This window comes from Crinia signifera, chromosome 7 (assembly GCF_055691185.1).
Source record: "Crinia signifera chromosome 7, ASM5569118v1, whole genome shotgun sequence".
Classification (NCBI taxonomy): domain Eukaryota; kingdom Metazoa; phylum Chordata; class Amphibia; order Anura; family Myobatrachidae; genus Crinia; species Crinia signifera.
Genome location: NC_139223.1, coordinates 186,397,725 through 186,469,813, shown reverse-complemented (window position 1 = coordinate 186,469,813; position 72,089 = coordinate 186,397,725). Strand labels below are relative to the sequence as shown.

Here is a 72,089-nt window from a genome sequence, read left to right as displayed (position 1 = left end):
CTTCCATACGGATCGCCAACTCCGTCCGTACGCGGTAATAAGCTGGCCGAACGGACCGCACGTGTATTTTTCACAGAATACGCCTCCTCCATCTCAGGGAACCTCCCCCATCATTCGATGGTCGCAGACCATCGAATGCAGGACCGAGTGCTCCACCAGCTCCCGCAACCTCAGACCACACGGACATTTTTCCGTGCAAAAGCAGGGATCTGGGCGGGCAGCTGACATCCGGCGATGTCATATGTCCGCCCCCTACACGTGCATCACAGCCGCATTACCATATGTACGCCCAGAGTTTGCATGGGAACGCCCATGAAACGCGGGGCGTACGCATATGGTAATGAGCCCAAATAGCCCTTCACGCCCCTCTCCACCCCCTGTTCGGAGTGTTCACATTTCATGCGGGATTTGGCCGTACGCCCCGCTCGCACATGCGCAGAGCCGCCTCTGCACATGCGCAGACACAAAACATCGGCGGCACGAACGCACGCGGATATTACCGCACCAACCAGAATAAGGGCCTAAGTGACCTCAAAGAATGTCTCGACAGATTCTGATAACTCCAGTCCCTGGCAGACATAGAAAATAGAAAATATATATCTCACTGCAATGTTTGGTTTTAATAAGCCCAAATGCTTAAGGCCCAACCTGGGGAAGGCGTACCTTACTCACCCCTTTTAATGGGGGGCAAAAAGCCCGTAGCGTTTTCTTTTTAATTCTGCTGGGTAATTTCCACCAAAGAAAGCCAGAGGACCAATTTTTGATAAAATGGTATTCTACCAGAGTTTTTAATCCATACAAAAAATCTTTTACATAGATCCCATAGATAAAATAGGGACAAAAATTCCAAAAAAAGTCAAAAAATTTTCCAAAAACAAAAGAAGACAAAGTATAAAACTTGAATAAAAACAATACATACATCCGAAGGTGTGGCTGTTCACTCTCCTCTGACAGGATCTACGCGTTTCGGTCAGGATGACCTTTATCAAGATGTGTCAGAGCAGAGTGAGAGGCCTGCATTTATGTGATGAACAGCCAATGAGACAGAAGCAGGAAATGACATATCCAATTTTTCAATGCACTCTATTATTCCTAAATTCCGCTCAAAATATATATATCAATGCTGATGTATGCTGATATAAAAACAACAATTAGTAAAGCATTTAAAATTACACGTATTTAAGGTGCCAAAATAATGTCCACAAGATGTATTGTGTCCGTCGCCATGGGAACCCGTTTCTAACATCCGGTCACGGACCTTAGAGATAGGCGCTGAGTGATGGTTTATGTGGATGAAAATAAAACCTCCTGTGCATATATTAGGTGTAGGCTCACATCCAGTCGGGAAAAGGCCGGTAAATACCGGCGATCGTTGGTCCGTGGTATCGGTGTAGAAACCAGGAAGTCCCGCTGGCACGCAAGAAGCCGGAAGTGCGGCTCTCTCACTGGTGGGCGTTGGAACGCAAAGCGAGCGCCAATGATGAAGTAAGGTGAGTTGGCGGGAAAGTGGAGGGAACGTGCCCCAGAAGGAATGGAACGCACGCCGCAGGATGTACTGAGTTGTAGTCAGATCCTGATTGGGTACTGTGTGGTAGAGTTTCCAGATGCATGGGTTACCTTCTTTATCTAAGAGAGAAGATACAAAAAATATACACAAAAAAACAGAGTTACAAAATGTTTATGGAACATATGTGTACACAGGCACACACGTACCGCACTGTAATAATGTGCTGCTGCCCGGCAACAGCCTGTGTCAGCGCTAGTAACACAGTCACAGATCCGATCTGTGGTGGGGAGTGAGCCCTTTCATGGCGCCATGCAAGGTGATGTAAAATTCACATCTCCCGCTGGACCGCCAGCCAATAGGTGCTCGCGGTCCAGCAGCCACCAGTTGATTGGCTGCTGGATCGCGAGCGCCCATTGGCTAGCGGTCCAGGGTGAGACGTGAATGTTACATACAGTATCAGCACGTCTCTCCTGGACCTGGCGTCCGTAAGCAGGGGAGCAGGGAGCGGGCAGGCGATGCTGGTGTCGGGCGGCCGGGAGCAGGTTCCGGAATGCCGTTCCTGATGACGTCATTTTTTATTTGAACTTCAGGACCGGCGTTCCGGCCGAAAAATAGCCCTGAGTATACCAGAACTCATTCGTATAAAAGCATTAACTAGGAAAAGAATAGAATGAGGAAAACCCCTTGCAGAGACAGGTTCGTCGTCCTAATCTGTTACCATGTGGGTAAGGCAGATTAGATTGGCAAATTGTGTTATCGTTGTTTTTCCTCCTTTGTAAAATGACTGAATTTTCTGCTGCCAATGGGCCTGATTCACAGTGCCCAAATAACCGTTAGGCTGCAACCTAGGGCACGAGGCCTGAGGGATAATGTCTAATATATTCCAGGCTTGTTAGCTATCACCCATCCCAATGTACTGGGGCTGCAGTTATAATCCCGGCGGTCGGAATCCCGGCATTCAAAATCCCGACGCCGGAATCCCGACCGCCAAAATCCCGACACTTTCTCCCTCTATGGGTGTCCACGACACCCATAGAGGAAGAATAAATTAGTGTGCCGAGCGTAGCGAGGCACTGGGCCCGCTGCGTGGCGAGCGCAGCAAGCCCGCAAGGGGGGGTGATCCACGTCCCCCCCTTGTCGGGATTTCGGCGGTCGGGATTCCAACCGCCGGGATTTCTTATAAAATCCATGTACTGCGGGGGTGAAGTTCTTAAGGTGACTGCCCAATGGCTGTGCTACCTCTAATATGCCTTTCACACAGGCCACCCGGCAATTATCCAGCATTTTTGAGATGGGAAACTCTGTAAGGGATTCTTTGGCAGAGTAGAAGAACTTGGAAGGAGTGCAGGATAAGTGGGAAAAATTAAAAAGTGCAATTCTAAAAGCAACAGAACTTTGTGTCAAAAGAGTTAGGAAAAACACAAGAAAAAGAAAGCCATTGTGGTTTGCAAAAGAAGTAGCAAGTATTGTGAAAGCAAAAAAGTTGGCCTTTAAGAAATTTAAGCAGACGCAGAAGAATGAGGACAAAGAGGTGTATCTTGTTAGACAGAAGGAGGCTAAGAAGGTAATCAGATGTGCAAAAGCACAGGCTGAAGAGAAAATGGCCCAGTCAGTGGGTAAAGGGGGGAAAACTTTTTTTAGGTATATAAGTGAAAGGAGAAAAACAAAAAGTGGAATAATTAGACTGAAGACAGAGAGTGGAAGTTTTCTTGAGGGGGACAATGTAATAGCAGATAATATTAATAATGATTTTTGCTCAGTATTCACTGCTGAAAGAGAGGGGAAGGGGCCACAGTTAAGTTGCAAGTATAGTCAGAAAACTGAGGGAGAGACAAGTACATTTACAGAGGAGAAAGTCCTCACAGAACTCTCAAAACTGAAAGTGGATAAATCAATGGGGCCAGATGGGATACATCCAAGGATACTAAAAGAGCTTAAAGGGGAGCTGGTAAAACCAATAACAGAATTATTCAACCAGTCACTAGCTACTGGAGTAATCCCAGAGGACTGGAAAACAGCGAATGTAGTCCCACTGCACAAAAGTGGAAGCAAGGAAGAGGTAAGCAACTATCGACCAGTGAGCCTTACATCAGTAGTAGGGAAATTGATGGAAACACTCTTAAAACAAAGAGTTGTAGAATATCTCAAAACCAGCAATTTACAGGATCCAAAACAGCATGGGTTTACTGGGGGAAGATCATGTCAAACAAATCTTATTGACTTTTTTGACTGGGTGACTAAAGTAATAGATCAAGGTGGGGCTGTAGATGTAGCTTATCTAGACTTTAGTAAAGCTTTTGACACTGTCCCACATCGCAGACTGTTAAATAAACTTGAAAGCTTGGGATTGGATTCTAAGATAGTTGAATGGATAAGAGCGTGGTTGCAGGACAGAAAACAGAGAGTTGTAGTAAACGGAGTACAGTCAAAGGAGGGAAAGGTTACAAGTGGAGTACCACAGGGATCTGTACTTGGACCGGTGCTTTTTAATATCTTTATTGGTGATATTGCAAATGGAATTGAGGGTAAAATGTGCCTTTTTGCAGATGACACAAAGTTATGCAACAGGGTAGACACACCAGGAGGGGTAAAACAAATGATTGAGGATCTAGGCAGATTAGAGAAATGGTCAAGAGAATGGCAACTACAGTTTAATGCCAAAAAATGCAAAATCATGCACTTGGGTCTCAGAAATCCAAAGACTCAATATAGTATAAATGGCACTATAATGGAAACTACTGAGGAAGAGAGGGATCTAGGTGTCACTATTTCAAGGGACTTAAAAGCAGGTAGGCAATGTAACAAAGCAATGAAGAAGGCAAGTCAGATGCTTGGTTGCATAGGGAGAGGTATCAGCAGTAGAAAGAAAGAAGTAATAATGCCACTGTATAGGTCATTGGTACGACCTCACCTAGAGTATTGTGTTCAGTTCTGGAGGCCATATCTCCAGAAGGATATAAATACATTAGAGACTGTACAAAGAAGAGCAACTAAAATGGTGCATGGCCTACATCACAAAACGTACCAGGAAAGACTAAAAGATCTTAATATGTATACTTTAGAGCAGAGAAGGGAAAGGGGGGACATGATAGAAACTTTCAAATATATCAAGGGCTTTAACAAGGTACAGGTGGGAGACTTTCTTCACAGGAAGAGGAGCAACAGAACACGAGGACATGCACTGAAACTAGAGGGAGGAAGATTCAGGGCAAATGCGAGGAAGAATTTTTTCACAGAAAGAGTAGTAGATAAGTGGAATAGCCTCCCATCAGAGGTGGTAGACGCAAATACAGTAGTACAATTTAAACATGCTTGGGATAAGCATATTGATATCCTTACAAAACAATAAGGATCAAATATGGTTTGAGGTAACATGTTTAAAAAAAGGGGCAGACTAGATGGGCCAAGTGGTTCTTATCTGCCGTCAAATTCTATGTTTCTATGTTTCTATTTTGCCGGGTGAAGCCTGACCCCAATTCACATCAGAAGCAAATTCCCGGTTTAAAGCTTTTCAACCTGGGAATTTGCTGAAAAACCCAGGTTTTTCTTTGGTGTGAAAGGGTCAACACGGGTCTTAAATCCTGGCATTCCAACCCTGGTCAAGAGTGTGTATATCATGCACCTAAATAGAGTGTCTACCTTTTCCCACGTCGACCTTTTGAACATTTCGACCTTTTACATGTGTCGAAAGTGTGAATGACAGCGCATATTGACCAATACCAATTGACCTTTAGACTGTCGACCTAGACCCCCATTGACCTAATGATTGCATACTAATCCTCCGCTCCCTCCCGTGGAACCAGCTGAGACGCTCTCCTGACCACTATCTGTGGGATGTCTGCTTTCTGAAAATCACCGGTTTTAATATAAACATGCGGAATATGTCGCCACGTAACACTTTGCCCTGTAATTGTGACAGCTGTACATTATTTTTATTACCTGTAAATTACGACAATCTGTCAGTGTCAATTCCAGTAATTGCCCTGTGTCTTTGCAACAGCTGGCTGAGAAGGTAGTGCTTGCCAGATTCCTGTGTGTGCAGCCTTAGGGCCTTATTTTGGTTCACTCTTTCAGACAAAATCCTTCTTAGATGGACAAAACCATGTGCACTGCAGGGGAGCATATGCAAAATGTGCAGAGAGAATTAGATTTGGGTGGGGTTTTATTTCAAAGTGAGATCTATATTGAAGTGTAAAAATAAAGCAGCCAGTATTTTCCCTGCACAGAAACAAAATTACTCACCCAAATCTAATTCTCTCTGCACATGTTACATCTGCCCCCCTGCAGTGCACATGGTTTTGTCCATCTAAGAAGTATTTTGTCAGAAAGAGTGAACCAAAATAAGGCCCTTTGTGTAGCCCAGAACTTAAGGCTTTGACAGACCAGTCGATTTTGAACGGAAAGCAGCTCACTTATTGCCGTTTGAGCTGCATTCAGCTCAAAAAATGCCTAGTGTGTATGGCTGGGCGATGAGTGGTGAGCAATAATACGCGCTCAGGGCCGGGGCCACCACTAGGCAGTGTTAGGCATTTGCCTAGGGCGCCGGCCACTGGGGGGCGGTAGTTGGGAGCAGGGCAGGAGGGAGAGCTGGAGGTCTGGCTTAGCGGGCAGGAGGGAGGGCTCGCTGCGCTGTGTGCAGTTCAGTCCCGGACCCCGGTGCATGTTAACTGACATTTTCCTCCACCCGCACCGCGTACAGCCGCTCAGCCGGGCAGCGTCTGAGGGTGAGCCAAGTGCTCAGCGCTGCCCAGCTGAGCGGCTGTACACGGTGCGGGTGGAGGAAGATGTCAGTCACACTGCGGCGGGACTGAACTGCGAGGCCTCCCTCCTGCCCGCTAAGCCAGACCTCCAGCTCTCCCGCCCGCTGAGCTAGACCCGAGCTCCTCCTGAAGGGGGGTGAGTAATTATACCCGTGGAGCGGGTGAGCGCCGGGGCGCCCCCCCGCCTGGGGCGCTCCGGCGCCTTGCACCGGCACTGTACGCGCTCCCGCATCATCGCCGTCATATGTCGTCCTGTTTGATAGGACAAGTGAATGGCTTTCTATAGTCTCCTACTATGGAAAGTTGTGCACCCTCATTAAAATCACCCAGTGTGTATGGACCTTTACTTGACGGTTACAATAGATCTGGGCCTGGAGCTGGCGTCACACGACTTCCCTTTAAACGTCTGAGTTTTTGTGAACACTCCCAGAAAATGACTGGATTACCACCCCCAAATGCCGGCTTCCTCCATTCAACTTGCGTACAGCCAGAAATAAAAAAATAAAAAGAATTCCAATGCAGTCGTAAGAATATAGCTTGGCATTCAAATTTGTAGCTGTGCGAACAGGTATGAATAACCCTCTATGTTGGCCTCCTTAGTTAATTTCAAGATATTCTATATTAAGTTAATCATTTCCCATCTCTATTTTTATCTAAAGCCCGTGCTGAATATATATGTAACCAAAATATCAGTGACTCCGCCAGCCCAAAATACCTTGATTTGCATGTACCTGCAATAACTTTAAGTCTGCAGTACTGTCATAGGGCAAGACCCAGTACTAACCCAGTACTAACGCCTTCATTCGCTTAGGGCCTAATTCAGACCAACTCATTGGAATTCGCAGCTGAAGCAATTAGTGAATGACAGCGCATGCGCACAATCTGCAGTGCGCTTGAGCGAGCCATCCTTGCGATTGCAGCCAGTGATGGCTAGCCATCGCTGGGCCCTCTGAAGTTGATTGACAGGCACCAGGCATTTGGGGGTGGAACGCTGCATTTTGTGGGAGGCTCTGGAAAACGCCAGCGTTATCCGGGCATTGAGAGGGAGGGCCGCTCGTCAGAAGCAGCGTCCTTCTCCCCATGGCTATTGCAGCACGGGGAAAGTCTTGGCTTACTTGGCGCTACGAACGGGAGAGGGGGGGCATTTAATGGTGAGAGATTGAGAATGGATTTTCCCTGCTGGGTTCTGAACCCTCGCAGCCAAGCGATCAGGTCTGAATCGGCCCATACTGTGTACAGAGGCCATAATTATTTTGGATCCTGCAATCACACATGAGAAATGAGAATGCCTCTGTCTGACTGACAGGCAAAGAAATTCTCAGGCAGAGAGAACCTGAGAAATATGACTGGGAATTGCAATTAACAGGTTGGATGTGGACTGCTGCTTTGAAGTTGGATATCTCCAGTTCCCCAGGGCCGATTTTCACATTTCTGGTATCCCTGGAGGTCCCTGGGCAAGTGCCCATTAAGCTCATACGAAAAGTTGGCCCTGTGTATGTGTGGCCTGTGTGGGGATGTGGTTGGATAGGAACGGTATATTGAAGGTTATGTGGGCGGTTCTGGAATTTGATAAGCTTGCCTGAAAAATTTTCAGGGAACGCTTGTAGGTTTGGAGACTGGAGGAGAGTCTAATTGTGTATGGGAGAGCATTCCACAGAGTGGGTGCAGCCCGAAAAAAGTTCTGCAATCGGGGGGTGCCAGGCAGTTTCCCGACAGTCGGGATCCCGACAGTCATAACCTTGACGTCGAGATCCTGACAATCAAAACCCCGACACTCTGGGTCCCGAAGGCCACCGGCTTTTCTCCCTCGTGGGGGTCCATGACCCCCATAGAGGGAGAATAGGATAGGTGGCGAGCGTAGCGAGCCACTGTGCCCACAAGGGTTTTTGTTGTGCTCGCCCCGATGTCTGAGTCCGGCCATTCGGGATCCCGAATGACTGTCGGGATCCGGACTGTCGGAACCATATACCACACCCCAATCAGGAATGGGAGCGAGTAATGAGTGTGGATGATAAACGTAGATCTTGTGAGGAGCGTAGAGGTCATGTTGGAAGATACTTTGAGATAAGAGAAGAGATGTATGTTGGTGTAATTTGGTTTATGGCTTTGTGTGTAAGTAAAAGACATTTGTATTGATTACAGTAGAATACAGGTAACCAATGAAGTGACTGACAGAGTAGCTTTGCAGACGATGAACGTCTGGCTAGGAAGATTAGCCTCGCAGCTGCATTCATGATGGACTGTAGTGGTGAGCGTCTATATTGCGTGCTGCAAAGTACCGATGTTCGCAGGGGGACCCCGCCCATGCGCATTGCGGACCATGCTCATGCATTGTTTCTGAATGATCAAATGGGCTGTGAATTCGCAGTCATCCAAATGGGCCTGATTCGGGCCCTGAGACACAACACAGAGGTTTATATTCTTTTTCAAATACAATTCAACACTCATGCTGGTGCACAGAAATAACTGACCTCGGCTGGTTTTGCTGCTGTGTTTCTTTTTATCTTTGTTTTTATTGAAACAAAATAATATTTTTACACAGGCATTGACAATGCTTTCACAGATACATCCTCACTATGAGGCATGGAGGAGGATCTGCCCGTCAATCTGATTAAAGGTGATAGAGATTAACATTGCATTAAACTGGGAAGCTTCTCCGACTGGCAAAAGGTGCGTATGGGTAATGGAAAAATTAGCAGATGAGAGAGGGGGAAAAAAACTTGGTGGGAGCAAAGGTGATAAGTATTCTGTGAGAAATGATTAATTGGGATGTGAATTAAGGAATGTGAATTTTCTTTAGTTGTGTTAACCCTTGTTATAATGCCTAGGATAGTTATTCCTTAACATGCTGTAAACAGTGCCCAGGCTTTAACCCAGTTTATGGCAGTTTAAATATACAACTAAAAATAATTATGCATTGCCCCATTGCAGGGGCGGATTAAGGGAGAGGTGGCAGGGGCAATTGTTCAAGGACCCCGAGTCCACACACAGTTTGATTTGGATGATGATTAACAGCTGCCTGCGAGGAGGGGGGTGTTTGGCAGCAAGCTTGTACTGGTTGCCAACACTTTTGTTGCCCCTGGGACCCCACCAACCTTAATAAATCCCTGTGAAATGGGACTAGTTTAATTCGGACAATATGTTTGGAATATTCATAATATGACCAATATTCCTTTCACACAGAAAATAAAATTACTTGGTGAAACAGTTCTACCCGGTAATTTGCCATACAACGTGTGTGAAAGGGTCAACCCGGGTTGTAAATCCCAGGTCTCCGACCCTGAATTTTACCAGGGTCGAAGACCCGGGATTTACGACCTGGGTTGACCCTTTCACACAAAATAAATATCCGTGTTATTCAGTAGATTACTAGGTTGAAATTTTTTAAACGATAATTTTCTGTTCAGTGTGATAGGGGGTCAGGCTGCTCCCGGGAAAATAACCCGACACTCTAAATGGCGGGTAAATGCTGGGTCGTATGTCTGAAAAGGGTATTAGAGGTGTAAGCATGTCTTAATTTTTAATAACAAGATAAATAATAATGTGTTTAATTAACTAACAGGTCAGTCTGCTTGATTTAAAATTCTAACTGTTGTGGTCTATGGGGTATATTCAATTAGATTCGGAAACTGCCATTTGTCTTAAAACAGCCGTTTCTGACTTTTTTATTCGAATGCATAATCCGACCTATTCAATTTTTGTGATTTTTTTCCTGACAAGTCAGAATGCTCAGACCTGTTGAAAACCACCTGGATTGTCGGAACAGCTGCCAATCCATGTGCTTTTGTCGGAAATGGGGCCAAATCAACAAGTTTTTCCCCATTTCTGATCATTTCAATCCGACTTTTAAAAAAGTTGGATTGAGGAGATGAGGCACCAGGTGAGCGGCAGCAGCAGCAGCTCACCTGCTCTATCCTCCCATCCGCCATCCTCCCGCCTCCCAGCTCCGTCCTCCCGTCACTAACCTGGTCCCGGCGTCAGGCCAAGTGAGCAGCAGCAGCTCCTGCCTCCTGGTGCTATCCTCCCGTCACTCACCTGGTCCAGGCACAGAGCCAGGTGAGCTGCAGCAGCCAAATCTGACAGTCGGATCTGTCTGCATTAAATAGGTATTGTCGGATCCATTCTGACAAATGTCTTTCGGAATAGATGCGACTCTAATTGAATATACCCCTATGTTGGCATACAGCAATGGGCCCTCTCTGCCAGTAGTAGCGGTGCGCAGTATTTTCTGAGCACTAGAGCACAGATCTCCGTATAAATAGTGCGGCGGACATTTTTCCAGCGATTTGTGCATCACTGTTGCTGCCGTCGCTGGAAGAGTATTAAAAAAATGTAACTCAGGGGCCGTGTGTGTACTGCACACCCATTATAAAGACACCCCTAATACAATGTTCTGGACTAGGGATGGTCATCGGGATCTTGCCATTGGATGGCTGTTGGGCTTCTGACCTTGAATTTTGTAATGTCATGTTAACTAATCATTGCATTAAAACCATCTGATGGAAGAACCATTGCAATGACTCCTTAAACAAGAATCCCATTTTATACATGTGCAAGGTAGCCCCCTGGTGATGTCACGGCTGAGTATTACTGTGCATTGGATGGCTGTTACTTCCACACCAGTCATTGGGGCAGATGTATTAAGCCTTAACAAGAGATAAAAGCAAGGGTGATAGAGAGAGATAAACATCCAGCCAATCACATCCTAACTGACTTTTTTCAAACACAGCCTGTAACATGGCAGTGAGCAGGTGATTGGCTGGATGTTTATCTCGCTATATCACCCTTGCATTCAAGGGCGTAACTACCATAGGTGCAAGGGGTGCAGCTGCTATGGGGCCCAAAGCTGAAGGGGGGCCATCTTTACTGTATAAGTAATATGTGCGTTGGCTAATAGCTTGTGTAAGTAATATGTTTTACATACATTTATCATCGTCAGTTGCTAAATAGGGGGCCCTTACAAACTTTTGCTATGGGGCCTATGAATATCTAGTTACGCCCCTGCTTGCATTTATCTCTTGTTGAGGCTTAATACATCTGCCCCTTTGGTGGTAAACATTGGAAAGCTGACATCAGTGGCGTAGCTATAGCACCGCAGCCCCCGCGGTCACGGGGGGGCGCTGTGCATATGGGGGCGCCGGGGGGGCTGCGGTGCTATAGTAATCCCCCCGCCCCCCATCCCCCGCAGGCTTACCTGTCCGTGCGTCACGGCTCCCCTCCTGGCTTCAAACAATGCTATGGAGACGGACCACGATAAAATGGCCGCCCCATAAAGCAGACTGTTCTCTGAAACTGTCTGCGGTATGGGGGCGGCCATTTTATTGTGGTCGGTCTGCATAGAATTATTTGAAGCCAGGAGGGGAGCCGGGACGCGCGGACAGGTAAGCATGCGACAATGGGGGGAGGGGGCACAGGCAGCCGGGGGGGGGGGAGGGGGCGCCCCCCCATTAACGGCGGGGGGGGCGCCCAAAAAAAAGCTACGCCACTGGCTGCCATTCATTTGAGAAAAGCAGTAGCAACGACAAACAAACATTGAAACATGAGAACCATCGAGTTTTGATGTAAATCCCGATTCTGGACTCCCATGGGTTATGTACAAGTTATGTCGGCCTATGCAGAAATGGCTGCAATATTAAAGTTGTTCTTCATGAATGAGTCCTGAGTGTTCAATGACTGAATAAAGAAGAATATTCGGTACTTGTTTCCTAGCACGGCCACAATCGTATGGATCGTGTACCTTTAAGTTAAGGTACACGATCCATACGATGGACCCGATTTCCTTTGAAATCAGGTCCATTTGGCCGGCTAGGACAAAATATCGGGGGCATCGCGTCGGTCGGGACCATTAACAATGGTCCCGACGCGACCGACGCGATGCCCCCGATTTCCCCATAGGCTTCAATGTTAAAAAATATTTTAACATTGAAATCGTGTCGGGAAAGGTAAAATATCGGGGGCATCGCGTCGGTCGGGACCATTAACCCCTTCCTGACAGAGCCAGTTTTTGCGTTCCTGACAGAGCCCTTTTTTTCAAATCTGACATGTCTCACTTAAGTGGGGATAACTTTTTTTTGCTTTTACTTATCCCAGTGATTTTGAGATTGTTTTTTCGTGACACATTGTACTTCAAATTAGTGGTAAATTTTCGTCGATACAGTCTGTGTTTTTTTGTGAAAAATACCAAAATATCGTGAAAAAATGGAAAATTTAGCGATTTGCAAAATGTTAAATTTTCTGCTTGTGAGACAAATAATCTTACCACTCAAAATAGTGAATAACTAACATAGACCATATGTCTACTTTATGTTGACATCATTATTTCAACTTCCTTTTAATTTTTTGGGACACTAGGAGGCTTACAATATGAATAGCAAATTCTCAAATTTTCAAGAAAATTTCAAACACTGATTTTTTTAGGGACCAGTTCAGTTCTGATGTGACTTTGAGGGACTTGTATGTGAGACACCCCCATAAATGATGCCATTTCAAAAACTGCACCCCTCACAGTATTCAAAACAGCATTTTGGAAGTTTGTTAACCCTTTAGGTGTTTCACAGGAATTAAAACAAAGTGTAGGTGAAATTTCAAAATTTCTTTTTTTTTGCAGATTTGCAATTTTAATACATTTTTCTAAGGAACACAGTACATTTTACTAGAGAAATGTGACTGAAAATTGATTCCCCCAATTCTTTTGTTTTCATAAATATCCTATATGTGGCCCTAGTGTGCACGGTGACCAAACCACAGGCTTCATAATAGAAGGAGCACTTACTTGATTTTGGAGCCTCCTTTTTATGAGATTATTTTTTAGGCACCATGTAGGTTTCTAGGCACCATAAGATGCTAAAAGTTAGGAACCCCCCCACAAGTGACCCCATTTTGCAAACTACACCCCTCAGGGAATTCATCTAGGGGTATAGTGTACATTTCAAACCCCCAGGGGTTTCACCAATTGTGGTACAACTGGGCAGTGAAAATGAAAAAATATTTTTTTTACACAAAAATACAGTTCTGGCTCCAAATTTGTCATTTTCAGAAGGTATGAAGGAGACAAAGCACCCCAAAATCTGTGCCCCAATTTCTCCCGAGTACGGCAATGCCTCACATGTGACCAAAAAATACCAGTTGGGTGCATGGCAGGACTCAGAAGGGAAGGAGTGATTTTTGGATTTTGCAGCTCAGATTCTGGTGGAATTTTGGTGGGTGCTATGTCGCATTAGCAAGACCCCCAAAGCACCAATACAGTGGAACCCCCCCACAAGTCACCCCATTTTGAAAACTACACCCCTCAGGGAATTCATCTAGGGGTATAGTGTACATTTCAAACCCCCAGGGGTTTCACCAATTTTGATACAAGTGGGCAGTGAAAATGAAAAATTACATTTTTTTACACAAAAATGCAGTTCTGGCTCAAAATTTTTCATTTTCAGAAGGTATGAAGGAGAAAAAGCACCCCAAAATCTGTGCCCCAATTTCTCCCGAGTACGGCAATGCCTCACATGTGACCAAAAAATACCAGTTGGGTTCATGGCAGGACTCAGAAGGGAAGGAGTGATTTTTGGATTTTGCAGCACAGATTCTGGTGGAATGAATGGTGGGTGCTATGTTGCACCAATACAGTGGAACCCCCCCACAAGTCACCCCATTTTGCAAAGTACACCCCTCAGGGAATTCATCTAGGGGTATAGTGTACATTTCAAACCCCCAGGGGTTTCACCAATTTTGATACAAGTGGGCAGTGAAAATGAAAAATTACATTTTTTACACAAAAATGCAGTTCTGGCTCGAAATTTTTCATTTTCAGAAGGTATGAAGGAGAAAAAGCACCCCAAAATCTGTGCCCCAATTTCTCCCGAGTACGGCAATGCCTCACATGTGACCAAAAAATACCAGTTGGGTGTATGGCAGGACTCAGAACGGAAGGAGTGATTTTTGGATTTTGCAGCTCAGATTCTGGTGGAATTTTGGTGGGTGCTATGTCGCATTAGCAAGACCCCCCAAGCACCAATACAGTGGAACCCCCCCACAAGTCACCCCATTTTGAAAACTACACCCCTCAGGGAATTCATCTAGGGGTATAGTGTACATTTCAAACCCCCAGGGGTTTCACCAATTTTGATACAAGTGGGCAGTGAAAATGAAAAATTACATTTTTTTACACAAAAATGCAGTTCTGGCTCAAAATTTTTCATTTTCAGAAGGTATGAAGGAGACAAAGCACCCCAAAATCTATGCCCCAATTTCTCCCGAGTACGGCAATGCCTCACATGTGACCAAAAAATACCATTTGGGTGCATGGCAGGACTCAGAAGGGAAGGAGTGATTTTTGGATTTTGCAGCTCAGATTCTGGTGGAATTTTGGTGGGTGCTATGTCGCATTAGCAAGACCCCCCAAGCACCAATACAGTGGAACCCCCCCACAAGTGACCCCATTTTGCAAACTACACCCCTCAGGGAATTCATCTAGGGGTATAGTGTACATTTCAAACCCCCAGGGGTTTCACCAATTTTGATACAAGTGGGCAGTGAACATGAAAAATTACATTTTTTACACAAAAATGCAGTTCTGGCTCAAAATTTTTCATTTTCAGAAGGTATGAAGGAGAAAAAGCACCCCAAAATCTGTGCCCCAATTTCTCCCGAGTACGGCAATGCCTCACATGTGACCAAAAAATACCAGTTGGGTGCATGGCAGGACTCAGAAGGGAAGGAGTGATTTTTGGATTTTGCAGCTCAGATTCTGGTGGAATTTTGGTGGGTGCTATGTCGCATTAGCAAGACCCCCCAAGCACCAATACAGTGGAACCCCCCCACAAGTGACCCCATTTTGCAAACTACACCCCTCAGGGAATTCATCTAGGGGTATAGTGTACATTTAAAACCCCCAGGGGTTTCACCAATTTTGATACAAGTGGGCAGTGAAAATGAAAAATTACATTTTTTACACAAAAATGCAGTTCTGGCTCAAAATTTTTCATTTTCAGAAGGTATGAAGGAGAAAAAGCACCCCAAAATCTGTGCCCCAATTTCTCCCGAGTACGGCAATGCCTCACATGTGACCAAAAAATACCAGTTGGGTGCATGGCAGGACTCAGAAGGGAAGGAGTGATTTTTGGATTTTGCAGCACAGATTCTGGTGGAATGAATGGTGGGTGCTATGTTGCACCAATACAGTGGAACCCCCCCACAAGTCACCCCATTTTGCAAACTACACCCCTCAGGAAATTCATCTAGGGGTATAGTGTACATTTCAAACCCCCAGGGGTTTCACCAATTTTGATACAAGTGGGCAGTGAAAATGAAAAATTACATTTTTTTACACAAAAATGCAGTTCTGGCTCAAAATTTTTCATTTTCAGAAGGAATGAAGGAGACAAAGCACCCCAAAATCTGTGCCCCAATTTCTCCCGAGTACGGCAATGCCTCATGTGTGACCAAAAAGTGGCAGGACTCAGAAGGGAAGGAGTGATATTTGGATTTTGCAGCACAAATTCTGGTGGAATGATGGTGGGTGCTATGTCGCATTAGCAAGACCCCCAAAGCACCAATACAGTGGAACCCCCCCACAAGTGACCCCATTTTGCAAACTACACCCCTCAGGGAATTCATCTAGGGGTATAGTGTACATTTCAAACCCCCAGGGGTTTCACCAATTTTGATAAAACTGGGCAGTGAACATGAAAAATTACATTTTTTTACACAAAAATGCAGTTCTGGCTCAAAATTTTTCATTTTCACAAGGAATGAAGGAGACAAAGCACCCCAAAATCTGTGCCCCAATTTCTCCCGAGTACGGCAATGCCTCACATGTGACCAAAAAATACCAGTTGGGTGCATGGCAGGACTCAGAAGGGAAGGAGTGATTTTTGGATTTTGCGGCTCAGATTCTGGTGGAATGAATGGTGGGTGCTATGTGGCATTAGCAAGACCCCCGAAGCACGGTGAAATTATGAACCTAATATTCCATAGATGTGTGGTATATTTTAAAACACTCCTTTATACATAGGCCGGGTTTGTCGGGGCAAGTGTCACACTGGAAAATAGTTTGCTTTCTTATTCCCTTTTTATAGCAAACTTTGCACCTTTTTTGTGTCCTGCCCTTTTTTCCAGTGGAGGGGATTTCATCAGGAAAATGCTGCCCTGGTACAATACGGGGGCCAGTACTAGAAGTACTGGGGCCCTCTGCCTGCTGGTTCCCAAATATTAGGCCCTTTATGACTTCCTCTTGAAAGTGCATAAATGTCCCCCTCTGGCCGGTAGAACGGAATAGCACGTAAGCGTTATACAGTGCCATCTGGATGATATACACGGCCACCTTCTTGTACCAGATTTTTGTTTTCCGCAGGGCACTGTACGGCTTCAGTACCTGATCTGAAAGATCCACTCCGCCCATGTACCTATTGTAATCCAGGATACAATTAGGTTTTGAGGTGTGGGTACTGGTACCTCGTACAGGGACGGAGGTGGTACTGTCTCCGTGAATTGTTGTCAGTATAAGGACATCCCTCTTGTCCTTATATTTGACCAACAACATATTTTCGTTGCATATTCCCCTGCTTTCACCCCTTCTCATTACTTGGGCAATGTGCGTTTTTGGGAGGCCTCTTTGGTTCTTGCGCACAGTACCGCAAGCTGCTGTACCTCTTGAACCAAGGGCCTTAAACAGGGGGATGCTAGTGTAAAAGTTATCCACATAGAGGTGATAACCTTTATCCAGGAAGGGGTGCACTAAATCCCAGACAATTTTCCCACTAACACCTACGAGGGAGGGGGGGCATTCTGGCGGTTGAATTCTTGAATCCTTCCCTTCATAAACCCTAAACCTGTGGGTGTACCCTGAGGTGCTTTCACACAGTTTATACATTTTTATGCCATACCTTGCCCTCTTACTGGGAAGGTACTGGCGGAATTTAACCCTTCCTTTAAAATGTATAAGGGACTCGTCGATACAAATAAATTTTTCAGGGATGTACACCTCTTCAAATTTGGCACTGAAATGATCAATGACCGGCCTGACTTTGAATAGCCGGTCAAAGGTGGGATCATCTCTGGGTGGGCACTGTGCATTATCGGTGTAATGTATAAATTTAAGAATTGTCTCAAATCGAGTCCGGGGCATGGCCATACGGTAAAATGGAGTACTGTACAGAACATCTGTACTCCAATATTGCCTAATTTCTGGCTTTTTTACTATGCCCATATGAAACACCAGACCCCAAAACGTCATCATCTCTACTGCATCTACAGGGGTCCACCTAGCAAATGATGACGTGGGGTTTTGAGCAATAAACTGCTGGGCATATAAATTAGTTTGGTCCACCATTAAATTTATAAAATCATCAGAGAAAAATAATTTGAAAAAGTCAATTTCTCTGAGACCTGTGGAATCAAATTGGATTCCTGGCATGGCCAAAAACTCAGGAACCTGGGGCTCAAAATTGTCTGGTGGTGGGGTCCATACTAGATCAATTATTGGGGGGGGAATCTCAGCTGATCTACGGGGGCGTCTTTGAGGGGGTCCCTCATCACCAGAGGAGGAAGAGGAGCTTAAGACGAATCCTTCAAATTCCCCGCTTGCATCACTGCCTGTGTCAGAGTCAGAGGCAAGCATGGCATATGCCTCCTCCACTGAATACATTCTCCTGGATGACTGGGAGGACATTTGGGAGGACATTTGGGAGGACATTTGGGATGCCATTTTTATTTTTGTGTTACTGGTAGTGAAATGTTTCAACACGTGTATAGTGTAGGGGGGGGTACAAACTTTATTTCAATCCGGGGGGTATGTAGTGTGTAGTGTGTATGTGGTGCAGAAAAAAAAAAATACTTTATACCAATAAAAAAAAAAAAAATGAAGGGGTTAAAAATAAAAAATTGAAGGGGTTAAAAAAAAAAAAAAAAGGTCCTGCGCCAAAAATTGAGCACAGATGTTGGTCAGTAACGTCTGTCACTGAACAGCGCTCAAAGGCAACAGGAATCTGATCAAAAAAAAAAAAAAAATTGATCAACCCTGTGCCGAAAAAGCTGATCAGTGATGTACGTCACTGATCGGCGCACAGTGGCCACAGGACACCCACAAAATCAGTGTGTGTAAAAAAAAAATTAAAAAAAGACCCCACAGCACTCACAAAAAAAAAAAAAGGTGATCAGTGATGCGACACTGATTACCAGTGAGGGACAGCAGGTGCACAACCTTTGGTGCAACTGACAGTGCAACTGGCAGCAACTGACAGGTATATATATAAAAAAAAAAACCTCTGCGCCCCCAAAAAGTTGCTGATCAGCACAGATATACTGATCAGCACAAAAGGGGGGGTAGCAGACACAAAATATACACTCTCTATCACTCTCTGTCACTATCTCTCTCCATCTCTCTATCTCTCACTATCTCTCACTATCTATCACTCTAGGACACTGCAGCAGCAGCACTGACAGTTATATGTATAAAAAAAAACTGCACCCCCAAAAAGGGGGGGTAGCAGACACAAAATATACACTCTCTATCACTCTCTGTCACTATCTCTCTCTATCTCTCTATCTCTCACTATCTATCACTATCTATCACTCTATGACACTGCAGCAGCAGCACTGACAGTTATATATATAAAATAAAACCCCTGCACCCCCAAAAAGGGGGGGTAGCAGACACAAATCTCTCTATCTCTCTACCTCTCACTATCTATCACTATCTATCACTATCTATCACTGTATGACACTGCAGCAGCAGCACTGACAGTTATTTATATATAGAAAACCCCTGCACCCCCAAAAAGGGGGGGTAGCAGACACAAAATATAGCTCTCTCTGTCACTATCTCTCTATCTCTCTCTATCTCTCTCTATCTCTCTCTCTATCTCTCTATCTCTCTATCACACTGCAGCAGCAGCAGGAAGTCTCAGGAAGTCAGATCCAGGAAGCGTCCAGCACGCTACAAGCAGTGATAAGGTGATCAGGTAAGGTATTTGCAAGGATCAGGTAAGTATTAGCAAGGATCAGGTCGGTATTCACGGCAGGCAGGCACGGTGACCGTTCTGCACGCTATTCCAGACCGGAATGGCGTCTGCAGCGCAGTCACCGTCAGTTTAAATGTCGCGCCTTGGCTGTGATTGGTCCGTGGGTCCCACGGACCAATCACAGCCTTGGGGGCAGGTGGGGTGAGGGTGGGGTGAGGTGTCATCGTCACCGATGACCCCCTCATGCCCCCTGACGCCCGGCGGTGATTGACACCTGTGTTACCGAGCGTCTGATTCGCTGGTAACACAGGAAAACGCTGTGAATGGCTGTTCACACTGAACAGCCAATCACAGCGATCGCCGACGGGGGGGCGGCATCGCAGCCCCCCCTGGGCATGCAGGGACATGTCTGCTGTCAGGGACAGCAGACATCGTCCCTCTGTCACTGCGTCTCGAGACGCAGTGACAGTTTAAACTCATGACGTACATTTATGCCATGTGTCGGGAAGTACCTCCCGGCCATGACGTAAATGTACGTCAAATGTCGGGAAGGGGTTAACAATGGTCCCGACGCGATGCCCCCGATTTTTCCATAGGCTTCAATGTTAAAATATTTTTTAACATTGAAATAGTGAAAAAATGTGAAAAATGTGAAATGGGCCAATATGACCCATTTCACATTATAGATGTCCCCGGCGTCCCCCCCATGATAGACGCCAACCGGAAGCGTGGCGAGCGCAGCGAGCCCGCGAGGGGCGGCGGTGCGCGTCCTCCGACCTTTTCATTCCCCTACTATCCACGTCGGCGTGGAGTTGAGAATAGAATAGAATAACTTCACAGGTATACGCGTCCCCTCGCGGGGCTCGCTGCGCTCGCCACGCTTCGGGCTCGGTGGCTCGCTGCGCTCGCCACACTATTCTATTCTCAACTCCACGCCGACGTGGATAGTAGGGGAATGAAAAGGTCGGAGGACGCGCACCGCCGCCCCTCGCGGGCTCACTGCGCTTGCCACGCTTCGGGTTGGCGTCTATCGTGGGGTGGGGTGTACGCCGTTAAATTTGGGGGGGTTGGGAATATTTTACATTGAATACAATGTAAAATCGGGTCCCAGGGACCCGATTTGCAATTCATTCAAAAAAAAAATCGGGTCGAAAATCGGTCGGTCGCGTCGATCGCATCGCATGCGACCAAATCGCATGCGATGCGATCGACCCGATTTTTCCGACACGACCACCCCGATGTAAATCGGGGTGGCCGTGCTAGGAAACAAGTACCGAATATTCTGCAGCAGGCGAAGCAACAACATCACTTCCCAAAGTGTAACGTGACGCAGAATAAATAAATAAGCAATGTGTTACTTATGCAAAAACAATTGGGGTACGTCCAAAAACAATTGCGGTAGCATCTAACATTCTGTATTGTCCCATAATTTAACATGAGCTTCATTCTCAGTGCTTTGATGTATGATAAATCTTTGCACCTCACAGCATGAAAAGAAGCCATTGTACAGTTATACACCAAATCATTGGCTGTAGTGGGAATTTAGAAGTAGTGGTGTATGTGTGTGTGTGTGTGTGTGCGTGTGTGTGTGGGGGGGGGTTGGTATTTTACAGAGTAGCCAGAGATTTTGATAATGTAAAATCAGCTTCAGATACCTTTTAATAGGATATAGCAGCGTATCTCAAGCTGCGGGTTGTGGATCGCGCACATCTTAATATTGGGTAGTGACTACACCACAGCCGCAATGCCCGGTCTGGCGTCTGATACCTGCTGCAATGCTGATTGGCAACGGTACGCCTGCATTAGCTGTGACCCCCTCTTTTGCCCTTTATCTCCCCTATATTTATTTTAGGGAGGGAGGAAATTACATAAGAAGACCAAGGGGGTTATTCTGGTTGATTCGCTCGGATGCGAATTCACATCCTTGCGAGTCAACCCAACCCCGCCTTGCGAATGGTGGTACGCCGGCCCGACCATTCACAAGGCGCCTACGTTGGCACTGGCTGCGAATGGATGTTTTACATAAACATCCAGTCGCAGCCTGTGGGGTAACACCCACATCATATGGGCAACCTTACATATGGGTGCACGTTCCCACGCCCGCGTCATCTGCCTCTTACCATGAGAACCAGTGTTCTTATGGGAACATCCATGAAACGTTGGGCGTTCCCATATGCTAATGGCCCAGCCCGGCGCCCCCGCCCTCCGGCCACAAAGATGGGTGTACCCAGCGAACAGTTTGAATGCGCATGCGCAAACATTAAACATCCCCTGCGTGCGAACGCTTGTGGCCGGCTGAACGGACCTGAATAAGGTCCTAAGAGTAAAGCCAGATGCAATATTCAATGTGACAGCGATGAACAAATTTATTTTCTAAAAAAAAAAAGATCTTAAATTTGCCCCAATACAATTAGGGAGGCCAATCCTGGGACTATTCTTCAATCCTGGGATTCGGGATTGAAAAATGCAAATCCCGGGATTGGCCTCCCTAATTAAAACACCCCTGTCCCCCCCCACTCCCCCAAAACAGCTACCCCGCTCATTTACTCACATGGGCGGGTGATGTGGCCGGGAGCGGTAGAGCTGTGGTGCAGGTGTGCACCGGACTGCTCAGCGTGAACTCTGACCCAGTGGCGTAGCTAAGTTTTGGGCGCCCCCCCCCCCTCAATCCCCCACAGCCTTACCTATCGCGCTGGTCCCGGCGGCTCCGTTCTTCTGCTGAGGATCACCAGAAAATGGCCGCCCCCATACAGCAGACAGTTTCAGAGAACTGTGTGCTATATGGGGGCGGCCATTTTGTGGTGGTCCTCAGCAGAAGAACGGAGCCGTCGGGACCAGCGCGATAGGTAAGTCTGCGGGGGATTGAGGGGGGTTTAACTATAGCACCGCAGCCCCCGGCGCCCCCACATGCACAGCGCCCCCCCCGCGGTGCTATAGTTACACCCCTGCTCTGACCATTGCTCGCTGCATAGAGACACATAGACAGAGACAGGAGCAGCCGGGCAGCGTCTGATTGGGTACTCAGACGCTGCCCGGCATTAGACTGCGCATCTGCTCACATTCTATTGAGCATTAGGCACGGAGGCGTTTAACTACTCGCTAGACAGTGTATATATGCTGTCTGGCGAACAAGTCTGAATCAGGCACTTAGCTTACAACTTTTCCGCATTTGAATTTCTTTTGATACATTTATTTATTAACAGTTTCTTATACAGCGCAGCAGGTTCCATTGCGCTTTACAATTGGAGACAGTGATACAAAAAACAGGGTATTTACAGACAGATAAAAAGGTAGGAGGGCCCTGCTCGCAAGCTTACAATCTATAGGATCTGATATTACAAGGAAATTGGAACTTTACAGTATTTGCCTGATATAAATGATGTTTGATTTAGCGGAACATAAATATTTGATTGAATGCTAGCACTGAGTGTTCTGAATAGGTTGTTACACGTTTAGTTCTTTACTGGAGCCACAAGTCACACCTTCTTCTCTTAGTACAGCACAGAGGGGCAGATATATTATAGTGGTGCTTATCGCGCTGCTATAATACTTCCTGCTTCGCCTCATTAGCGAGGCGAAGCAGGAGGGGAGACCGACAAGATGTATTAACACAGGGTTGCCGACTCTCCTGGAATTCCCGGGAGTCTCCCGAAAATCGGGTCCTCCTCCCGGCCCCCCGGAAGGGTGGGCAATCCTCCCGGAATCTGGGGGACCCCCCTGAGCCCCCCGAATCGCGGCATTTAAATGCCGCAATCCGCGGGTCTCAGAGGAGGGGGCGGGGCTAAAATGGCACAATCGCGTCATTTTAGCCCCGCCCCCTCCATAGAGATCAGTCATTTTTCCTGTTTCCCGTAATGGGGGCGGGGCTTAATGACGTCACAGTCAAGCCCCGCCCCCCGATCGGGTAAGGAAAGTCTCCTCTCCGGGCTTCTCCCGGAGAGGAGCATTTATAAGTCGGCAACCCTGTATTAACATCTTGTCTGCCGAAGCGGGGGAGCGCTACCCCCCCCCCTCCGGAGATGTCCCCTCCTGGATATAGTGCATCTCCTGTCCCCCGGACGGCTGGACTGGGCATGCGCGGGATCTCGCTGCTCACGCGAGATCCCAAGCACAGCCCAGAGATAACAGCAGGGACAGCGCTGTCCCTGCTGTTTAGACAGGGCTTCGCCAGCCTATTGCTGGCGAAGCCAAAACAAGCATCAGGCAGAACGGTCAGCGATGCTGAACGTTTACACATTCGGCCTGCTATCATATAGATAGCAGCCCCGATATGGACAGGGGCGCCCCTGTCATTTACCGCACGCTGGCTCCGTCATACATTGGGGAGAAGCGGTATCAGTGCACATAACGTGCGCTGATCCCCCTTCTCCCCCATAGCTCCCGGTCATACATCTGCCCCACAGACTGTTACAGCAGATATCACAGAGGAATCAAACATCCGCAGAGCAACACAGAACCGGATAACAATGGAGAGATCTCACTTATTGCCCTTCTCAGCATCAGTACGGATGGCTGCTGTAATGATGCCTGTGGGACGCCATTGGTAAAGTTGATGGTTTTAGTATTACATAATTATCCCCTCATTGTTATAAACCACTGGTTAACATTAGATGTCTTATTGACAAACATGTCCTATAATACACATATACAGCAGATACTCAGAACTTTGGGAAAAGAAAGGGAAGACTCAAGTCAAAGTAATACATTAGGATCCTGTTAAAGAAAGAATGCTATATAGATACAATGACGTCATTAGGTCCACATGGTCATTAGGTTGACACAAGCATTAGGTCGACAGTCAAAAGGTCGACATGGGGTTGTTCACTTTTTTTGTCCCGAATGTCGACACAGTGACATGGACACTGTCACTTGCTGCGCTCGCTATGCTTTAGGCATGGTGCCTCACTACGCTTGGCACACTATTTTATTCTCCCGCCCTAGTGGATGGTAGGGCATGAAAAATCGCCACATGTCGGCTCAAAAAAAAAGTGAAAAACCAAATGTTGACCTTTTGACTGTCGACCTAATGCTTGTGTCGACCAAATGACCATGTTGACCTAACCCATGTTGACCTTCCTGCATGTTAACTTTCATGCATGTCGACCTAGTAATGCTTCTAGGCCTAGTGACCGTATCCCACCAGGAGGCAGAGGGACACACAAAGCTGCAAGAACGTGGGTGCGGTTTTACAATTAGAGTCATTCCGTGAAGCCACGCCCCTTTTCAGACCAGCAAACGGTGTGCCGCGTGGGAGTAATGACTGGGGAACTGAGAAAGTAGGGAGGCAGGGGCGTAACTATAGCACCGCAGCCCCCGCCACCGCGGGGGGGCGCTGTGCATGTGGGGGCGCCGGGGGCTGCGGTGCTATAGTTAAACCCCCCTCAATCCCCCGCAGACTTACCTATCGCGCTGGTCCCGGCGGCTCCGTTCTTCTGCTGAGGACCACCACAAAATGGCCGCCCCCATATAGCACACAGTTCTCTGAAACTGTCTGCTGTATGGGGGCGGCCATTTTCTGGTGGTCCTCAGCAGAAGAACGGAGCCGCCGGGACCAGCGCGATAGGTAAGGCTGTGGGGGATTGAGGGGGGGTTTGCATGGGCGGCGGGGTGGCGGGGTAGGGGTGCTCGGCGGGGCGGCGTGGTAGGGGTGCTCGGCGGGGCGGCGACGGGGGGGGGGCGCCCCCCCCCCCTAACGGCGGGGGGGTGCCCAAAACGTAGCTACGCCACTGTAGGGAGGTATGCTGCTCATACCATCAAAGCTTATGGCAAGTTTCTCTGTCTAATACTAATTACCTGGGCTCGACTTGCTGGAGAGGCTCAGTAGGGGCCAGGGTTCGATACTGCCCGGTATTAGGCCATGCGCCCAGAAAGTACCCGGGCCCAGCAATGTTCTCTACAACCCTGGAAGCATGTACAGTGCAACAACTGCAGACACATCCAGTATTGAATTGCATTTTTTTTAAGAGCTATGAATATCAACAGCAATCTTATTATGATAACATTAAGTGGAACTTATAAAAAGAGAAGCTCAAACGGCAAAGCTCAGCATGTCAGTTAGCTTACTCTCGTATCCATGGCAGCATATTGACACTGTAATAGTACAATATAACAATGGTTAGTGCTTCCTTACAGAGCTGAGTTGTATGTTTCTTCTGGGTGCTTTCATACCACAAAAACATACTTCTTATGGTAAGTTAATTGCTAACTAAAATAATCTGTCTTTATCAGTGGGAAACGCAGGATTTTTAGAGAGGTGTTTCCAAATGCAATCTCCCACTCTAAAGCACATTGGAGTAATTACAGGAGTCTGGGGGACCAGTAACAACCCTGAAAATTGGTATTTTTATATACTGGATACTGTATGGAATACAGAATTAATATGTAACAGTACAGATGGTCTATAGTATAGGCTGTTTCAAACAATTAAAGTGGTCAGGAAATGTTTAAACATATAATAATTAAATACACAAACATAATAGAACCAGTACTGCACTTTCTAAGCTCACAATCTCACACTTTATGATAAGGCTCCTGTCTCTTCCACCTGCCAGCTGCTCTCTGGTCCATTGCAATTGTAGGGGCTCAGATCCACACATACAGTAAATGTGGCAGAAGAAGCTGGTACACTGGGCATGTGCAGCAGCCCTGCTCTGTCCCTTACACTGCATGGTGTGGTGGCAGCTCTATTGATAATATCATATACCAGTGCTATTGTCATCATTTAAGTCACTTGCCAAGAGGAGGGGGGGGGGGCAACTAGAACGGCAATATAATCCTTGAGAGACTTTAGGTGATTTATAGTGAGGAAATGGATAACACTTGCCAGAATATCTATGCTTCCACCTAGCAGATGAGATGATTCACCATCACAGTATCAGGAACTAGTGCTTCTGATGAAATCGCCAGGTAATGTGAAGAAACGCGTAGAGTTTGTCCAGGTTCTCACACACAGATCAAATATTTTTCTACAATAAAGATCCTTGTATATGGGTGATGTCTCTTGTGCAGTACATTCATTTTACTTCATAATATAACTGTTTCTATACCGGTGGAAACATTGCCTATTTTTGTTTACACTAGTTTTAGCGCAACCTGACTGTCCCCAATCTTATTGGGTTCAGCACAAAGGGCATGAATCAGACGTGTTAGCAAGGCTGCAATTTTTGCAGATGGACAAAACCATGCTGCACTGCAGGTGGGGTAGATGTAACAGGCGCAGAGAGAGAGAGTTACAGCGAGACACCGTGCCCGAAGCATGAAGAGTGCAGCAAGCCATGCGAGTGTGCGCAGTACACTAATATGGTGTTCTTGTTGACAGATGTCAACATATACACACCAAATGTTTTTATTTTGTGTCAACCTTTTCCTGTGTCGACCATTCACATGTTGACATTTTGCTTGTGTCCACATTTTTCAATGTCGACTAGACTAGGTCGACCTTTTTCCTGTGTAGACCTATTGCCTGTTGACCAATAGTGGTTGACCGTATTGTCTGTCGAAGCAGTCACTGTCAACGACCTCATAGTCTACACCCTACAGCCACTTAACGTGCAACCACTGGGGCCAAGAAGGGGCAGCAGGTACTAACCGCAGAGGCCCAGGGTTGCTGAAGGGGCCTGTATCCACTGCCTCCCCCCCCCCCCCCCCCCGACAGTATTCGGTCACTGGGTAGACAATGTCTAAGTTGACAGTGACTAGGTCGACACCTTGAAATGGTCAACATATACAAGGTCGACTTTGACAAAATGTTGACACACACTTATGGTCGACATAGACATGGTCTACATTAAAAAGGTTGACATAAATTTTTCATGTTTTTCCCCCAAAAAAGGTGTTTTTTTCTTACTTTACTATCCAAGTGGGCATAGAGTGGGAATATAATAGTCCCAAAGCGTGGCGAATGCAGCGAGCCATGCCAGGGGACACAGTACACATATTTGGTGTCCATGTCGACATAGACACCAAAAACTTGACATTTTGGCTGTCGGGATTCCGGCGTCGGGATTCTGAACGCCGGGATCCCGACCGCCGGGATTCAATACTGAATCCTCCTAGTGATATCTTTGGGAAGATGGCACTGCAAAGTGACGGTAAAGACGTTGGCGCTGTGCCAGCCTTGTTCCCTAGTGACCCACTTCCTGGATTAAAGTAATGCTGCCCATACACTTGTGAGATATTGCATGCAATCATTCCAATTCGACCACATCTGTTTGATAAATGGAATGATTGTATGCACATTTTGTGTACCATGCGACGCGATGCACGGGCACGCTGGTCACATCTCGCGTCTCATGATCTTATGTTCTGCACATAATATTTAGCAAATTGTACGTGCGGTCGAACGCTGTTTTGTGCGCATTCGATTTTTCTAAACGCGATGTTCGATTCCTGAAGATTTCTGCTCACTTTCTGGCCACTCCTCTTCCACCCACTGTGCACAGATCTGTTCAATAATCTTTTTTTTTTTACAGCCTTCGATGTGATCGCATTTGATCATGAGATCTCGGCAGTGGCGTAACTACTTATTATGTGCCCCCCCCCGCCGCTAAAATATCGCCCCCCCCCTGCCCTCCCCTCGGCGCACCCCCCCCCCCCCCCCCCCCCCCCGATGCTCTTACCTGCCCGGACGAATCTGCAGTCACGGTCCCATCGCCGGCTCCTGCTGCTATAATGAAAACGGACTCTTAGAAAATGGCTGCCCCCATACTGCAGACAGAAAACTGTCTGCAGTATGGGGGCAGCCATTTTTTAAGAGTCCGTTTTCATTATAGCAGCAGGAGCCGGTGCCGGGAGACGGAGAGACGGCGATGGGACCATGAAGGTACGCAAGACAGCAGCGGGTAACTATAGCCCTGCAGAACCCGGCGCCCACATGTTCTCTGCGCCTCCCCGCCACCGTGGGGGCTGCGGAGCTATAGCTACGCCACTGGATCTCGGCTGATTTTTTATCGCAAGGGGCATTCCATAAATTGTATGATTGTATGCACAATTGTACTCCAAAAAAAAAACATTTTCAATGCGATTTATGGAAAGGTGAGCTTCAAGGGAAATCCAACCCGATATCACGTCGAATGCAAACGCACAAGTGTACATGCAGCATGCGGTGCTGCTGTGCGATCCCTCCCCCGCGGCTCACTGATCTGAACCGAGTTTGTGTGCCTGATCAACATTTCTGTCATATATCTATTGAATTCATTATAGTGCATTCAGAAATAGCTTTATGTACTAGGCATAGGTACTAAAAGCATTAAAATCATCCTGAGCACAGGAAAAAGATTTCTTAAAAACGAAATTATGGATTTAGGTTGGCCGGTGCCAGATTACCAAATAGGCAGGGCCGGATTAAGGGTCTCATGGGCCTGGAGCTGAAAATGTTCAAGGACCCATACTGGGAAGTGGAGGAGGTGAGGCCAATGCCAAGTGTAGGTAGGTAGACCCATACATTATAAGCCCCAATGGGGCAGATGTATTAAGCCTTAACAAGAGATAAATGCAAGTGCGATAAGGAGAGATAAACGCCCAGCCAATCAGCTCCTTACTGACTTTTTTCAAACACAGCCTGTAACATGGCAGTTAGCAGGTGATTGGCTGGAGGTTTATCTCTCTTTATAACACTTGCATTTATCTCTTGTTAAGGCTTAATACATCTGCCCCAATATCCCATAAACATATAAAAGTACCAAAATTTGCATAATTGTGTGGGCAATAGAAATTCAATTGTAATACTTATGATTATAACCAACCATGTGGCCAGCTGGTAATAATCATCCTGTCATGCTGTTGGGCCTATTTTTAGGTGGAGGCCTGGAGCTGCAGCTCCATCAGCCCTATTGCTAATCTGACACTGAAAATAGGCATAGTAGGCACCAGCCTATGTGCCCCGCATATTTTAGGGGCCAATGACAATGGATCAAAATGATATTGATTTGATCTTGAAGGACAGGCATATTCAATTGTTTCCAAAGATAGATAAAAATTAATAAGAGCATAACAGAGGTTTACATTAAATACATTATTAACCCATTAACAACTTAAAGTGCATAAACCCTAGTCAACACGTGTTTCGTTTCCAGATTGTAGACTGTTAGGGGTAAATGTAAGGTGAGTTCTATTGAACATGTGATGTTGCCCATAGCAACCAGCCAGATTCTACTTCTTATTTATTTCGCACCTTCTAGAAGATAATAAACAGAATCTGGTTGGTTGCTATGGGCAACATCCCATCTTCAATAGAACTCACCTCTTAGTAAATGTACCCCTTAGTTGGTAAAATGAAAAATGTATTAGGAGATGAGTTGCGAGGGGCCCGAGATATCGACATTTATTTGGAGATTATTTGAGAAGGGGGCCTTGAGATTTCCACTGCCTAGGGGCTTCCACAGGGATTAATCCAGAGTATGCTGTCATTAGGTCAACAGTGTCTAGGAAGACAGTCATTGGGTTGACATGGTCAAAAGGTTGACCCACGCAAACAATCTACATGCAAACGGTCGATATACAAAACAGTTTTTCACAGTTTTTTTTTTTGTTTAAAGGACTTGTTCATAGGTCACCATCCCAGCGGACGCGAATGGGAAATACAATAGTGTGCCGACACCAAAAAACTCATGTTGACCTTATTCATGTCGACCTTTTGAATGTTGGAATTCTCAATTGGGGCGAGTCTACAAATAGAGATTCCGTATTGCTTGGCTGATACTGCTTTGTCCAATACAAACCTGTGTGCCTAGTTACAACAAGGACAGTCATGAACAGAACAATCAGTACAAAATGATATATTTACACAAATACAATGATGTTTAATTACTTGGAACTATAATAGTAAGACATAACCCTAACAACCAAGTCGTTCCCTAATTCAGCCTCCTCTGCAAGTCACTTTTTACAGCCAAGTATTTTATGTGTTCTGACAAGTTACTGAATTATTACTTTGTCCATATCGTGATTGGCTATTTCTAATTAAATTAAAAGATCCTACAGCCATTTCATTAACGTTGACTGTATTACCCAAACCCTCTCCAAAGAATAGACTGTATAATATAATACATGTACTAGTAAGCCCGCTGGAAGCAAATGCTTCAAAAGTTAGTCTGCAGTTAGTCTGCAAGCCTCTCAAATTTAGGTACCCCCCCCCCCCCCCCCCCCCCCCCCATTGCCCACATAACCCTCAGAGGCACTCATGTATTATATAGCTTCCCTTCTGGACTTGTAAATTGGTGGGACTGCTATGCTATTACTGGTGCCTGTCCTTGAGTTTCCCTCCTATATCCCTATAGATTGTAAGCTTGCAGCAGGGCCCTCCTACCTCTGTCTGTTGTTACCCAGTTTGTTCTTTCAGTGTTGTCATCAGTTGTAAAGCACAACGGAATCTGCTGCGCTATATAAGAAACTGTAATTATTAAAAAATAAAAAATAAATGTGCATGTGTGAGAGAGAAAGAGAAGTAGTTTCAGTCGCTGCCAACAGATGGCAGTGTTTCGGAGACACACAATCAGACACTAGACATATACAGAGCTCTGTACATCACGTCCTACTCCTGGGTGCCATGTACTTGGATAGATGCAGTCTGTGCGCCCATGCATAAGCAATATCAGTTTCATAAATGAAAACCTCCCTTGCAGAAGACACATCTGTGCCTACCCCACTCTGCATAACCGTGGGTGGCAAGCTCGCTTCCCCTTCCTCTCCCCTATACCACCATTATTCATTGTAAGAATTAAACTGCACCAGCCAATTGCTGGAGCTCTTCAGGAGAGTTAAAGCACAGCTCTGTGTTGTGCTGTAGTAGGGATAGGGTTAACGAATCCAGGGACTTTATGTGTATTATACAGTAAGTCTCCAGAGGGTACCAAACAGGAGGAAAATAGATGGCAGAACGTAGGGATCTTCTGGGGCCATCACGCCCCAGCAATTCATTAGATAGAACTTTTGGCACAGATTCAGGGTCTGTGCTGAGATCTAATGACAGCTGCTGCTGCTGCTGCTGAGTACCATTCATTAGTCGGTTATATCCTTGTTCCAATGCTGGTACCTTTCTGCACCTTCCTCCTTAATATTACATATATATTGGGTGCAAGCTCCTAGCTCGCCTACTGTGTGCGGAATCTGCCCATTGGGCAAGGTTGTGCAATGAAGGCAAGCCTCTAGAGGAGATCTGGGAGAGTGATCAAGTGTAGAGAGAGATAAAGTACCCTGACGGTCAGCTCCTAACTGCCATTTTAAAGACAGCTTGAAAATGACATGAGCTGGTTGGTTGGTACTTTATCTTTCTCCAGAGTACATCTTAGTACATCTGCTCCTCTATGGGACATTTAAACTGGGCTGTTTATATTCACATCCTCAGAATATTAATCAACGGTTTTGATATGAGTTTGTAGAGTTGTATTTAATCAATTCCGCTGGCCTGGAGTGTATTAGCTGTGGTGATGGATGTAGAAGTGTCCAACTGAAATAAAAAGTTTGTAGCCTGCGATTACATTGTAACAACAAACATATAAATATTATCCTAAATGGCTACAACTGATCTAAATGTGACGTTATAACAATAATTACTTTATATTATTGTACAACTATTGTGTAGCATTTATGATACGCCTGATTTATGACAAGATCTATAAAATCGGACTCATATGTATATATCTGTATCTATCTATATCTATCTATCTATCTATCTATATCTATCTATCTATCTATCTATCTATCTATCTATCTATCTATCTATCTATCTATCTATCTATCTATCTATCTATCTATCTATCTATCTATCTATATATTGTTTATATTATATACGTTATATTATATATGTATATTCCTGTACATAAATGTAAAAATCTAATATTTATGTAATGTATACATACAATCCGCATATATCTATCTATCTATCTATCTATCTATCTATCTATCTATCTATCTATCTATCTATCTATGTGTGTAGCCATCGATGGAATAAATTGGGGGAATACTACTGTATGACATTTTAATCCTTTTATTTTGTATATGACAATCGCTTTATGAGTTATGACAATAGAACAGTATTCCTGTAGAAATGAGGCATAGTTTACTGAAGAAAGCAACAATGGAATCAAATGATCAATAATATTTTCTAGGAATATTATTTGATGGGTTTGTGCAGTACATTGTTGTATATAGCATGACGAACATATATAACAGTACAAATTAATTCCCAATGAACCAGCAGTGAACGACGTCAGACAGCAATGATTCTGATTTGTTGTATTAGAACCGATACCGAATAATCTAATTAACGATTCATACATAAATGGTGTGTGCATTAAACTACTGCAATACGGGTACAACTGAATATAGCCCATCCACAAAAATGCCATTTTGTCTCCCTAGGGAACTACAAAAATCATGCTTTAAGAAATAATTGTAGAAAAACACTGTTTTCTAATGAATATTAATTACCAGGATAATTGGAGGACTACAAGAAGCAGCAGCACATGGATTGATGAGAGTCAAGCAGCTTTTTATCTGGAAATAAAGTGATATGAAGATTTTGTAAAGTTCTCTAAAATAAAACTTTGATCTTCTCTTTTGCTGTTTGCAGTCTTATTTATTTTAAAGTCTTATTTCTGCATTAACAAACAGGTAATCTGTATATTACAGAGTAATAAGAGGGCTCTGATGAACGATACATTATTCAAGGCTTCTTGGGTATTTACTAAATGGCGAAAAAAAAAATATTTCCAACACAACTATTTGTAATAACTTGATTGTAATTCCCAGTGTGGTTCTGTAAGACTTGGGCACGCCTAGATAATGGAGCTGTATAAGGTGCCCATTTCGCTGATTTTGCAAGGTACAACTTCTAAGGCAAAACAACGTTCTAAGCGCTCATCTCCTGGTTTAAATTATTTATTTATTTTTATTATTTTTTTTTCATTTATTTTTTTTCTATAAATTAGATATAATTCTACTTCCTCGTATTGTAAAAAAAAAAATTCAGTGGAGTTGCATGGTTTCAAATAGGAAAATCACATTATAAAAAAGTAATTAAAAATTCTGTACAAAAAAATCACAACAAAATAATTCAGCAACGGGTACAGCAACTAGTAGTAGTAGTAGTAGTAAAATGTCGGTTTAAAAATATATTTCTATATATTTATTTAATTGGCCCACTATTCGTTTCAAAATTGCATAGATCCTAATTATTATTGCTTTGCGATTTTATTTATACATATAGATTTTTTTATTTTTTTTTATCTGAACCAGATAAAAAAAAAAATAACACGATATGGATATAGTATGCGATCTGCAAATTAACTCTTGGGTGAGCTCAGGGTATATATATACATTAATTCATGAATTCAGCAGGTAAAGAGGAATAGTAAATCCCACGTTTTCACAGACAGTAGAGATAAAAAGAATATAAATCAGGTGGAGGGTGAAATGTTTTGCACTTTCCAGCAACTGGTTCCCATTGGGCTGCTGTTTGTAAACGCGACAGTACCGTAAAGCACGGGTAATTACAGGAGTCTCATTCATTTGATCTCTCAAAAGTTAGTCGTGAAAGATGGCGTTCAATTGGGCACTCATGACTCTTTCGTGGTGCGTGTGGCCCTCATAGGCCATAATGTTGTCTACAGGGATCTCACACCTAGGGCCAGAGCTGGTGAAGAGGGGCCCATGGCTTTGAGCCACTGCTATACTGGCAGGGTAGTGCATGGTGAAGGCATAATTCTTATCAAACTCTTGTGAAGGCTCGTGTTTGAAGGAAAAGTTACCATTGACACTCAGGGGTGGGCTGAGGGGCCCATCGAACGAAGGGCTGGTGCAGTCAGTGACAGTGCCTTCAAAGAAGGGCTCCAGGGCAGCCCCATATGAATGTGGCTTGACGTGAAAGATTTGGGAGCTGTCCATGGTACCATAAGGAGGGCTGGGAAGACCGGGCGACTGGTAAGGGTAAGGATGCAAGGGGAAGGAAGCACTGGCTGCTTGCATATGGGCTGGCATGTCTTGGCTCTGTTCTGGAAGAAAAGTTCTGGGGTTGAGCTGAAGGCACCCAGCTACTAGGTTGGTGGTGGGTTGAGAGAGCCCTTTGCAAAGTGTCTGCACAAATGACACCAGATCTGGGCTTTTCCCCGACCTCAGAATCTCAGAAAGCGCCCAGATATAATTTTTAGCCAGGCGGAGGGTCTCAATCTTGGACAACTTTTGAGTCTTGGAGTAACAGGGGACCACCTTGCGCAGGTTGTCCAGGGCCGCGTTCAGCCCATGCATGCGGTTCCTCTCCCTGGCGTTCGCCTTCATGCGCCTCATTTTAAAACGCTCCATCCTGGCTTTGGTCATCTTCTTCTTCTTGGGTCCGCGTCTCTTGGGTTTCTGGTCATCGTCTTCTTCATCGTCTTCGTCGTCGTCCTCATCATCGTCATCGTCGTCGTCATCATCATCGTCACCATCTTCATCCTCATTCTCCTCTCCGTTTTGATGCTTCAGGGAGTCCTCGTCCACATCTTGCATGGCCGCTTCAAGCTCTTCCTTCTTCTTCTCCATGTCCTGGTCATCATGGGCCACCAAATGCTCATCGATCCAACCTCTCGAGACCTGGGTGTCGGACATGATCAACCCATTATCTCGATAGGACTTGGTCATCTTCAGAATCTGTTATTCGGAGGAAAACGGTGCAGTTAAATAAACCATAAGGGGTGGAGGAGTCATGTACATGGTTATGCGTTCTACCAAGTTCTACCTGCGAGTACTCTTATGTAACTTGGAGGTTTACCCTAAGTAGATGAGGGAACTGTGAATTACAGAGATGTGTACAACTAACCACAGTGTGGAGTTGGACCTAAAAACTTTTTTTTTCTTGTTGCTATTCAACTATAGATAATAATATGGAATAAATGAACTGTTCGGGTCAATGCAAGAAAGAAACGCAACCAATAACTCAAGAGGATTGAACGCTATTAAACGTGACGCAGGCGCAGTGAATAGAGGGCATCAGGTGCACGTCCGCCATTATTATACACATCTGTCATTTGCAGTTACCGCACTGGCTATTTGGTTTTCTGCACCTATTGTATCTATAAAATTAAATAAATCCCCCGCAGACATAGACTTGATGTGATTTAAAAACGAAAACATTTCATATGGGAAATTAAATAAAACATATGGTTAGTATATTAACCAAAAACTATTTTTTTTTTATTGCAAAGCTACTGGTGATGTATATTTCCCTGTCAGTAACAGGTAGCATATGTTCTGTGTATTACCTCCCCTTCCCTAGCTAAATACAGCCCAGCCATCCTCTATGGAGGGTGCAGTGTACAGTGTGCCCCGTTACACACCAGTGCTGCTGTACCACCACACTGGTACACGGGGATATACATCCTAAAGTATTCTAAGCATTAACAGTAACTGTGCCACCTGTGCTGGGTGCAATGCATGTATGTATGCATGTATGTATGTATGTATGTATGTATGTATGTATGTAAGTATGTATGGATGTATGTATGCAAGTTGCTAAGTATATATGTATGCATGTAAGTATAAAATAAACGTAGTCAAGTTTTTTTACAAGTATATTAAACTAACAGTTCAATTAATAATTTAAAGGCATCATTCGCTAACAATAGTTATAGCAGAATATTGAGTTACTGTTGATAAAAGTTTTTTATATATATATTTTATATATATATATATATATATATATATATATATATATATATATTACAGTTATCGCTAGCTAGAGAGATAGATAGATAGATAGATAGGTAGGTATGAGGTAGGGCAGGCTTACCTTAATATTTGTATCCTCAGAGCTGACAGTCTCATAACCCCTGCAGTGATTCCAGGCAGAGTGCAGGTTCTGGAGTGGATATATTTGGGATTATATGTGGGGGCTGTGATGAGACTCCGGGGTTATATAGCGGGAGCAGTGACGCTAAGAGACAAGTGAGAGGGAGGAGGAGATGGAGAGGAGAGGAGGGGGGAGAAGCCTGATAGCTTAGGGCCTGGAGCGCATGCGCCTGATGTAAAGGCCACCTCTGACTTTCCCCCGGCACGCGCCATATGGTGTCCCCCGAGGTCACGTGACCGAGCCCCCCTCACTCTCCCTACCATTTGTATTCAGCGCTGCTGCCGGGCTCCCAGCTCTTTGTGGCCATCTGTCGCCGGTTGCACAGTCTGTGTATACCCGCAGCCCAGGGGTAACCCCTTCTTCCCCGGACACTGCCTGCCTCACTCCTCTGCAGGGTCTAGGTGTCTCCTGGTGCCCCCTCACCTGCACACTACCGGCAGTACCACCCTCCACACTATATATACCTCTTTCTCTTCTCTCATTACTGTCTTTCTTTCTTTCTTTCTTTCTTTCTTTCTTTCTTTCTTTCTTTCTTTCTTTCTCTGTCACTCATTATCTCTCTCTCTCTCTCTCTCTCTCTCTCTCTCTCTCTCTCTCTCTCTCTCTCTGTAGCTCTCTCTCTCTCTGTAGCTCTCTCTCTCTCTCTCTCGCTCTATCTCGCTATTCGGTGTCTCTTTCTAACTTTTCCTCTCCCTCTTTCTCCTTCTGTATATCCCATTCTTTCTCTTATCTCTCTGCGTCTGTCTGTCTGTCTGTCTGTCTGTCTCTCTCTCTCTCTCTCTCTCTCTCTCTCTCTCTCTCTCTCTCTCTTTCTCTCCATTCCCCTCTGTTCATTGATCTTATGTACTCTTATGTACTTGTCCCTTCATTTGACTTTTTCACTTTACTTTTTATAACTGTATAGTTTTTTCATCTACTGTTCCACTGTGTCCCTGCCATGCAGATAGTTGGGCCAGTGTTGGAGCTGGTGGAGATAGTGGGGCGGTGGTGGAGCTGGTGGAGATAGTGGGGCCGGTGATGGAGCTGGTGGAGATAGTGGGGCCGGTGGTGGAGCTGGTGGAGATAGTGGAGCCGGTGGCGGAGCTGGTGGAGATAGTGGGGCCGGTGGTGGAGCTGGTGGAGATATTGGGGCCGGTGGTGGAGCTGGTGGAGATAGTGGAACCGATGGTGGAGCTAGTGGGGCCGGTGGTGGAGCTGGTGGAGATAGTGGGGCCGGTGGTGGAGCTGGTGGAGATAGTGGGGCAGGTGGTGGAGCTAGTGGGGCCGGTGGTGGAGCTGGTGAAGATAGTGGGGACGGTGGTGGAGCTGGTGGAGATAGTGGGGCCGGTGGTGGAGCTGGTGGAGATAGTGGGGCAGGTGGTGGAGCTAGTGGGGCCGGTGGTGGAGCTGGTGAAGATAGTGGGGACGGTGGTGGAGCTGGTGGAGATATTGGGGCCGGTGGTGGAGGTGGTGGAGATAGTGGGGCCGGTGGTGGAGCTGGTGGAGATAGTGGGGCCGGTGAAGATATTGGGGCCGGTGGTGGAGCAGTTGGAGATAGTGGGGCCGGTGGTGGAGATAGTGGAGCCGGTGGTAGAGCTGGTGGAGATAGTGGGGCCGGTGGTGGAGCTGGTGGAGCTAGTGGGGCCGGTGGTAGAGATTGTGGAGCTGGTGAAGATAGTGGGGACGGTGGTGGAGCTGGTGGAGATAGTGGGGCCGGTGGTGGAGCTGGTGGAGATAGTGGGGCCGGTGGAAGAGATAGTGGAGCTGGTGAAGATATTGGGGCCGGTGGTGGAGCTGGTGGAGATAGTGGGGCCGGTGGTGGAGCTGGTGGAGATAGTGGGGCCGGTGGTGGAGATTGTGGAGCCGGTGGTGGATCTGATGGTCACAGCTACAGGAGACAACATTGCTGCTCTTGAGCGATAATGTGATTTCTCACCATCTATGCTCTGAGCTATAGTGCAGATGATGTGCTGGTGACATGTTATTGCTTCCAGAGAAACTAATTATATTATTTTATGCAGGCAGGTAATTAATCACAATACACCAGAGAATAATACTTCACCTATGGTGTAGGTTCCTCCAAGCAGGAGAATGAATCATATAACTGTGCGGTGTACATGTGCCGTCCCTGGCTGTGGGCTGGTGGCACCAACACATACGGTAGACAGGTTATAGTAACGTTGTGTTATATATCAGTCACCTCCACAGATGACTGTCCCACATCGGGACTTGGTTCTTTATTGCAGAACAGTGATTTATTTCATATATAACAATCCTTCTATAGGCTGAGAACATGGGTGTAATAATAGTTTTCTAAATAAATTATTATTATTAATAATAATAATGATAATAATAATAAATTATTATTATTAATAGTATTATTATTATTATAATTACTACTACTCAATTTAGTCTTTGCATCCGACGCAAATTCCTATTTTTCTAACTTAACAGGTCCTTGCCGTAGGAGCTGACACTCTCCCCACGTGCGCACACTGTGTCATTGATCCGGTAACTCTCTGGGGTACTCAAGCACCTAGTCATAAAACAAAATCAGTTATCACATCTAGGAAAACAGCTTATTGCCTTTTCATACGATGTGAAATCCTGTCGGGAAGAAAAGGGTCTTTACAGACTCCCAAATTACTTTTTATTGATTTAATACACACTGGTTTATTTCCATTTTAAGATGCACTTAGAGTCGAACCTTTTATGGGGATTATGCAGCACAGTGCGCCCATCCCAAGGTATTAAACTGCAGAATGCACTCTCCTCCTCTGTACTGGCCATACCTTCATTGGGGGAAATGTACCGTATTAATATGTGTGGTGTAAGAAGATTACACTATGCACAGGACTGACCAGGTCTACGTGCCCTGCAAACCCAGCGCAATAATCTCCTCTCATTACTTCTAATAAGGTGCATAATGTCACAGCCTTCTAATACCTGTGTAGGCAGCAATAGTAATACATACAGGAACAATTATCTGTCCAGAGAGCTGAGCGTGACAGATGGGCAGAGCAGGTAGTGTGTGAGATGTGTGTGTGTGTGTGTGTGTGTGTGTGTGTGTGTGAGATGTGTGTGTGTGTGTGAGAGAGATGTGTGTGTGTTAAGGACTGGAGATAATGGGACTGAGTCACCCAACACAAGTCTAGGTCAAAGGCTGCTGCTGGCCTGGTGTCCCGGCTACAGTAGTGGGTGAGCTTCTCCAGCTTACTGCAATGTAACTGCAGCGGGCTGGTGACTGTCCACAAATCAAATGGGCTTTAAACTATTTAAATGGTTCAATAAAACAACAAAGTAGCTATTAACGGGATTTGCTCATTAGGATCACAGGTGGTTGTAGATTGATAGATAGATAGATAATTATTTTATCTAAATTGTTCAATAAAACCACAAAGCTATAAATGGAATTTGCTGTATACTGTAGATTGATCGATAGATAGATATATAGATAGATAGATGATAGATAGATAGATAGATAGATAGATAGATAGATAGATAGATGATGGATAGATAGATAGATAGATAGATAGATAGATAGATAGATAGGAAGACAGATAGATAATATGTAATCCCACAACAGCTGAAGGATCACAGTTTTTCTGTTTAGTAAATCAGAGGTCGGCAACTTGTTGGTCCCCAAGGATCATTGAACTACAACTCTCAGCAAATCCTGCTGGCCTCAGTCTGGAAGGGCATGCCTTGCCCTGTGGTCATCATACAACAGCTGATCAGCCAAAGGTTGCCCAAGCATGGCATAAACACTGCTGCCCCTCACCAAAACAAATCTATATATAGACAATGTCCCATTATTTTCTGGATTGGCAATTGATCGCACGTTATCCAGCCCCTCCATCCCACTTTCCTACTTTTAGCCCCCTTAGCCCATTGCCAGCCCCCGTGCCCACTCATTGCCCCAGTCCACTGCAAACCCCCCCCCCCCCCTTCCCCAGCCCGACTGCTGTCCATGGAGAGGCACGCGAGCCGCACACGCTTGGGACAAAAGCCTCTCTTCTGCCTGGCTGAGCACCCCAGGGGGCAGGCAGCCTGCGCTCCTAAACCCAACCGACCCAGCAGATCTCAATCCTTTATAACCCAATCACCCCCCCCCCCCCCCTTCTAAATCCCAACGGACTACTGGAGGCAACCTGCCATTTATTTATCCCCCTGAGTCTAACTGACTGTGAAAAGCCACAATCATGTATTCATCCACAGATAAGGTCTTGTGGACTAACACCACAAGACTAACACCGAGGGACAGCCCTCTATCCCAATTTAATCCGTACCCATGTCTACACCACATGACAATAGAGGAAGACCCAATTAACTCTCACGCACGTTAGCCCTTCAATAATCATAGCTTTTTAATCACCCCCAAAAGCACTTAGCATGCAAATGCACTACAATGCCCCATTCAGCGAAATAGTACTGTATGGCCAGACATAATAACATTATTGTACAACTAATGACCATACATTAACCCTTTCATGCTCCTACACCACTAGCACCCCTCGGTATTATTTAGGTTGCCGGTGTTATTTGCCCAGGAGGGTGTGAATTTGAATCTGTGTTGCGTTAAACTATTTCCTTTTCGTTGAATAATTAAATCCCAGCCTAGAACGACACTCTGGTTGTGTTCCCACGTTCGGCTAATTACAGCCCCAGTTTGATGGAAGGTCAACACATTAATTAAACTTTAGGTGATAGAATGTTGTTCCATTCCCTATTTCACACCATCTTATATAAACTGTTAAACATAGCAAACACAGATAATTCTAATATATACTGGGTCTTCCATTGAAATCTGTAGTGTAGGCGGCATTATCTTAATTAATTGAATTGACTGAGATTGCTCCTGTGAGAGATAGAAAATAAGGACTTCATCCCCAAATCGCTTAAATCTATTATGCGGGGGGTTTATTCCTTGGTAAATGATTGGCTTGTGCGCCAATTAGCCTTTTAAATCCAGGAGCCAGATTGGTAAATAGGGTCACACAACGCATCGATAGATTTCGACAGTAAAAATCTGCACCCTGACGTTAATCGATAGGGTAACACAATGATTGTAGCATTATTAATAACGAGTGGATCATTGTTATATAGTCGGCATACAGTAAAAGACATACAGTCATGCTTAGATGCTGTAAGTGATATTAAACTGTTACCTAGCACTTTGATGTACCCGTTATACTGGAGCTTAAGCCATTTATCCAGTACAGGTGATAGTCACCTGTTGCATCCCTCTTAGTACATGGCGAGGCTGGAGTTCACATTGCAGGCACACAATGTTTATTCAGCCATCCTGCCTGACATCTGCTTCCAGCACAATCTCAGGGACAGATTTACAAGGTTCCAAGTCGGGAGCCAGGTAACAGTGAAGTGGTTATTTCCTCCCAGCAGGTGATCATTGTGCTAACCCAGGGAAGAGACTTTTCAGGTTTGACCACACTCCTAAAATACGTTTACGATACTTATAAAATCATATTCCCACTTTTTTTACAGCGTTGTAAGTACTGTAGGGATCCGACAGTCTTCCAATTATATTAGACAGCAGAGGGTTTGTCGGTGGCAAACAACATACAGTAGTGCAAATACACTGTAGTGTCATTGAGACCGAATTCAGCACTGGAGGGAGGACAGCTCCGTGCCCAGGTGGAAAGCTCAACTGTCAGACTGAATAATACACATTGAGCACAGTACAGTAACAGGACAGAGAGACAGTAAAGAGAGAGATAAGATATTTCATCTGGAGATTTATACATTAACAGAGCAGCAAACTGGCCAAAAGTAGATGATACTGATGTAGATTTGATACATTTTATATACTTATTGATTGTTGATGCTATGTGCAATAGCTATAACCCTTTTTTTGGCCTAATTCAGTGTGAATCGCTATTCAGAGAGATTGCGATCCAGACAATTATCGGACGATTGCGCGTATGCTTCGGACGTATTGTGAATGCGCATACGCAATTTGCAAATATATTTCCATCTGCATAGCAGTCGCAGTTTGATTGACAGGAAGCCAGCATTTAGGGGCAGAAATATGGCGTTTTCTGGGTGTGTTTGAAAAAACATCGTCATGCCAAGGCGTGTTTTGAGGCGGGTCTCAGATGTCACCTCTGACCACTTCTGTCCTGTCTCTGTTGCAGATGAGTGGAATGCTCACACTTATGCTGCTTTCCCACTGCCTACACGGGTAAAGACCCGTTTTTTTTAAACGGGTCTTTAAACGGGTAAGAGCCATAAGACTCTTTCCCACTGCAGCTTTTAAACGGTAAATTACCGTTTAAAAGCTGTTTTTGTCACATTCACACTTACCCGTTTAAAAACCCGTTTAAGCAGTGTAAAGATAGGGGGGGGGGGAGAATTTAAAAAAAAATAGGGGTTCCCTGATTTTTTACAACCAGCCCCAGGCTCCAGGTCCGGGGCTGGTTCCCAAAATACGGGGGACAAAATGACTAGGGGTCCCCCGTATTTTAAGAACCAGCCCCAGGCACAACCAGCCAGCAGGGTAATGCCACAGCCGGGGGACACTTATGATATAAGTTCCCGCGGCCAAAGCATTAACCCTACCGACCAGTCAGCCTGGCCAGGGGCCCTGGGGGAGTGGGGACCCCCCCAATAAAGGGGTGATGGTATTGTGTAAAAAAATAGAATAAAAACCATTGTCTTTTACTGGTGAACTATGAGTCCCAGCAAGCCTCCCCCGCAAGCTGGGACTTGGAGAACCACAAGTCCCAGCCTGCGGGGCATTAAAGGGCCCGCTGGGTCTTGTAGTTCCACAGTAAAAGAAAGAGTTAAATAAACACACTGACACACGTGAAAAATAAAAGTTTAATACATACATAACACATACATACTGATACTTACCTATCTTGAGCCCGTAGGTAGCCCTGGTCCTGATGTCCTGGTCCGTGTCGGCGTCTGTATCCAGTCGGCATCCCTGTCGGCGACGGCGTCGGCGGTCCGGAGTCCGAAGAAATCCTACTCACCTGTCCCAGCGCGACGTAGTCCAGGTAAGGTCTTTGCAAAAAAAACAAACCGACACCCGAACCAGACCGGACTGACGGAGACACACGGTGTGTTTACATCGTGCGGCTCCGCCCCCGAATGCCGCTATTGGCCGCCTTGCGGCCTAGCGGCCAATCAGGAGCCGCTAGGCCGCAAGGCGGCCAATAGCGGCATTCGGGAGGCGGAGCCGCACGATGTAAACAAACACACGTGTGTCTCCGTCAGTCCGGTCTGGTTCGGGTGTCGGTTTGTTTTTTTTGCAAAGACCTTACCTGGACTACGTCGCGCTGGGACAGGTGAGTAGGATTTCCTTCCACAGCTTCCCAAATGGATTTCTTCGGACTCCGGACCGCCGACGCCGTCGCCGACAGGGATGCCGACTGGATACAGACGCCGACACGGACCAGGACATCAGGACCAGGGCTACCTACGGGCTCAAGATAGGTAAGTATCAGTATGTATGTGTTATGTATGTATTAAACTTTTATTTTTCACGTGTGTCAGTGTGTTTATTTAACTCTTTCTTTTACTGTGGAACTACAAGACCCAGCGGGCCCTTTAATGCCCCGCAGGCTGGGACTTGTGGTTCTCCAAGTCCCAGCCTGCGGGGGAGGCTTGCTGGGACTCATAGTTCACCAGTAAAAGACAATGGTTTTTATTCTATTTTTTACACAATACCATCAGCCCGGTGACCACCGCTCCAGGGTCACCGGGGACAGCACCAGGCTTCAGCCTGGTCAGGTAAGTCCTGGAGGGGGGGGACCCCTTTATTGGGGGGGTCCCCACTCCCCCAGGGCCCCTGGCCAGGCTGACTGGTCGGTAGGGTTAATGCTTTGGCCGCGGGAACTTATATCATAAGTGTCCCCCGGCTGTGGCATTACCCTGCTGGCTGGTTGTGCCTGGGGCTGGTTCTTAAAATACGGGGGACCCCTAGTCATTTTGTCCCCCGTATTTTGGGAACCAGCCCCGGACCTGGAGCCTGGGGCTGGTTGTAAAAAATCAGGGAACCCCTATTTGTCGGGTTTCCTGATTTTTTATTACCAGCCCCGGCTCCTTCAGCCTGGTGCTGGTTTCGGCAGTGGGGGGGGACCCCATGCCGGTTTTTTTTTTAACGGGTAAAGGGCTACCCCTTTCCCACTGCCGAAAAAACGGCTATAACACGGTAAAAACACTGCTTTTTACACGGGTAACAAAAACCGGTATTTGTTACCCGTGTAAAGCAACCTGGAGCTTTCCCACTGCAGCTCTAGCCGTTTAAAAAGGCTAAAAAAACGGCATTTACACGTGTAAAGCCTGCAGTGGGAAAGGGGTATTACTAAGACTTGCTCAGATGGAGAGTATTTATTTATTATGTATTTATTTATTAACAGTTTCTTATATAGCGCACACATATTCCGCAGCGCTTTACAGAGTATAGTTGAACATTCACATCAGTCCCTGCCCCAGTGGAGCTTACAATCTATATTCCCTACCGCATGTACACACAGACACACAGACATTCTAGGGTTAAATTTGTTGGAAGACAATTAACCTACCAGTATATTTTTGGAATGTGGGAGAAAACCGGAGCACCCGGCGGAAACCCGAGCAAACACGGGAAGAATATACAAAGAGTACTCTTCCATGTTCTGGTATTTGTGACTGGTTCTGGGAATATATTGCTATTTGCGATGCATTTGCATGGGGTGTATATTCTTTTTTTCTTGGCAGCAACTGCTTGTTTTCTGATTAGGGATCCCTGTTGAAATAGGCCCTTAAGGGTACTTACAGGAGCTATGGGGAGTCATTCGAACATTAGAACAAACCCACTGGTTGGTAATGTAAAACAGAACGAACATTGTTCTGTCCTTCATGCATGGTGCCCCGCACATCAAGGCTAGCATCGACGCAAGTGACATTTGAAGTGGGGGGTATGGCATTCTATGACACACTATACTATAGTGTGCGCAGAAGAAAAAGGGGATATGTTCTGCTAACACTGTGAAAATGGCGCTGACATGCAAACAGATGCTGGCACACAGACATTGACAACCTGTGACACACTGGTGCCAACACAGGGACAAATGCTGACAAACTGATACAAGGTGGTTGACACACAGACTGATAGAAGCTAATATACTGTCAGAAGCTGACACACAAATACACAAACACTGACACACATGCTGAATTACATATAAACACTGAAAAACAGACAGATGCTGACACACGGATGCTGACAAACAGAAAGATTTTGACACACTGCTGCCGACAGACTAATACTAACACACTGGCTGACACTGACACATGGACATAAAGACGTGGGCATACACAAAGCTACTGACACACTCATGCTGACACACTAACAATGACACACTGACAGACCTATGCAATTTTTTGGGATTTGGAGGAAACTATTAGCGCTACTATGGTTGAAGTTCGCCTGTCCCGGGTAATGGGATAAATTCCCTTTTATCCCTAAATAACAAATAGGTTCTTTTGGAGTATACTCGGGATCTGGGCACTCTCCTCACGGGTTTAAAAGAGATTAGTTCTTTTTCTGGGATCAATATATTATAGAAAGGTTCTCCTTTCTGGGAATGCTGTAATATAAAAAGAAAAATACTCCCCTTCCTGTAGATGTTCGGTTTTCCCTGATTTTCTCTCTTCCTCCACGGCCGTTCTATTATGATCTTTCAATTGTCGGCATGTATAATGAGAGAGAAATACAGAAGAACCAATGTGTAAATCAATTTCAAAAGATATTATAATATATTAACCCCTTCCCGACATTTGACGTACATTTACGTCATGGTCGGGATGTACTTCCCGACACATGGCATAAATGTACGTCATGACTTGTAACTGTCACCGCGTCTATAGACGCGGTGACAGAGGGACGATGGCTGCTGTCCCTGACAGCAGACATCTTCCCTCATTGCCCAGGGGGGGGGCAGCGATGCCCCCCCCATCGGTGATCGCTGTGATTGGCTGTTCAAATGTGAACAGCCAATTACAGCGTTTTCTGTGTACCGGCGAATAACGTCGCTCGGTAACACAGGGATCGGTGGTGATTGGTGCTGTTAAGTACAGCACCAATCACCACCGGGTGTAAAGGGGTCACTGGTGGTCACCCCACCTCACCCCACCTGCCCCCAAGGCTGTGATTGGTCCGTCGGACCGACGGACCAATCACAGCCATTACACCTCACAGAAAATAACGGAGACAGCCCTGCAGCCGCCATTCCGGTCAGGAACAGCGTGCAGAGCGGTCTCCGTGCCCATCTGTCCCCTTATACTGACCTGATCAGCGTTGGTGGCATCCGTGCTGCCAGCTGCTGGTGCTTCCTGGTTGCTGTTGCTTCCTGGTGCTTGTGCTGCTGCTGCTGCAGCGTCATTGTGTCATAGAACATAATATTGTATAATATAATTTTGTCTCTGCTGCCCCCCTTTTGTGCTGATCAGTATAAATTAACTGATCAGCAACTTTTTTGGGGTGCAGGTTTTTTTTTTTTATATATACCCCGTCAGGTTGCACCAAAAGTTGTGTGCCTGCTGCCCCTCACTGCTAATCAGTGTTGCATCACTGATCAGCTTTTTTTTTTTTTTTTTAGGGTTTTGTGGGGGTTTTTTTTTTAATTTTTTTACACCCACAGTGATTTTGTGGGTGTCCTGTGGCCGCTGAGCACTGATCAGTGACGTACATCACTGATCAGCATTTTTGGCACAGGGTTGATCTAATTTTTTTTTTGGATCAAATTCCTGTTGCCTTTGACTCATCAGCAGTTTTTTAAAAAAAATTTTTTTTTGGAGGGTGCTGTGGGTTTTTTTTTTTATTTTTTTTTACACCCACGGTGATTTTGTGGGTGTCCTGTGGTCGCTGAGCGCTGAACAGTGACGTACATCACTGATCAGCATTTTTGGCACAGGGTTGATCTAATTTTTTTTTTTTTGATCAAATTCCTGTTGCCTTTGACTCATCAGCAGTTTTTTTGAATTTTTTTTTTTTGGAGGGTGCTGTGGGGTTTTTTTTTTATTTTTTTTTTACACCCACGGTGATTTTGTGGGTGTCCTGTGGCCGCTGAGCACTGATCAGTGACGGACGTTACTGACCAACATCTGTGCTCAATTTTTGGCGCAGGAGCTTTTTTTTTTTTCTTTTAACTTACACGTGTTAAAGCACTACATACACACTACATACCCCCCCCCCGTGTTGAAATAAAGTTTGTACCCCCCCTACACTATACACGTGTTGAAACACTACACTTACACAAACACAAAAATAATAAAAATGTCCCAATCATCGCAAAGACTGTTTTCAGCGGAGGAGGCATATGCCCTTATTGCCTCTGACACTGACACAGCCAGTGAAGTAAGCAATGAATTTGCATTCGTCTTAAGCTCCTCTTCCTCCTCTAGTGATGAGGGACCCCCTCAAAGACGCCCCCGTAGAGCAGCTGAGACCCCCCCCCCCAATGATTGATCTCGTATGGACCCCACCACCAGACAATTTTGAGCCCCAGGTTCCTGAGTTTTTGGCCAACCCAGGAATCCAATTTGATACTACAGGCCTCAAAGAAATTGACTTTTTCAAAGTCTTTTTCTCTGATGATTTTATAAATTTAATGGTGGACCAAAGTAATTTATATGCCCAGCAGTTTATATGCCCAAAACCCCACGTCATCATTTGCTAGGTGGACCCCTGTAGATGCAGTAGAGATGATGACGTTTTGGGGTCTGGTGTTACATATGGGCATAGTTAAAAAGCCAGAAATGAGACAATATTGGAGTACAGATGTTCTGTACAGCACCCCACTTCATCGTATGGCCATGACCCGGACTCGTTTTGAGACGATCCTTAAATTTTTGCATTACAACGATAATGCACAGTGCCCACCCAGAGATGATCCCACCTTTGACCGGCTATTCAAAGTCAGGCCGGTCATTGATCATTTCAGCGCCAAATTTGCTGAGATGTACATCCCCGAAAAATTAATTTGTGTAGACGGGTCACTTATACATTTTAAAGGAAGGGTTAAATTCCGCCAGTACCTTCCCAATAAGAGGGCAAGGTATGGCATAAAAATGTATAAGCTGTGCGAAAGTACCTCAGGGTACACCCACAGGTTTAGGGTATATGAAGGGAAGGACACAAGAATTGAACCGCCAGAATGCCCCCCCTCCCTCGTAGGTGTTAGTGGAAAGATTGTCTGGGATTTAGTGCACCCCTTCCTGGATAAGGGTTATCACCTCTATGTGGATAACTTTTACACCAGCATCCCCCTGTTTAAGGCCCTTGGTTCAAGAGGTACAGCAGCTTGCGGTACTGTGCGCAAGAACCAAAGAGGCCTCCCAAAAACGCACGTTGCCCAATTACTGAGAAAGGGTGAAAGCAGGGCACAATCCACCGAAAATATGTTGTTGGTCAAATATAAGGACAAGAGGGATGTCCTTATACTGACAACAATTCACGGAGACAGTACCACCTCCGTCCCTGTACAAGGTACCAGTACCCACACCTCAAAACCTATTTGTATCCTAGATTACAATAAGTACATGGGCGGAGTGGATCTTTCAGATCAGGTACTGAAGCCGTACAGTGCCCTGCGGAAAACAAAAATATGGTATAAGAAGCTGGCCGTGTATATCATCCAGATGGCACTGTATAACGCTTACGTACTATTCCGTTCTACCAGCCAGACGGGGACATTTATGCACTTTCAAGAGGAAGTCATAAAGGGCCTAATATTTGGGAACCAGCAGGCAGAGGGTCCCAGTACTTCTAGTACTGGCCCCAGTACTTCTAGTACTGGCCCCCGTATTGTATCAGGGCAGCATTTTCCTAACGAAATCCCCTCCACTGGAAAAAAGGGCAGGACACAAAAAAGGTGCAAAGTTTGCTATAAAAAGGGAATAAGAAAGCAAACTATTTTCCACTGTGAAACTTGCCCCGACAAACCCGGCCTATGTATGAAGGAGTGTTTTAAAATATACCACACATCTATGGATTATTAGGTTCATCATTTCACCGTGCTTCGGGGGTCTTGCTAATGCGACATAGCACCCACCATTCATTCCACCAGAATCTGTGCTGCAAAATCCAAATATCACTCCTTCCCTTCTGAGTCCAGCCATGCACCCAAATGGTATTTTTTGGTCACATATGAGGCATTGCCGTACTCGGGAGAAATTGCGGCACAGATTTTGGGGTGCTTTGTCTCCTTCATTCCTTGTGAAAATGAAAAATTTTGAGCCAGAACTGCATTTTTGTGTAAAAAAATGTAATTTTTCATTTTCACAGCCCAGTTGTACCAAAATTGGTGAAACCCCTGGGGGTTTGAAATGTACACTATACCCCTAGATGAATTCCCTGAGGGGTGTAGTTTGCAAAATGGGGTCACTTGTGGGGGGGTTCCACTGTATTGGTGCTTCAGGGGTCTTGCTAATGCGACATAGCACCCACCATTCATTCCACCAGAATCTGTGCTGCAAAATCCAAATATCACTCCTTCCCTTCTGAGTCCTGCCATTTTTTGGTCACATATGAGGCATTGCCGTACTCGGGAGAAATTGCGGCACAGATTTTGGGGTACTTTGTCTCCTTCATTCCTTGTGAAAATGAAAAATTTTGAGCCAGAACTGCATTTTTGTGTAAAAAAATGTAATTTTTCATTTTCACAGCCCAGTTGTACCAAAATTGGTGAAACCCCTGGGGGTTTGAAATGTACACTATACCCCTAGATGAATTCCCTGAGGGGTGTAGTTTGCAAAATGGGGTCAGTTGTGGGGGGGTTCCACTGTATTGGTGCTTTGGGGGTCTTGCTAATGCGACATAGCACCCACCATTCATTCCACCAGAATCTGTGCTGCAAAATCCAAATATCACTCCTTCCCTTCTGAGTCCTGCCATGCACCCAAATGGTATTTTTTGGTCACATATGAGGCATTGCCGTACTCGGGAGAAATTGCGGCACAGATTTTGGGGTGCTTTGTCTCCTTCATTCCTTGTGAAAATGAAAAATTTTGAGCCAGAACTGCATTTTTGTGTAAAAAAATGTAATTTTTCATTTTCACAGCCCAGTTGTACCAAAATTGGTGAAACCCCTGGGGGTTTGAAATGTACACTATACCCCTAGATGAATTCCCTGAGGGGTGTAGTTTGCAAAATGGGGTCACTTGTGGGGGGTTCCACTGTATTGGTGCTTGGGGGGTCTTGCTAATGCGACATAGCACCCACCATTCATTCCACCAGAATCTGTGCTGCAAAATCCAAATATCACTCCTTCCCTTCTGAGTCCTGCCATGCACCCAAATGGTATTTTTTGGTCACATATGAGGCATTGCCGTACTCGGGAGAAATTGCGGCACAGATTTTGGGGTGCTTTGTCTCCTTCATTCCTTGTGAAAATGAAAAATTTTGAGCCAGAACTGCATTTTTGTGTAAAAAAATGTAATTTTTCATTTTCACAGCCCAGTTGTACCAAAATTGGTGAAACCCCTGGGGGTTTGAAATGTACACTATACCCCTAGATGAATTCCCTGAGGGGTGTAGTTTGCAAAATGGGGTCACTTGTGGGGGGGTTCCACTGTATTGGTGCTTGGGGGGTCTTGCTAATGCGACATAGCACCCACCATTCATTCCACCAGAATCTGTGCTGCAAAATCCAAATATCACTCCTTCCCTTCTGAGTCCTGCCATGCACCCAAATGGTATTTTTTGGTCACATATGAGGCATTGCCGTACTCGGGAGAAATTGCGGCACAGATTTTGGGGTGCTTTGTCTCCTTCATTCCTTGTGAAAATGAAAAATTTTGAGCCAGAACTGCATTTTTGTGTAAAAAAATGTAATTTTTCATTTTCACAGCCCAGTTGTACCAAAATTGGTGAAACCCCTGGGGGTTTGAAATGTACACTATACCCCTAGATGAATTCCCTGAGGGGTGTAGTTTGCAAAATGGGGTCAGTTGTGGGGGGGTTCCACTGTATTGGTGCTTTGGGGGTCTTGCTAATGCGACATAGCACCCACCATTCATTCCACCAGAATCTGTGCTGCAAAATCCAAATATCACTCCTTCCCTTCTGAGTCCTGCCATGCACCCAAATGGTATTTTTTGGTCACATATGAGGCATTGCCGTACTCCGGAGAAATTGCGGCACAGATTTTGGGGTGCTTTGTCTCCTTCATTCCTTGTGAAAATGAAAAATTTTGAGCCAGAACTGCATTTTTGTGTAAAAAAATGTAATTTTTCATTTTCACAGCCCAGTTGTACCAAAATTGGTGAAACCCCTGGGGGTTTGAAATGTACACTATACCCCTAGATGAATTCCCTGAGGGGTGTAGTTTGCAAAATGGGGTCACTTGTGGGGGGGTTCCACTGTATTGGTGCTTGGGGGGTCTTGCTAATGCGACATAGCACCCACCATTCATTCCACCAGAATCTGTGCTGCAAAATCCAAATATCACTCCTTCCCTTCTGAGTCCTGCCATGCACCCAAATGGTATTTTTTTGTCACATATGAGGCATTGCCGTACTCGAGAGAAATTGCGGCACAGATTTTGGGGTGCTTTGTCTCCTTCATTCCTTGTGAAAATGAAAAATTTTGAGCCAGAACTGCATTTTTGTGTAAAAAAATGTAATTTTTCATTTTCACAGCCCAGTTGTACCAAAATTGGTGAAACCCCTGGGGGTTTGAAATGTACACTATACCCCTAGATGAATTCCCTGAGGGGTGTAGTTTGCAAAATGGGGTCACTTGTGGGGGGGTTCCACTGTATTGGTGCTTCGGGGGTCTTGCTAATGCGACATAGCACCCACCATTCATTCCACCAGAATCTGTGCTGCAAAATCCAAATATCACTCCTTCCCTTCTGAGTCCTGCCATGCACCCAAATGGTATTTTTTGGTCACATATGAGGCATTGCCGTACTCGGGAGAAATTGCGGCACAGATTTTGGGGTGCTTTGTCTCCTTCATTCCTTGTGAAAATGAAAAATTTTGAGCCAGAACTGCATTTTTGTGTAAAAAAATTTAATTTTTCATTTTCACAGCCCAGTTGTACCAAAATTGGTGAAACCCCTGAGGGTTTGAAATGTACACTATACCCCTAGATGAATTCCCTGAGGGGTGTAGTTTGCAAAATGGGGTCACTTGTGGGGGGGTTCCACTGTATTGGTGCTTCGGGGGTCTTGCTAATGCGACATAGCACCCACCATTCATTCCACCAGAATCTGTGCTGCAAAATCCAAACATCACTCCTTCCCTTCTGAGTCCTGCCATGCACCCAAATGGTATTTTTTGGTCACATATGAGGCATTGCCGTACTCGGGAGAAATTGCGGCACAGATTTTGGGGTGCTTTGTCTCCTTCATTCCTTGTGAAAATGAAAAATTTTGAGCCAGAACTGCATTTTTGTGTAAAAAAATGTAATTTTTCATTTTCACAGCCCAGTTGTACCAAAATTGGTCAAACCCCTGGGGGTTTGAAATGTACACTATACCCCTAGATGAATTCCCTGAGGGGTGTAGTTTGCAAAATGGGGTCACTTGTGGGGGGTTCCACTGTATTGGTGCTTCGGGGGTCTTGCTAATGCGACATAGCACCCACCATTCATTCCACCAGAATCTGTGCTGCAAAATCCAAATATCACTCCTTCCCTTCTGAGTCCTGCCATGCACCCAAATGGTATTTTTTGGTCACATATGAGGCATTGCCGTACTCGGGAGAAATTGCGGCACAGATTTTGGGGTGCTTTGTCTCCTTCATTCCTTGTGAAAATGAAAAATTTTGAGCCAGAACTGCATTTTTGTGTAAAAAAATGTAATTTTTCATTTTCACAGCCCAGTTGTACCAAAATTGGTGAAACCCCTGGGGGTTTGAAATGTACACTATACCCCTAGATGAATTCCCTGAGGGGTGTAGTTTGCAAAATGGGGTCACTTGTGGGGGGGTTCCACTGTATTGGTGCTTCGGGGGTCTTGCTAATGCGACATAGCACCCACCATTCATTCCACCAGAATCTGTGCTGCAAAATCCAAATATCACTCCTTCCCTTCTGAGTCCTGCCATGCACCCAAATGGTATTTTTTGGTCACATATGAGGCATTGCCGTACTCGGGAGAAATTGCGGCACAGATTTTGGGGTGCTTTGTCTCCTTCATTCCTTGTGAAAATGAAAAATTTTGAGCCAGAACTGCATTTTTGTGTAAAAATATTTAATTTTTCATTTTCACAGCCCAGTTGTACCAAAATTGGTGAAACCCCTGAGGGTTTGAAATGTACACTATACCCCTAGATGAATTCCCTAAGGGGTGTAGTTTGCAAAATGGGGTCACTTGTGGGGGGGTTCCACTGTATTGGTGCTTCGGGGGTCTTGCTAATGCGACATAGCACCCACCATTCATTCCACCAGAATCTGTGCTGCAAAATCCAAATATCACTCCTTCCCTTCTGAGTCCTGCCATGCACCCAAATGGTATTTTTTGGTCACATATGAGGCATTGCCGTACTCGGGAGAAATTGCGGCACAGATTTTGGGGTGCTTTGTCTCCTTCATTCCTTGTGAAAATGAACAATTTTGAGCCAGAACTGCATTTTTGTGTAAAAAAATGTAATTTTTCATTTTCACAGCCCAGTTGTACCAAAATTGGTGAAACCCCTGGGGGTTTGAAATGTACACTATACCCCTAGATGAATTCCCTGAGGGGTGTAGTTTGCAAAATGGGGTCACTTGTGGGGGGTTCCACTGTATTGGTGCTTCGGGGGTCTTGCTAATGCGACATAGCACCCACCATTCATTCCACCAGAATCTGTGCTGCAAAATCCAAATATCACTCCTTCCCTTCTGAGTCCTGCCATGCACCCAAATGGTATTTTTTGGTCACATATGAGGCATTGCCGTACTCGGGAGAAATTGCGGCACAGATTTTGGGGTGCTTTGTCTCCTTCATTCCTTGTGAAAATGAAAAATTTTGAGCCAGAACTGCATTTTTGTGTAAAAAAATGTAATTTTTCATTTTCACAGCCCAGTTGTACCAAAATTGGTCAAACCCCTGGGGGTTTGAAATGTACACTATACCCCTAGATGAATTCCCTGAGGGGTGTAGTTTGCAAAATGGGGTCACTTGTGGGGGGTTCCACTGTATTGGTGCTTCGGGGGTCTTGCTAATGCGACATAGCACCCACCATTCATTCCACCAGAATCTGTGCTGCAAAATCCAAATATCACTCCTTCCCTTCTGAGTCCTGCCATGCACCCAAATGGTATTTTTTGGTCACATATGAGGCATTGCCGTACTCGGGAGAAATTGCGGCACAGATTTTGGGGTGCTTTGTCTCCTTCATTCCTTGTGAAAATGTAAAATTTTGAGCCAAAACTGCATTTTTGTGTAAAAAAATGTAATTTTTCATTTTCACAGCCCAGTTGTACCAAAATTGGTGAAACCCGTGGGGGTTTGAAATGTACACTATACCCCTAGATGAATTCCCTGAGGGGTGTAGTTTGCAAAATGGGGTCACTTGTGGGGGGGTTCCACTGTATTGGTGCTTCGGGGGTCTTGCTAATGCGACATAGAACCCACCATTCATTCCACCAGAATCTGTGCTGCAAAATCCAAATATCACTCCTTCCCTTCTGAGTCCTGCCATGCACCCAAATGGTATTTTTTGGTCACATATGAGGCATTGCCGTACTCGGGAGAAATTGCGGCACAGATTTTGGGGTGCTTTGTCTCCTTCATTCCTTGTGAAAATGAAAAATTTTGAGCCAGAACTGCATTTTTGTGTAAAAAAATGTAATTTTTCATTTTCACAGCCCAGTTGTACCAAAATTGGTGAAACCCCTGGGGGTTTGAAATGTACACTATACCCCTAGATGAATTCCCTGAGGGGTGTAGTTTGCAAAATGGGGTCACTTGTGGGGGGGTTCCACTGTATTGGTGCTTGGGGGGTCTTGCTAATGCGACATAGCACCCACCATTCATTCCACCAGAATCTGTGCTGCAAAATCCAAATATCACTCCTTCCCTTCTGAGTCCTGCCATGCACCCAAATGGTATTTTTTGGTCACATATGAGGCATTGCCGTACTCGGGAGAAATTGCGGCACAGATTTTGGGGTGCTTTGTCTCCTTCATTCCTTGTGAAAATGAAAAATTTTGAGCCAGAACTGCATTTTTGTGTAAAAAAATGTAATTTTTCATTTTCACAGCCCAGTTGTACCAAAATTGGTGAAACCCCTGGGGGTTTGAAATGTACACTATACCCCTAGATGAATTCCCTGAGGGGTATAGTTTGCAAAATGGCGTCACTTGTGGGGGGGTTCCTAACTTTTAGCATCTTATGGTGCCTAGAAACCTACATGGTGCCTAAAAAATAATCTCATAAAAAGGAGGCTCCAAAATCAAGTAGGTGCTCCTTCTATTATGAAGCCTGTGGTTTGGTCAACGTGCACACTAGGGCCACATATAGGATATTTATGAAAACAAAAGAATCGGGGGAATCAATTTTTAGTCACATTTCTCTAGTAAAATCTACTGTGTTCCTTAGAAAAATGTATTAAAATTGAAAATCTGCAAAAAAAATGAAATTTTGAAATTTCTCCTACACTTTGTTTTAATTCCTGTGAAACACCTAAAAGGGTTAACAAACTTCCAAAATGCTGTTTTGAATACTGTGAGGGGTGCAGTTTTTGAAATGGCATCATTTATGGGGGTGTCTCACATACAAGTCCCTCAAAGTCACATCAGAACTGAACTGGTCCCTAAAAAATTTCTTGAAAATTTGAGAATTTGCTATTCATATTTTAAGCCTCCTAGTCAATGTTCCCTCTAATTTTACGAAGGCTGTGTGCGGCTAAAGATTTTGGCTGTGCAACTTTGGAATGAAATTTACATTTTTGTGCGTCACTTATATATAACTGGAAAATGATGTTTAGCATTTGTGTTAACTTTACTTCAAAATTATATTAAACATTTAAACATTCAAAATACAGTACACAATGTAGTTAATGGGTGAAACACACATTAATTGAGTCCACAACTGCAAAAAGGGACCACTGCTGCTTTGTGCGCTCAGTTGTAATGTCTGTGCGCACCCTCGTCAAGGTGTGTGCGCGCGCACGTGCGCACAGCTTAGAGGGAACACTGCTCCTAGTGTCCAAAAAAATTAAAAGGAGGTTGAAATAATGATGGCAACATAAAGTAGACATATGGTCTTTGTTAGTTATTAACTATTTTGAGTGGTATGATTATTTGTCTCACAAGCAGAAATTTTAACATTTTGCAAATTGCAAAATTTTCAATTTTTTTATGACATTTTGGTATTTTTCACAAAAAAACAGACTGTATCGACCAAAATTTACCACTAACTTGAAGTACAATGTGTCTCAAAATCACTGGGATAAGTAAAAGCAAAAAAAAGTTATCCCCACATAAAGTGATACATGTCAGATTTGAAAAAAAAAGTCTCTGTCAGGAAGGCAAAAACAGGCTGCGGCGGGAAGGGGTTATTCTAAAGGAGACAACTCACTCGAAAACATACGGGTACGCCACCCAGCCTTAAAAAGATACCTTGATGAGTGTATGAATTTATGTTTTGGAGTGAGTTGGGGTACGCTGTACACAGCTAAACCTTGAAAAACGAAATAGGAGATTTGTCTCCTTTAGAATAATATATTATAATATCTTTTGAAATTGATTTACACATTGGTTCTTCTGTATTTCTCTCTCATTATATACGCCGACAATTGAAAGATCATAATAGAACGGCCGTGGAGGAAGAGAGAAAATCAGGGAAAACCGAACATCTACAGGAAGGGGAGTATTCTTCTTTTTATATTACAGCATCCCAGAAAGGAGCACCTTTCTATAATATATTGATCCCAGAAAAACAACTGACAGACCTATGTTTACACTGGCAGACACTGATATATGGACACACAGATGCTGACATACACACAGATGCTGAAACACTGGTGCCAACACAGAGACAGGTGCGGACACAGGCGCACACACACAAACAGATGCTGACACAGACACACAAATGGATGCTAACCCACGGACGCTGACACAGACACATTTTGCCTTCTCTGCACAGCTTAGACACACCCGCTGGGTGGGAGAGCAGAGTTGGGCTGGTTCTGGAGACACAGCCGCCAGGTGGGAAGTGGGTCCACAGACACAGTTGCCAGATGGGAAGGGGGTGGGGGCACGTAGATACACCTATTGAGTTGGAGGGATGCAGACACAGCTGTTGGGTGGGAGAGCAGAGGTGGGGTGGTTCTGGAGACACAGCCACCGGGTGGGAGGTGGGGCCACAGACACAGCTGATGGATGGGAAGGGGGTGGGGGCACGTAGATACACCTATTGAGTTGGAGGGATGCAGACACAGCCGTTGGGTGGGAGAGCAGAGGTGGGGTGGTTCTGGAGACACAGCCACCGGGTGGAAGGTGGGGCCACAGACACAGCTGATGGATGGGAAGGGGGTGGGGGCACGTAGATACACCTATTGAGTTGGAGGGATGCAGACACAGCCGTGGGCAGGAGAGCTGATTGGGGGGAGTTAGGGAGAGAGCTCGGGGACAGAAAGCTATTAGAAGAAAACATTCCCTGAATTCAAACTGAATAGAGTTTGGGGTGGAATTAGATGGAATATTTAAATTATGCCACATACCTCAGGCACCACACTAAGGGCCTTATTCTAGTTCACTCTTAGAGGCAAATTCCTTCTTAGCTGGACAAAACCATGTGCACTGCAGGGGGGCAGATGTAACATGTGCAGAAAGATTTAGCTTTGGGTGAGTTATTTTGTTTCTGTGCAGGGAAAATACTGACTGCTTTATTTTTACAATGCAATATAGATCTCACTTTGAAGAAAAACCCCACCTAAATCTAATTCTCTCTGCACATGTTACATCTGCCCCACCTGCAGTGCACATGGTTTTCTCCAGCTAAGAAGGAATTTGCCTCTAAGAGTGAACTAGAATAAGGCCCTAAGGGTGCCTAATTCAGACTGAATCACAAAAGCAGTTTTTTTTTTCTCTAATGGACAAAACCATGTGCACTGCAGGTGGGGCAGATGTAACATATGCAGAGAGGGTTAGATATGGGTGTTATTTTGTTTCTGTGCAGGGTAAATATTGTCTGCTTTATTCTAGCACTGCAATATAGATATCAGTTTGAAAACACCTAATCCGAATCGATATCTCTCTGCACATGTTACATCTGCCCCACCTGCAGTGCAGCATGGTTTTATCATTACTAAACATGCGATCCGTCTGAATCAGACCCTAATACAGCATTAGTTCAGATTTTCGCACTACTGTGTTCTATTCTGAATTAGCCCCATAGTTGAGTGCAGTGAATTGCAGCCCTATTGTTTACTGTGTAAGAAATGTCATGGCCAAGGGGCACATGCCAGCCTGCCCAGTGACCAGGTGAGCCTGCCACTGCCACTCTTCTTCTTAGTTCACCTGGTTGGCGACAGAGTTTAAGCTCTTTTGCATGACCGTTGTCCTTCATGACTTCCATGATGTCTTCTATGCTTGTCACCTGGTGGGAGGTGGCCTTTAAGCTCACTTGCCTGGTGCTGCCCATCCAGGACTCCACGGTGTCCACTTCCACAACTAGGGAGTACGGGCATGTGGCCTGGGCACCGGTTTTGGGGGGCTCCACTACTAATGCTCCTGCTTGCTGCTTTGTCTGCCTGCAAGCACGACAGAGCCCTGAAGCACCAGTCCCCCAATTCTAGAATGCAGAGACAGTACTTTGCCCATGCTCCGCTGCTTGCCTGGGTGATCCGTCTGCAGGCAGGGACACCTCCAGCTCAACCTGTGACCAGAGCAATGCAGACTGCCTTATGCATGACAGGCCACACTCCACATCAACTCCCAGCATCCACCTGCCAAGCCTAACCGCCGGTGCAGCAGCCCCGTTGCCTCCCCTCTATACAATATACCAGACCCCATCGCTGCTTTAGGAACTGTGGGCCTATTCCTTCTGCCTAGGGAACTGCTATTCTCCTGCCTGCTTTATCTCTGGTTCCACACTTGCTACTGGACTTTGATGCAGCATCAGCTTCCACATTCTACACTAAATTAATATTGCCACACTTGCTCCCCCAAACCATGGCATAGTGTGTAAGGGCAGTACCAATGTGTGGCATAGTGTGTAAGGACACTACTAATGTGTGTCACATTTGCTTTTTGTGGCATAACATGTATAAGGTGATTAGTGTGTAGAATAACAACAGAAGGGCATTACTACTGTATGGCGTTTTTAGAATCGGGGAGGGGGGGTCCAAATTACTGCCTCCCCCCTGGTACAAAAAAAAATCCTATTTTTGGCCCTGTACACACCAACCAATGTATAAAACAAGTTGAGAAATGTATCTGGTCTAGAAAAGGGCAAAAATACAACATAAAAAAAAAAATCTGTTAATTAATTGTTACCATTGGGATGACTTAAGTGTTGGTTACCTTTTTTTATGCACACATTCTTAGTTTGCAATAGTATGCTATATTTTAAATATAATTTTCGCACAGGGAAACATAAGGGGGCCGATATACTAAGCCTTGGAAAGAGATAAAGTGGGTCTCTTAAATGTCAACATATCCTGTAAAATGGCAGCTAGGAGCTGATTGGTTGGTGCTTTATCTCTCTCCACGATATCACCCTCCAAGACTACATTGGGTACTTGTTTCCTAGCACGGCACCACCGATTTTAATTGTATGCAATCGGGTTGCAAAAATTGGGCCAATCGCATGCAACCAAATCGCATGCGATGCGATCGACCTGACCAACCCGATTTTTTACATTGGAACCAATGTTAAATGGTCCCTGAGAACCGATTTTACATTGGCCCCAATGTTAAATGCCCCACAGACCCCAATTTCATTGTATGCCCCCCATTGTTAACGCCACGCTTCGGGTTGGCGTTCATCGTGGGGTGGCGTTAACAATGGGAGGGCATTTGACATACAAATAACCCATCAGGGTGGGTATACAATCAAAAATTGGGTATGGGGGCCATTTAACAATGGTTCCTATGTAAAATCGGGTCCATCGCATTGGTCGCATTGTATGCCATTATAATGGCATACAATGGACCCGATTTTCCATAGGAATTTAACATTACATACAATGCTTACAATGTAAAATCTGGTCGGTCGTATTGCATGCCATTATAATGGCATGCGATGGACCCGATTTTACATTTGTCGGGAAACCTCAAAAAAAGCCCAAAATCGGGTCAGTTGGGTCCCATTGCATACCTTAAGTTAAGGTATGCGATTGGACCCGATGGGCGCCGTGCTAGGAAACAAGTACCCTACATTGTTTGTCAGGAGCGCAAATCTTGGTCGAATTTCTACAAATATGAACCAAGCACCCATGTCCCTTAATGTACCCACTCTACCAGATAACCGACCCTCTAATGTAGTACCAATGCATTATTTGGCATCATCTGGCACATGTTACTAGAGGAGGGTGTGGGGAGACAGGCGGGGAGGCACAACGGGGATTTAAAAAGTGCTTCTTTATAAACTACAGCTTCTAGATTTCAAAATAAATAGAACTTTGACCTTTGAAACCCCATTGAGGGTTGTTTTGCGATATTTTTTATCAGACTCATATCAGTAGATGACATAATTCATCGGGTGAGCTTTCTAAGATAATGTTAAAAAATCATTTTTCACAGACAAACATTTAATAGACAATTAATTAATAAACGGGTTCATACACAGACTGGCAAACTAAGACCAGTTATTAACTGGTTAAAAGTAGCCTTTGTTATGGTGCCTTAGTTTAATGTTAGGGATCCATCACATTTTGTCCTGTTATTACGACAAATATTTGCACTGTATGGTAACATTTAAAAAAAAAAAATTCGGTGAAAAAAATAGTCTCTTACTGTATGATGTCTGGCCAGAGAAAGGTACCTCTCCAGATCCTGCAATGGGGCGTCTCCTGTGTGTTAAGGGTGATATCAGCAGTAATACACTATTTAAAGTGCTGGGGGTAGATTTAGATGGCCTTTAGTGCAGGTTCCTGGCACAGCTTCCTTGTATTCCACAAAATTTAGTATCGGTATCACTGCGCCAAACCTGACTGCCGCAACTTATACCCCCTTGGGATACCAGCCCCAATATTCAAATACAAACAAACAAACACAAAGCGGGAGTATATTGATGCGCTGTCTGAGAGATAAGGTGTGTTGATCACTCCTTCTTCCTTGGTCCTGTGTTTGGTCCAAGGTTTAGATACTCATAGGGAAGAAATAAACAGATACAGTACACACAATCGGTGAGTCTGGTATTCTAATATGGGAGAATATCCACTTATTGGTCCCAAAACACTGACCTGTATAACAGGCCCTATGTGCCTGTAAAGGTATCTTTAAAGCACCCACGTTTTCCAATTCCCATGTAATCAATGCTCACCTTCTGGCCGTGCCCTATGTGCACACAAAGGTTTCTTTTTGTTCCCAGGTTGCCCGGATCTCACGAATAAGTTTGTAGCCTCAGACTCGTATGTAGAAGACGGTGCAACAAAGTTTTATTTTCACAATCCATGCAACGATTAAAATCCAGACAGGAAACAAAAAGATTTCATAAAAGTAGTAAAAAAAAGTTCCAGATACAGCTTTACCTCCTATCCCTGCCAACTCTGCACTCACCCGGGTCTAGAGGAGAGTTGGTGCCCCAAGGGTCGCAAAAAATGGGGGGGCCAGAGGGGATGGATCCGCAGTACTGGAAACGCCACTCCACAACACCAACGCGTTTCGGGCCTATGCTGGTCCTTTTTCAAGGTGTGGAGTGTATGAATAGGGCCAGGATAGTTATACCTGCCCAACAAACAACCTCATTTGGTGAAAAATAAAACCTGTACCGGAATCCCAAAGTTAAAAATACAAAAACAAATACATTAACAAATCCATAAATAATTAATTCATATACATTGCATTATTACATAAAACGACACTTAAATGGTGCTGAATAAAAACAAAAATATTGCCACATTATCATTACACATTAGGGCAATTGTATTGCGCCCATTCCGAATTCCTACTGCCATTATTTACATCCAGCAGCTGACAAGTTCCTGCTGCTGCGGCAGGTGTGATGACGCATTTCCCCGCCTCCTCTACGGTATCAGCGGCTTCCTCATATTTTCACTGGCCAGTGATATTAATTAATTTGATTGAATAAATTCAACTTGTTGTAATTTTGTTCTCAGTGCGGCTCTTATGTGTTTGTGGGGGGGGGTGCTCTAACATCCGCGCCCCTTTACCGCCGCCCATCGCCGGCTACCGCTAACATAATTATCGCATATGCTGTAACATGTGCGAGAAATAATGCCAAAGAACAGCTCTTGCGTTAAGAGCTGTCCTTTGTGGTGGGAGACAGCGGGTCCCACCGGGACCTGGTAGCTCCCCCCTCCCTTACCCGGCGCTGCTGCTGCTGTGCTGGGCTCTCCTCCTCCCTGCCCCCGGAAGGGTCATAGTGCAGGGAGGAGGAGGTCACAGGTCTGGGCAGCACAGCACTGTGCTGCCCGGACACAGGTGAGGGGGGGTCTGTGCGGGGCGGCGGTGGGTTGTGGTAGAAGCCCATATGCTTCTATGGGGCATCGCTAGGTATGGTACTTGTGTAGTATCACGGCGCCCGTCACGTCGCATACCACTAATTAAGGTATGAGATGGCATGCGATGGACCCGATTTGAGGCTTTTCCCGGGAAGAGTGTACAATTTTAATATCGCGTCGCATCGCATGCCATTATAATGGCATACGATGCGACGTGACGCGATTTCAATGTTAAATGCCCAGGCAGACCCGATTTTTAATTGTATCCCCAACCTGATGGGTAATAAGTATGTTAAATGCCCCCCCATTGTTGATGCCACCCCACTATCAACGCCAACCCGAAGTGTGGCTAGCGCAGCGAGCCTGCGACGGGCGGCGGTACGCGTCCTCCGACCTTTTCATACCCCCACTATCCACGTCGGCGTTGATTTTATATAGTGTGGCAAGCGCAGCGAGCTACCGTGCCGGAAGCGTGGCGAGCGCTACGTACCCCGCTGCGTGGCCCGCGAGTAATGCGCGCCCCGCGAGTAATGCGCGTCCCCTCGCGGGGCTCGCTGCGCTCGCCACGCTTCAGGCTCGGTGGCTCGCTGCGTTACAAGTTTTATCTGTATTTTTGTCTGTTCTAAGGTTATGGCTTCTGCTATGTGAAGCTACTGTCAAAAGGCATGGCTTCACAAGGACCCCACTTTCATCACTCTGGGGCCATGTGAAGCATCCCCAAATATGGTGGCTGCACCCGGAGACTTGGCTATCTGCAGTGCCAACTTTTAATGCATGACAGGAGCCGAGAGCTGCAGGAAAGTATCAAACTGCAGCACTAGGCTACCGTCACTGCCGAGGAGCATATCTTGGTGTCACTCCTTTTGAGGGTGACACCAGTGTGTGAGCCGCCCCCCCGCAATCAATCAGACCCTTTGCCACAGCTGTATAAAATCAAGAACCTAGCGATGCAGTCTTTATTTACAAACAAAATGTGATACAAAATGGGTCTTTCTGAAGAGCTCATTGACTTCAAGTGTGTTACTGTGATAGTATGCCACCTCTGTGTGTTACTGTGATAGGATGCCACCTCTGTGTGTTACTGTGATAGGATGCCACCTCTGTGTGGTACTGTGATAGGATGCCACCTCTGTGTGGCACTGTGATAGGATGCCACCTCTGTGTGGTACTGTGATAGGATGCCACCTCTGTGTGGTACTGTGATAGGATGCCACCTCTGTGTGGTACTGTGAAAGGATGCCACCTCTGTGTGTTACTGTGATAGGATGCCACCTCTGTGTGGTACTGTGATAGCATGCCACCTCTGTGTGGTACTGTGATAGGATGCCACCTCTATGTGGTACTGTGATAGGATGCCACCTCTGTGGTACTGTGATAGGATGCCACCTCTGTGTGTTACTGTGATAGGATGCCACCTCTGTGTGGTACTGTGATAGCATGCCATCTTTGCAATAAGACGGTTTGTGAAATGTTATCCATGCTGAATATTCCACAGTCACTAATTAATATTATTAGTAGATAATTGGTTATTTGCTGTGGATGCAGCAACTCTGTCCACATCTGAATCACCAGTAGGTTGACTTGAGGACCATGTTTGGGAACCACTGGTGTACAGTATTTGATGTATTACACTATATTATCCAAGTTTTCGTTTTTATTTTCATGTTCCTGTGGAAGGACATCTGACATCTGCACAAAAGGAACGGGAAGTGTTTAAAACCATTTCATTTATTTAATAACTTTTTGGTTTTAAAGGTTTATCACATCATCTCTTCCCTCATTCCTCACCATCAGTGCAAGCCTTGATCTCAGGACTCATTAATGGTGCACTTCTTGTCCTAAGACCTCCTCACCAACAGTGCATGTTTTGTTCTCAGGCCCCACCAACAGTGCACATACTGTATTGTCTTCATACCTAACCAATGGGGCATGTCATGTCCTCAGACCTCACCAATAGTGCACGTCTTGTCCTAAAACCTTCTCACCAACAATGCCCATCTAGCCATCAGACCTCTCCACCAACAGTGCATGTTTTGTTCTCAGGCCCCACCAACAGTGCACATATTGTCTTCATACCTAACCAATGGGGCATGTCATGTCCTCAGACCTCACCAATAGTGCACGTTTTGTCCTAAAACCTTCTCACCAACAATGCCCATCTAGCCATCAGACGTCCTCACCACCAGTGCATGTTTAGTTCTCAGACGCCACCAACAGTGCACATATTGTCTTCATACCTAACCAATGGGGCATGTCATGTTCTCAGACCTCATCAATAGTGCATGTCTTGTCCTAAGACCTTCTCAGGAACAATGCCAATCAAGCCATCAGACGTCCTTACCAACAGTGCATGTTATGTTCTCAGGCCCCACTAACAGTGCACATCTTGTCATCAGACCTAACAATGGGGCATGTCATGTTCTCAGACCTCATCAATAGTGCATGTCTTGTCCTAAGACCTTCTCAGGAACAAGGCCAATCAAGCCATCAGACGTCCTCACCAAAAGTGCATGTTATGTTCTCAGGCCCCACTAACAGTGCACATCTTGTCATCAGACCTAACAATGGGGCATGTCGTTTGCTCAGACCTCACCAACAGTGCACATCTTGTCTTCATATATCACCAACACAGCATGTCTTCTCCTCAGACCTCACCAACAGTGCAAATATTGGCCGGTCTGATGGGCCATTTAAAGGGCACATGAGAAATATCTATACCTGGGGATGTGGAAAAAGGAATAAATTCCTTTTGAGAGAATTGCGCTACAAGGTATGGAGCAGCTTGATGTATAAGGAAGGTAAAAAATGTAGGTTTTTTTTTTACAAGCGCTGGATGGATGAGGGTGGGTGGGTACCGTAGGTAGAGTGCAGAGGCAGGTATACTGATAGGAGCAGTAAGAGGAGTAAGTAAAATAAATAAAGATGTTAAAAATAAAAATAAAGGTAAATAAATAAAAATAAAAATAAATAAATATAAAAATAAAATAAAAATAAATAAAAATAATTATAAAAATAATAATAATAAAATAAAAACAATAAAACGTGACCAACTAAATGTTTACGCTCCTTTTTGGAGTTTGTAGAAGCAGTCCAGTAGTAGGAGAGAGTAGGAGAGAGTTAGGCTGGCTTACCCTGCACTAATTATGTACTGCCGCAAGACGCAGGCTAAGTACCGTTCTGCCGGGGTTCCGGAGTTTCTTTTACAAGTGACGTCACCTGCCGGCTTTTACCTTGCGCTTGTAGCGGCACTGGCGGGCGGCTTGCTCTGTGTCTCTGTCTCCGTCTGGGGGGCTTCCTGGTTCATCCGCCCCCCAGACGGAGACGGAGTCACGTTTTATTGTTTTTATTTTATTCTATACCTGGGGAGCCTACTTTCCTTCATGATGCCCTTGGTGCTACCAAGTTCTTTTATTTCATACTAATTAAATATTTCTTTTATTCCATAATATGGCCACCTCCACTACGTATAGTTACACCTACATTTTATTTATATTAAACACAACAATTACTAGGAAGATTACAACCAAATTTTGGTTCAGCCCATTTGTATTAATTTAATGTTTTTATTTGAAACTGCTAGAGCATCCATAGTTGGCCGGGATTTTAAGAATGTTTGTTTACAAAAATCAATTTAAATATTAAACACACAGTATAGATCCGGAAGATCTGGCAACAGCATGAGCTGTGCGATTACGTTCCCGCCTTGCATTTCTTGCTCAGATTCTGCAGCACTGGCAACAGCATGAGCTGTGCGATCACGTTCCAATCGTCTTAGTCTCTGTTCATGAGATCCCAATGTCCTTTAACATTTTATCCCTTGTGGAATTGTTTTTATTTCCACCATATCTAGCTTTATTTTCTGGTGGCATTTTGTAATTTCAACTTCATGCGTACCAGAAAAGAACAATAATATATAAAGGAAGATAAAAGGTGGAATGAAATATAAAATTGCACAACTGCTAACAGATGCATGCTCATATGTAAAATTGCACAATCTTTGCTTTGTGATTGTGAAAATAATTTCTAAAGTAATATTGGCAGCAAACAAACTGCCGGTCCCAAATCGTAATTTGGTCTGAGAGCTGAGAATTTTGGCAAAGCCCGATAAAGCTCTCTTGGAAAATAAACATCATGACAAAACATGACAACACAAAATGCTCGCTCCTAGGCCCTACCCATATCACGTGTGGCTCCACAATGAGCGTACAGCAAAAATTTTCGTTTTTAATTCATTAAAAATGAACAGTAATGAATACGCTCATATGTAAAATGTCACGATAGAAAGACAGAAGCACAGAAGGATGAATTTTTGCTTTTATATATTAGATGGAGACTCATTGAAACATTCACTAAATAAACCTATCCAATGCAAATAGTCTTGTGGAAGGTTTCAGAGAGTTAAGGTGCCCACACACGCACCGTTCCCGGCGTGCATTGTGGGCTTAACTAGCACACATAGCATCGCATCGTATGCCTTGTGCATACGATGTGCATGCGATGCGATGCTATGTTAGAAAAGGCTAGTACAAAAAGTATGTGCAGCACATACTTTTTGTACCGTACGATGAGGTGCCGCGGGATCGCGCACCTCATCGTACAGCATCGCACCGCCCGCATCGGTGCGTGTGTGGCCTCCATTAGACATTATCCCAAAGAACAGAATGTTGACGTGAAATATATTACAAATAAAAAAGATCTATACAACGAACGATGTTACTGAATAAAAAAAAAAGAGTAATAACTGAACAAAAGAAAATTGGATCATCATTTAATAATGTGTTATTTTCGGGGGATGATTTTTCTTATTGTGTTTTTTACACTTTAGGGGCATAGACAGTTGCTATTTTAGAACAGGCTGTTTATAACACATACTGTAGACCCCCTGTTGTTAATCTACTACATAAAAAAGCATTTGCTTTCCTTTTTAACAAATGCATTTACATTTGAATTAAATATTGATAATTTGACCTTTCAATCCCTTTAACTAATCAAAAAGGAAGAATTTCCAAGCGTGGATTTGGTTCCCTGCCTCTGTGGATTTTTCCGCTCGACTAGGTATTGAGATTACATGAATAAAACTTCCTCTTTCATTGCACTCTCCTTGTCCTAATTGCTTATGCAAAATGCAGATTTTTATTAATTAGTTACTCCGCTGATTAATTCTTCGCCTCTTTTCCGTTGCACATCACGCTGTAAAAATGATTTTGGCATGGCAAATCACACAACCTCGGCTCTGCATTTAATATGTTTAACATGTTACTAAGAATGCCATCCAAATCTACCTTTTCTGTAAAGGTGGAACCACCTGGTGCCTGCACCTGCTTGTAGAAGATACTGTATTTTTTGTAAACACTTAAAGCTACACACACCTCAGGTGTCCACACATGGTGCAACGTTCAGACTAATGGTGTGTACACACACACACACACACACACACACACACACACACACATACACTGACACACAGACATACATGCACTGATCAGACATACAATACACGGGGGCGTGGCCTGGACGCCATAGTGAGCAGCAGCACATTGCAAGTGCTCCTCCAGAAAAGCCCACTAATAGCCCTTTTTACCCCCTTTCCAGGCACCCAGCGCGGATAAGAGAGGGTCCCTGGTGCTCCTGAGGACTCCCCCAGTGGTCAGCGGGTGGCAGCGGAATCTGGACGTCTGTTTACAGCCGTCTGCGGATTGCGGCCTACCTCGCGACTGAAGCCGCGGCCTCGCGTGAATCGCGTACCCGCGATTCGGGCTCCAGAGCGGGCGCGACGAGTGACGGAGAGAACGGAGGCACCCCTGGACTTCTAAACGAGTGGCCTCTTCCCTACATAGCCTCCCAGACCTATTGGAGCCCTGGGTGAGTGCCCTAGAGACCCAGAACAGCCCCTGTCTGCCTCCCCTACCTCCATTCCTCCATAGGCCTGCATAGTGCGGCGGCCATCTTGGTTGTGGCAAGGAGAAGCTGTGCTGCCTGCTCCCTGTCTGTTTAAGCATATCCAAGTGATTTTTCTCTGGCAGTTTCTGCTTACCTACTACAAAGGTAAATAGTATTACCTCCCCACTGGCCCTCCTCTGCATGGAAAGCCCCGTATGCTTGGGGGGTAAAAGTTACAACCGTCAGGCCCACGCACACTTCACCACTAACGCCGAACCACTGCGGATGGCTTTGACCCTATAAAGCCCACCACAACCCCCCGTGGTACGCTTCGGGACCTTCTGATCTCCGCCCACCATAAGTTTGACCCCCCCTACGTATCTCCTCATTTGGTTAATTCTATCTGAAGATGTAACATACATCTGGGGCTTCCCCCTGGGTCATTCAGTCACACGCCTCTAACGCACCTGCCCGTCAAAGTACATCACCGGGGTTATTGCACCGACGCCCCTTTATCTTCGTCCCCGTCAAGATGCCTAAAAGTAACAAAAAGCCCTCAGGGACAGATCCCTCCCAAAACCTTAAAAAATTTATTTGCCTTTTCCTCAGGGAAACTCGCATCGGGCTCTACAACCTCCCTGCTAGAAGCCTCGGATTCTGAAGAGTCCGACCACTCCCCCTTAACCAGAAAAGATCTACACTCCCTTTTCCGGGAGATCCAGGAGACCAGAAAATCCGTACAAGCGGTCCAATCTGAGGTTCGTTCGGCAATCAATTCTATGAAAGCTGATATAAATGACCTGGGCTCAAGAACCGACCACCTGGAAACTAAAGTAGACGAAATAGTAGACTCCCAACAAGAACAGGTCGACGAACTTCAGATACTAAAACGTGAAGTTCAAGATATAAAAGACCGCCAAGAGGACCAAGACAACAGAGCCAGACGTAATAATCTGCGCATCAGAGGTATTCCTGAAGAGGTCGAGCTTACTTCCCTGAGCGACTACCTTAAAAAACTCTTCACCTACATCTCCCCGGCAACTCCTGAAGACCAGCTCCTACTGGATAGGGCACACAGAGCTCTGCGGCCTCGCTCTTAAGAATCTTCCCAGCCCAGAGATGTCATACTTCGCTGCCATTACTTTACCACTAAAGAAGATATCCTGAGAGAGTCTAGGAAAAATCCGAACCTCCAGTTCCAGGGCCACTCTCTCCAAATATATCAAGACCTAGCCCCAGCTACCCTACTCAAGAGGAAAGACTTTAAGCCAATAACTACAGCTCTCCGGGAGAAGGGGATTCGATACAGATGGGGATTTCCCTTTCGTATCCTGGTCTGGCATCAAAATCGTCTCCTGTCGGCCAAAACATTGGAAGAAGCCAGACAACTCCTATCCACGTTGGACTGCCCCTTACCAGATCCAGTGTCCACTCCGCTTTCACGTCTTCAAGCATCTTCTCCATCCGATCCTCTAGCTACCCCAAGACGACCCCTAAATCGAGACTGGACGAAGATACCAGATTCCAGAAAAGCTTCGTCGATGCACTCCCCGACTTGAACAATACATGTTTGTATCTGTTTCTCACCATATTGCTCACCCACGTGGTGAACCCTACACCGGGACTGGTAAAGTGCAAATTCTTCCTCTTGTTCCAAGTTCTGGTTTATTGTTTGGTTGATCTTTACCCACTATGTCCCGTGAGTTTCATATGATACAATTAGTTACAATGTCTCATCTGCACTACCTTAGTGCATAGCATCAACACCCCCCTTGTTGTAAGAAGTGTTAGAACATCTCTACGCGTTGGTAGACTTTACCGTTTTCTGTTTTAAAACCTGACCCAGGTTGACACCCCTCTAGCTCTTGTCCCACCAGTTTACTGATGGACGCCCCAGGCCATGCCCCCTTTAGCGGGCACTGTACCCGCAATCGGTCGTTATTACCAATTGTCCCTTCCTTTCCCGACCGATACCTTGGACCAGTATTAGTCCCTTCTGGTCTCCAACTCCCCCCTCTCCTCTCCAATCACCTCCCCCCACCCCAAGATAAATGTGTGTACTCCATTGTGAGCCGTACCCTTGTTCTGACATTCTGTCTACAATACTGGGACGACTCTGCAACATCTCACATGTTGGCCCCCCTAAATCGATTCTGCCTGGTTGGATCTGACCCCACCTCTTCAAGCGAACCTTCCCCCCTGCATAACCCATGACCCTTAAAATTCTCTCCCTTAATGTTAAGGGTCTAAATTCCCCCACGAAACGCACTAAACTTTTCATTACTATTAAAAATTCTAAAAGCGATGTAGTCTTCTTGCAAGAGACCCATTTTAAAAAATCCCTCCACCCAGAACTAAAATCTAGACACTTTCCACTAACGTTCCATGCCTGTGACTCTAAGCAAAAGAAGAGGGGCGTCTCTATACTATTGGCGTCCCATATTACCTTCGACTTGGTCGAATCCCACGTAGATAAGGAAGGCAGATGGCTCATTCTGGTGGGCAAACTCAATCAAACCCTTTGTACCCTGGTCAATGTATATGCCCCAAACCAAAACCAATCTAGCTTTTTTTTTAAATTAGACTCTCTTCTGACCAAGTATAGCAAAGGAGAACTAATAGTAGCAGGCGATTTTAACGAGGTTTTAGACCCCTCACTAGACAGGTCCTCCCCCACAACACCTCTGCCCCGTAGAACCCCATCCCCGGCCTCCTTAGCACTGACTTCGCTCCTGAAAAACCACCTCCTATTTGACTCCTACAGGCTGCTTGAACCCTTGACTCGTGACTACACGTTCTATTCAAATGTCCATAACTCCTATTCCAGGATTGATATGATCCTACTTAGCCGAGGTTTGTCCTACCAACTCAATTCTACGAACATAGCCCCCATGGTTTGGACAGACCACTGCCCAATCTCAGCAGAACTAAACTCTCTCGTCCCACGCCCCCCTCCCACCACCTGGAGACTGAATGACACTCTACTGCACTCCCCAGAATTTTCTGAATTAACTCGCACCCACCTCACAGAATACTTCCTCTACAATAATTTACCTGAAACGTCCCCTACTACGCTTTGGGAGGCCCATAAAGCTGTTCTGAGAGGACATCTAATCAGCTACGCCTCTAAGCTCAAAAAAACCCGTGAATCAAATTTCCTATCCCTCTCATTAAAACTACAGCACCTAGAGCGTCAACACAAGTTATCCCCCACTCAGACTAATTTAGAACTTTTACAAAAAGCTAAAGCCGACACAGAGGCCCTCCTCTCTGAACGCACAGCTAACACCTTAAAAAGACTTAATCAATCCTTTTATGAAAAAGGGGACAAAGCAGATAAAATGCTTGCCTCTAGACTCCGCTCAAAAATCACCCAAAATAATATCCTCGCTATAAATACGAAATCGGGGGGAACCTCTTTTAGTCCAGAGGGTATAAATAAAGAGTTCCAGGAATTCTATGCCTCATTATACAACCTTAAGGAGGAGCCAGCTGCACAGACACCCCCTGACGCCCTGATTGCCGACTTTCTCAACCGCGCCCACCTCCCAAAATTATCGGCACAAGCAACTGCAGACTTAAATAGTGACATTACAGAGGAGGAAATTTCTAGAGCT

The 72,089-nt window shown here is 45.3% G+C and overlaps 1 protein-coding gene across 1 annotated transcript; it reads right to left on the bottom strand.

Moving 5' to 3' along the window:
• Positions 1 to 32,189: 32,189 nt before the first annotated feature.
• Positions 32,190 to 36,148, bottom strand: NEUROD1 (neuronal differentiation 1). Its single transcript, XM_083154692.1, has 2 exons — positions 35,983 to 36,148; positions 32,190 to 34,844 (listed from the first exon to the last, which is right to left on the bottom strand). Exon 2 carries the CDS (start codon positions 34,833 to 34,835, stop codon positions 33,744 to 33,746), a length of 1,092 nt encoding a protein of 363 aa, XP_083010818.1. The 5' UTR covers positions 34,836 to 34,844; positions 35,983 to 36,148; the 3' UTR covers positions 32,190 to 33,743.
• Positions 36,149 to 72,089: the final 35,941 nt, after the last annotated feature.

What these genes read in the sequence shown, in the direction of transcription:
- NEUROD1 (XM_083154692.1), bottom strand. Translation starts at nt 34,835, where the DNA reads ATGACCAAGTCCTATCGAGATAATGGGTTGATCATGTCCGACACCCAG.